The sequence below is a fragment of the Eptatretus burgeri genome, unplaced genomic scaffold, assembly GCF_056783735.1.
Source record: "Eptatretus burgeri isolate ZD-2024b unplaced genomic scaffold, Ebu_testis_v1 Ebu_testis_scaffold_171, whole genome shotgun sequence".
Taxonomy (NCBI): Eukaryota; Metazoa; Chordata; class Myxini; order Myxiniformes; family Myxinidae; genus Eptatretus; species Eptatretus burgeri.
Window position 1 is genome coordinate 1 of NW_028222121.1, and position 72,081 is coordinate 72,081.

General features: G+C 39.4%; 2 protein-coding genes across 2 annotated transcripts; both read right to left on the reverse strand.

Moving 5' to 3' along the window:
• Nucleotides 1-2,214: 2,214 nt before the first annotated feature.
• LOC147007435 (alpha-tectorin-like) lies at nt 2,215-3,171 on the reverse strand. The gene is made up of 3 exons (XM_085867158.1): nt 3,005-3,171; nt 2,661-2,860; nt 2,215-2,509 (listed from the first exon to the last, which is right to left on the reverse strand). The coding sequence occupies exons 1-3, from the start codon at nt 3,102-3,104 to the stop codon at nt 2,351-2,353; spliced, it is 459 nt and encodes a 152-aa protein (XP_085723284.1). The 5' UTR covers nt 3,105-3,171; the 3' UTR covers nt 2,215-2,350.
• A 412-nt stretch (nt 3,172-3,583) lies between these two features.
• Nucleotides 3,584-55,086, reverse strand: LOC147007436 (IgGFc-binding protein-like). The gene is made up of 62 exons (XM_085867159.1): nt 54,972-55,086; nt 52,726-52,812; nt 51,496-51,606; nt 49,835-49,923; nt 49,525-49,662; nt 49,112-49,407; nt 48,662-48,939; nt 48,317-48,516; nt 48,018-48,165; nt 45,788-45,949; nt 44,125-44,213; nt 43,815-43,952; nt 43,402-43,697; nt 42,950-43,227; nt 42,605-42,804; nt 42,306-42,453; nt 40,079-40,240; nt 38,420-38,508; nt 38,110-38,247; nt 37,696-37,991; nt 37,245-37,522; nt 36,900-37,099; nt 36,601-36,748; nt 34,372-34,533; nt 32,720-32,808; nt 32,410-32,547; nt 31,996-32,291; nt 31,544-31,821; nt 31,199-31,398; nt 30,900-31,047; nt 28,670-28,831; nt 27,015-27,103; nt 26,705-26,842; nt 26,291-26,586; nt 25,840-26,117; nt 25,496-25,695; nt 25,197-25,344; nt 22,967-23,128; nt 21,308-21,396; nt 20,998-21,135; nt 20,586-20,881; nt 20,133-20,410; nt 19,788-19,987; nt 19,489-19,636; nt 17,260-17,421; nt 15,598-15,686; nt 15,288-15,425; nt 14,875-15,170; nt 14,422-14,699; nt 14,077-14,276; nt 13,778-13,925; nt 11,552-11,713; nt 9,892-9,980; nt 9,582-9,719; nt 9,170-9,465; nt 8,718-8,995; nt 8,373-8,572; nt 8,074-8,221; nt 5,842-6,003; nt 4,178-4,266; nt 3,869-4,004; nt 3,584-3,702 (listed from the first exon to the last, which is right to left on the reverse strand). The coding sequence occupies exons 1-62, from the start codon at nt 55,084-55,086 to the stop codon at nt 3,584-3,586; spliced, it is 11,145 nt and encodes a 3,714-aa protein (XP_085723285.1).
• Between the last annotated feature and the right edge of the window lie 16,995 nt (nt 55,087-72,081).

Genomic DNA, 72,081 nt, shown 5'->3' on the forward strand with positions numbered 1-72,081 from the left:
ATCATGATCATTCAATGTTTCGGCTTTAAGATGCCAGTTTGAACCGACAAAAAAATCTCAACAGAACAAGACAAATGCAGGTTCCTTTACTCTCTCGTAATGACCGTTGGAGTGGTCATGGAGGACATGGGGATTGTTGTTGAGAGTGTCGGAGTTGGGATTGTTGAGGGTGATTTGAGTTGGGATTGTTGTTGGGAGTGTCGGAGTTGGGATTGTTGAGAGTTTCGTGGAAAGGATAGGGTGATGTTGTTGTCACTAAATGTTCAACAAGAAGAAACAAATGTGAGTCCAGTGAAACTCCACCAAATGAAAACAAATTTCCTGAACGAATTGACACCATGTACACCATGAAGAACATTATTTTGGATTCAGTAAATGCAATCGTTCTGTTAATGCTCTGAAACACTGATTATATTTTATATCAAGAGTACTGTTTTTGGTTAAATCATATTTTGATGATCAATTTCCAAATCTGCGCAATATTAAAAGTGAAGTTTAGAACTTCATGAAATATTTTTGCTCACAAAATTCTTTGTGATATTGCAAAGAAAGTACAGAAGATTCCCTTGTTATTACAGTTCACTCATGATTACAGCTCATGAGGAACTGCACGAATAATTGCAGAAGGTGAAACGTGAAATTTGTAAATGGTATTTTTATGCCTCCCTCGCTGAAAGCCGGAGGCGTTATGTTTTCAGGTTGTCCATCCGGCTATCCGTCTGTAAATTAGTCATGAAATGGAGATAACATCAGACGAGAATAAATGGTGAAAATTATGTGGGAGGATGAAGCACACAAAAATTCCATTCTCTGCAAAGGTTTGAGTTAATAAAGGCTGCATCACACTGCTCTGTCAGGATTTCCATTGTTGAGAGTTTTGTGGAAAAGATTGATGCGTGATAAGGAGAAACATAGGTAATGCATGAATGAAAGCATGGCAAAACTAATGGAAAGGGCAGAAATTACAATGTCTGATGGACAAATGGATTGTCTCTGAAAGAAAGAACAGACTCAGAAATGAGGAAGAGATTAAAATATCAATGCTGATGAAGAAGAGCTTCAGAATGGATGATGCAACTGGTTGTGGTCATGTGCAATGAATGTGAGAAGATGAGATTACAAAGAAAAGGAGTAATGATCGTGATTAAAGGAAGAAAAATCTGACAGAACATCCAAAAAAGCACATGGATTGAAAAAGTCGAGAAAAGATACAGAATGTTTGGGTCTCCAGGAAGCTGACACTCATGGACAGAGCCAAATGGAGGAATGCCAACATTTGAAACAACCACCTGAAAAATGGGGTAAATAGTCATGAACCCATTGTTGTTGACTCTCACGGAGGACCTTATGCACACATGATGTGTAAAACATGACATGAAAAAAAAACTTTGGCTACATGAAGAAGAAAGGCAATAAAAAAATGGGAATAAGCAAATGGCAAAATATAAGTTACACACAACCACGTAGAACAACAAACAGCACAGCAATGTTGCACCTCTTTACTTCTATTATATTATTCTCACTTTTGTGATGTGATCTTACACCTCACCCCTTTGTTTGTGTTAAGCTAGTGTTAAGTCGGGCAGTGGAATTTGATGTGCTTTACAGTTGATCTGCATTCCCTCTATTCCTCCACAATTGGGACAAAAGAAGCTTGAAGGATCTGTGTAAATATTTTTAAGTGCGAGGCAAGATTTTTACCACAACTGTCAATCGAAGCGACGCTAACTCATTTTGCTGCAATCTTTTTCCAAAGAAAGCGAGCAAAATGTCAGGAATAGTCACAAGAGGGTTTTGTTTCACAAACACACAAACATATTCAAATGATGAAAAGCATGATGCAAGCAAGCAGTGTGGATCACATATGAGTTCTGGGTGAAAACGCCGCAGTCCCTTGAGAATTGTGATTGAAACAAAAAGGACGAAAAATATCTTCCATCATTTGCAACAGACCAAAGCAACCTGACAATGATATGTGAAAATAGTGAGAAGCTGCAGAACCCATTTGTTTGAACATCAACAATGAAAACGTCACCATGAAGGAAATACGTATAATAAAGACAAACCTTAGAGTTGATTACTGACAACCAGTTCATGAATTCGAGCAAGATATTCCATTCAATGAAGAAACTTTCAATTCAATCGTTGAAAGAGAGAAGAAAATCCAAGTCCATGAGGAATGTTTTACATTTCCAACAATTGCCATCATGATTGAGTTTTACTTTCACATATATTATACAAACAAATTAAATTATTTGCAAGAGGAGAGGATTGTTTCTGCTCAGGGAGAGGATGGAAGAAAAAGTGAAAAGAAATGTTTCCTCTCAAAGCAGATGCCACTTCCCTTTGCTTAAATCTTACCTATTGGAACACAGCCCAAGATTCCATCTTCTTTCACTTTGCAGTGATTGACGTTCAAGTCACACGTGAAAGATACACAGCTGATATTTCCACCGGTTTGGCAGGTGCACTGTTGACTGCAACCCTCAGTAATGAAGGACTCATTGAACTGTGGAGAAATCCTCAGTGTCATCCTTGCCGATACAATTTCATGACAATCCAAAGTTGCAAACAACATGATCGCAAAAACAAAACATTCACGATTCATTGTTGTGTGACTCTCCAGTGGAGGGTTTTTATTCATTTGTCCCGATACTCACATTGTAATAACTGTTGTCCTGCATACATCCACATTCCACTTCCGTGATACAATGATCCACATCCCAAACAAGGCCAGCATCACATTCACAACCCTCAACGCAAGTGTTCTGTTGTAATTCTTTCATTTCAGAGTTGGAACAAGTTGCAACAGTGTCGGGAACGCACATTGTGTAAGAGCTATTTGATGGGCATTGTAGAGCTGAGAGATAAGAAAAGGAAATCTGGTCATAAAAACGTCTGTCATTAGAATTATAATAATAAATCAATAACACACACATGCTATATTTGCTGTTGTTATTTGTGAAAACAAAATGACAATCCCAAAAAGTTAATGCCATCTTACGACAAAGATCTGGTTTCCTCCATGTTTGCATTTGCACTCCATCAGCTGAGCAGGTGACAAAGTATGACTCCAAAGCTTCACACAGCGCTTCCTTCACCATATCACGGACAACATATTCAAACACGCAGTCCTCCAAGAAAACGCGTGGGTCGAACTTGCTATGGCAAGCAGCAAAGGGCCATCCTTCAGGAGCAACATCCCACAAGATTCGTTCCTTCTTGCTGTCTCCTTCAACGTTGCGTTCAGCTCAAGGATTGTGCCATCATCATCAACATCTCTGTGAGTTCGGTCAAAAACAAAATTCGCAATTGATTGCAGATGTGTTCATTTGAGGTTTTTGTGATCTTCATGAAATAATATCAATCAAAGTGCAACACACGACAAATGGCAAACAAGATGTCGTGAGGTATTTATTTAATGAAAGTAAAAAGGCAATGGAGACCAACATACTCATTGTTTTCATCACCAATCTTCCAGCTGTTCCCAAAATGTGCCGCATTGTCCGTCAACGTGCCATTCTTCATTCTGAAGTCGTTACTGGTCTGGCTGTCCATGTTTCCACAGAGGCCGCAGACCTTCTCAGAAGAAGGTGTTTGGTAGACGCACTCGCACATTATGATGACCGTCGTACAACACCTCGAGGCCAAAGTCAGTAATCAGGTAACGGTAGCGACCCCAATGGAGCACATGGAATGAGTCTGATCCATTGGAGAATTTGTATGGCATGTTTTTAAGGACCCCATCCAGCTGCAAGAAATTCAATCCAGTTAGTTTTCGGGCAAACCAACAATGTACAAATCAGAAAAAGAACAAATGCAATAAAGGTAAAACTGATTATGTTGATGTGATTGTGAACAAAAATACCTTGAACGCTTGCTTCCGAAAAACTGTACTTCCTTTCCATACACTTGCGTGAGCACTTCCGGGTGTAGGAAACCTTGGTCTTCCCATTGCGATGCTCATTCTTTACCAACACCCGCCAATTCGTTTCATTGCAAAGCTGAACAAAGATACATATTTTTATAATTGTTAGTCTGTGATGTGGTTTTCACCAATTATTCATCAACTTCTCAAGCATTTACAAAAATATATTGCTGTTTTTTCATGAAAATCTTTGTCATTTTACATCATAAATATCTGCACTCTTCTTTGAACAAGCTCACTTCACCTTACCTGTAGCATTACATATGTGGAGGTTCCTTGGAAATTAAATTTCTTTCCATCAAAGCTGGTGTAGTGAGGATCTCCCCATCCCGTGCATTCTACGTTCAAAAGGGAATCAATTATTGGAAATTAATCAACCAGTTGACTTGCATTATCTGCCTTCTCTTGTAACAAACCGAATTAGCAATCTTTGCACTGCAATACAAACTCTGTGATGTAAAAACCATCGAAGTTTAATTTTGTAATAGATGATCATCAATGAGAAGAACAGAATGGAAAAAACTGCCAAGAACCGTTCAAAGAAAAACAGTTGAAAGCTTTCACCTGCTTGGAAAGATCTGTGGCTTGAAATGTTATCAAATCAAAAAATGCAAAATTTTGTGCCCGTTTGTCTGTCTGCCTGACTGGGATACATTCGGTCGTTACTTTTCACACACAAACGTTCTTGGTGGGAGGACGAATGGTTCCACGACGGCAGTTGCAGCGTCTAAATGTTCCCTTCAAGAGTGTTTTTTTCTGTGGAGGGCTAAATCCGAACGAAGCCAGACGGAGTGCTCTTCATGGAGTATTTTCAAGGCCGCTTCCAATCACAAAAGGAATAACAACAATGACATTCGCATCATATCGATGCTATTACAATACAATATTAAAAGGAATAATATCCCCGTTTCCCAAGGGGTGTTTAGCCATTGGACAAATGCTGTGATGACGTGTATAAATAGATTTTCATGGCATTTTGTGTGACACCCCTCCTGGAGGCCAAAAAAAACATGAAACCACAACCACATCTGATAAGCTTTCGAAAAAGTCGAAACTGTTGTTTCACATGAAACTGAAAAGGAGGAAACCTGATGAACTTGAGGCATTATGTGCTTCTCATTGCACCTCCCCCCACCCCAAGCCTGGTGCTGGCTTAGTGGTTCGGGTGGTGGCTTGGGATTCTAGGGTTCTGAGTTTAAGCTCCGTTGGCTGCTGAATTAACACCAGGGGGTTGACTCAGCCTGCCATCCTTCGAGTTCGGCAAAATGAGTACCAGTGTACTGGTCCTGGTGTATGCCCCAGTAAGAATAGGTGTACCATATCCCTGAGTGTCGTAAAAGGCGACCAGGGTTGGCGTCAGGAAGGGCATCTGGCCATGAAGTATTTCCTCAAGAAAAAGCCAAAAGAAAAAGCCAAAAAAAAAAAATGTGTGTAAAAACAGTCATTATTTTATTGCACACACCCCCCCCCCACCCCCCTCCGCAGACGAATTGAACAAATCCTCGATCTCATGTAATCCACATATACATATATATGTCCCAGAGAGGATAATACAATGACCGGTTCTGCCACTCCCTTCAGGAGGCGGTGCACGAGTTGCACGAAGAGAAAACAAAATTATATCTCGTAAATTTCCTTGCTGTTGTTGCTCGGATTCTTTCTATTATCAATTCCAAAGCCAGAATACTGTTCAGAACACATAATTAATTAAGATACGCTAATGTTACAAAAGCAAATTAAATTGCTCTCTCGCTCTGTTATCACTAAAAATGTCAATATGTGAACATTAATCCAGTCATCATCAAATCAGATTTATAAAAGTGGATCATGATCATTCAATGTTTCGGCTTTAAGATGCCAGTTTGAACCGACAAAAAATCTCAACAGAACAAGACAAATGCAGGTTCCTTTACCTCTCGTAATGACCGTTGGAGTGGTCATGGAGGACATGGGGATTGTTGTTGAGAGTGTCGGAGTTGGGATTGTTGAGGGTGTCGGAGTTGGGATTGTTGTTGGGAGTGTCGGAGTTGGGATTGTTGAGAGTTTCGTGGAAAGGATAGGTGATGTTGTTGTCACTAAATGTTCAACAAGAAGAAACAAATGTGAGTCCAGTGAAACTCCACCAAATGAAAACAAATTTCCTGAACGAATTGACACCATGTACACCATGAAGAACATTATTTTGGATTCAGTAAATGCAATCGTTCTGTTAATGCTCTGAAACACTGATTATATTTTATATCAAGAGCACTGTTTTTGGTTAAATCATATTTTGATGATCAATTTCCAAATCTGTGCAATATTAAAAGTGAAGTTTAGAACTTCATGAAATATTTTTGCTCACAAAATTCCTTGTGATATTGCAAAGAAAGTACAGAAGATTCCCTGTTATTGCCAGTTCACTCATGATTACAGCTCATGAGGAACTGCACGAATAATTGCAGAAGGTGAAACGTGAAATTTGTAAAATGAATTATTATGCCTCCTCGCTGAAAGCCGGAGGCGTTATGTTTTCCAGGTTGTCCATCCGGCTATCCGTCTGTAAATTAGTCATGAAATGGAGATAACATCAGACGAGAATAAATGGTGAAAATTATGTGGGAGGATGAAGCACACAAAAATTCCATTCTCTGCAAAGGTTTGAGTTAATAAAGGCTGCATCACACTGCTCTGTCAGGATTTCCATTGTTGAGAGTTTTGTGGAAAAGATTGATGCGTGGAGGAGAAACATGGGCAATGCAGATGAAAGATGGCAAAACTAATGGAAAGGGCAGAAATTACAATAATACGATGGACAAATGGATTGTCTCTGAAAGAAAGAACAGCTCAGAAATGATGAAGAGATTAAATATCAATGCTGATGAAGAAGAGCTTCAGAATGGATGATGCAACTGTTGTGGTCATGTGCAATGAATGTGAGAAGATGAGATTACAAAGAAAGGAGTAATGATCGTGATTAAAGGAAGAAAATCGACAGAACATCCAAAAAACACATGGATTGAAAAAGTCGAGAAAGATACAGAATGTTTGGGTCTCCAGGAAGCTGACACCATGGACAGAGCCAAATGGAGGAATGCCAACATTTGAACAACCACCTGAAAAATGGGGTAAATAGTCATGAACCCATTGTTGTTGACTCTCACGGAGGACCTTAGGCACACATGATGTGTAAAATATGACATGAAAAAAAAACTTTCACATGAAGAAGAAAGGCAATAAAAAAAATGGAGTAAGCAAATGGCAAAATATAAGTTACACACAACCACGTGAACAACAAACAGCACAGCAATGTTGCACCTCTTTACTTTTTATATTATTCTCACTTTTGTGATGTGATCTTACACCTCACCCCTTTGTTTGTGTTAAGTAGTGTTAAGTCGGGCAGTGGAATTTGATGTGCTTTACAGTTGATCTGCATTCCCTCTATTCCTCCACAATTGGGACAAAGAAGCTTAAAGGATCTGGTAAATATTTTTAAGTGCAGGCAAATTTTACCACAACTTCAATCGAAGCGACGCAGCTAACCTCACTTGCTGCAATCTTTTTCCAAAGAAAGCGAGCAAAATGTCAGGAATAGTCACAAGAGGGTTTTGTTTCACAAACACACAAACATATTCAAATGATGAAAAGCATGATGCAAGCAAGCAGTGTGGATCACATATGAGTTCTGGTGAAAACGCAGTCCCTTGAGAATTGTGATTGAAACAAAAAGACGAAAATATCTTCCATCATTTGCAACAGACCAAAGCAACACAATGATATGTGAAAATAGTGAGAAGCTGCAGACATTTGTTTGAACATCAACAATGAAAACGTCACCATGAAGGAAATACGTATAATAAAGACAAACCTTAGAGTTGATTACTGACAACCAGTTCATGAATTCGAGCAAGATATTCCATTCAATGAAGAAACTTTCAATTCAATCGTTGAAAGAGAGAAGAAAATCCGAGTCCATGAGGAATGTTTTACATTTCCAACAATTGCCATCATGATTGAGTTTTACTTTCACATATATTATACAAACAAATTAAATTATTTGCAAGAGGAGAGGATTGTTTCTGCTCAGGGAGAGGATGGAAGAAAAAGTGAAAAGAAATGTTTCCTCTCAAAGCAGATGCCACTTCCCTTTGCTTAAATCTTACCTATTGGAACACAGCCCAAGATTCCATCTTCTTTCACTTTGCAGTGATTGACGTTCAAGTCACACGTGAAAGATACACAGCTGATATTTCCACCGGTTTGGCAGGTGCACTGTTGACTGCAACCCTCAGTAATGAAGGACTCATTGAACTGTGGAGAAATCCTCAGTGTCATCCTTGCCGATACAATTTCATGACAATCCAAAGTTGCAAACAACATGATCGCAAAAACAAAACATTCACGATTCATTGTTGTGTGACTCTCCAGTGGAGGGTTTTTATTCATTTGTCCCGATACTCACATTGTAATAACTGTTGTCCTGCATACATCCACATTCCACTTCCGTGATACAATGATCCACATCCCAAACAAGGCCAGCATCACATTCACAGCCCTCAACGCAAGTGCTCTGTTGTAATTCTTTCATTTCAGAGTTGGAACAAGTTGCAACAGTGTCGGGAACGCACATTGTGTAAGAGCTATTTGATGGGCATTGTAGAGCTGAGAGATAAGAAAAGGAAATCCTGGTCATAAAAACGTCTGTCATTAGAATTATAATAATTAATCAATAACACACACATGCTATATTTGCTGTTGTTATTTGTGAAAACAAAATGACAATCCCAAAAAGTTAATGCCATCTTACGACAAAGATCTGGTTTCCTCCATGTTTGCATTTGCACTCCATCAGCTGAGCAGGTGACAAAGTATGACTCCAAAGCTTCACACAGCGCTTCCTTCACCATATCACGGACAACATATTCAAACACGCAGTCCTCCAAGAAAACGCGTGGGTCGAACTTGCTATGGCAAGCAGCAAAAGGGCCATCCTTCAGGAGCAACATCCCACAAGATTCGTTCCTTCTTGCTGTCTCCTTCAACGTTGCGTTCAGCACAAGGATTGTGCCATCATCATCAACATCTCTGTGAGTTCGGTCAAAAACAAAATTCGCAATTGATTGCAGATGTGTTCATTTGAGGTTTTTGTGATCTTCATGAAATAATATCAATCAAAAGTGCAACACACGACAAATGGCAAACAAGATGTCGTGAGGTATTTATTTAATGAAAGTAAAAAGGCAATGGAGACCAACATACTCATTGTTTTCATCACCAATCTTCCAGCTGTTCCCAAAATGTGCCGCATTGTCCGTCAACGTGCCATTCTTCATTCTGAAGTCGTTACTGGTCTGGCTGTCCATGTTTCCACAGAGGCCGCAGACCTTCTCAGAGAAGGTGTTTGGTAGACGCACTCGCACATTATGATGACCGTCGTACAACACCTCGAGGCCAAAGTCAGTAATCAGGTAACGGTAGCGACCCCAATGGAGCACATGGAATGAGTCTGATCCATTGGAGAATTTGTATGGCATGTTTTTAAGAACCCCATCCAGCTGCAAGAAATTAAATCCAGTTAGTTTTCGGGCAAACCAACAATGTACAAATCAGAAAAAGAACAAATGCAATAAAGGTAAAACTGATTATGTTGATGTGATTGTGAACAAAATACCTTGAACCGCTTGCTTCCGAAAAACTGTACTTCCTTTCCATACACTTGCGTGAGCACTTCCCGGGTGTAGGAAACCTTGGTCTTCCCATTGCGATGCTCATTCTTTACCAACACCCGCCAATTCGTTTCATTGCAAAGCTGAACAAAGATACATATTTTTATAATTGTTAGTCTGTGATGTGGTTTTCACCAATTATTCATCAACTTCTCAAGCATTTACAAAAATATATTGCTGTTTTTCATGAAAATCTTTGTCATTTTACATCATAAATATCTGCACTCTTCTTTGAACAAGCTCACTTCACCTTACCTGTAGCATTACATATGTGGAGGTTCCTTGGAAATTAAATTTCTTTCCATCAAAGCTGGTGTAGTGAGGATCTCCCCATCCCGTGCATTCTACGTTCAAAAGGGAATCAATTATTGGAAATTAATCAACCAGTTGACTTGCATTATCTGCCTTCTCTTGTAACAAACCGAATTAGCAATCTTTGCACTGCAATACAAACTCTGTGATGTAAAAACCATCGAAGTTTAATTTTGTAATAGATGATCATCAATGAGAAGAACAGAATGGAAAAACTGCCAAGAACCGTTCAAAGAAAAACAGTTGAAAGCTTTCACCTGCTTGGAAAGATCTGTGGCTTGAAATGTTATCAAATCAAAAATGCAAAATTTTGTGCCCGTTTGTCTGTCTGCCTGACTGGGATACATTCGGTCGTTACTTTTCACACACAAACGTTCTTGGTGGGAGGACGAATGGTTCCACGACGGCAGTTGCAGCTGTCTAAATGTTCCCCTTCAAGAGTGTTTTTTCTGTGGAGGGCTAAATCCGAACGAAGCCAGACGGAGTGCTCTTCATGGAGTATTTTCAAGGCCGCTTCCAATCACAAAAGGAATAACAACAATGACATTCGCATCATATCGATGCTATTACAATACAATATTAAAAGGAATAATATCCCCGTTTCCCAAGGGGTGTTTAGCCATTGGACAAATGCTGTGATGACGTGTATAAATAGATTTTCATGGCATTTTGTGTGACACCCCTCCTGGAGGCCAAAAAAAACATGAAACCACAACCACATCTGATAAGCTTTCGAAAAAGTCGAAACTGTTGTTTCACATGAAACTGAAAAGGAGGAAACCTGATGAACTTGAGGCATTATGTGCTTCTCATTGCACCCCCCCACCCCAAGCCTGGTGCTGGCTTAGTGGTTCGGGTGGTGGCTTGGGATTCTAGGGTTCTGAGTTTAAGCTCCGTTGGCTGCTGAATTAACACCAGGGGGTTGACTCAGCCTGCCATCCTTCGAGTTCGGCAAAATGAGTACCAGTGTACTGGTCCTGGTGTATGCCCCAGTAAGAATAGGTGTACCATATCCCTGAGTGTCGTAAAAGGCGACCAGGGTTGGCGTCAGGAAGGGCATCTGGCCATGAAGTATTTCCTCAAGAAAAAGCCAAAAGAAAAAGCCAAAAAAAAAAAATGTGTGTAAAAACAGTCATTATTTTATTGCACACACCCCCCCCACCCCCCTCCGCAGACGAATTGAACAAATCCTCGATCTCATGTAATCCACATATACATATATATGTCCCAGAGAGGATAATACAATGACCGGTTCTGCCACTCCCTTCAGGAGGCGGTGCACGAGTTGCACGAAGAGAAAACAAAATTATATCTCGTAAATTTCCTTGCTGTTGTTGCTCGGATTCTTTCTATTATCAATTCCAAAGCCAGAATACTGTTCAGAACACATAATTAATTAAGATACGCTAATGTTACAAAAGCAAATTAAATTGCTCTCTCGCTCTGTTATCACTAAAAATGTCAATATGTGAACATTAATCCAGTCATCATCAAATCAGATTTATAAAAGTGGATCATGATCATTCAATGTTTCGGCTTTAAGATGCCAGTTTGAACCGACAAAAAAATCTCAACAGAACAAGACAAATGCAGGTTCCTTTACCTCTCGTAATGACCGTTGGAGTGGTCATGGAGGACATGGGGATTGTTGTTGAGAGTGTCGGAGTTGGGATTGTTGAGGGTGTCGGAGTTGGGATTGTTGTTGGGAGTGTCGGAGTTGGGATTGTTGAGAGTTTCGTGGAAAGGATAGGTGATGTTGTTGTCACTAAATGTTCAACAAGAAGAAACAAATGTGAGTCCAGTGAAACTCCACCAAATGAAAACAAATTTCCTGAACGAATTGACACCATGTACACCATGAAGAACATTATTTTGGATTCAGTAAATGCAATCGTTCTGTTAATGCTCTGAAACACTGATTATATTTTATATCAAGAGCACTGTTTTTGGTTAAATCATATTTTGATGATCAATTTCCAAATCTGCGCAATATTAAAAGTGAAGTTTAGAACTTCATGAAATATTTTTGCTCACAAAATTCCTTGTGATATTGCAAAGAAAGTACAGAAGATTCCCTGTTATTGCCAGTTCACTCATGATTACAGCTCATGAGGAACTGCACGAATAATTGCAGAAGGTGAAACGTGAAATTTGTAAAATGCATTTTTATGCCTCCTCGCTGAAAGCCGGAGGCGTTATGTTTTCAGGTTGTCCATCCGGCTATCCGTCTGTAAATTAGTCATGAAATGGAGATAACATCAGACGAGAATAAATGGTGAAAATTATGTGGGAGGATGAAGCACACAAAAATTCCATTCTCTGCAAAGGTTTGAGTTAATAAAGGCTGCATCACACTGCTCTGTCAGGATTTCCATTGTTGAGAGTTTTGTGGAAAAGATTGATGCGTGGAGGAGAAACATGGGCAATGCAGATGAAAGATGGCAAAACTAATGGAAAGGGCAGAAATTACAATAATACGATGGACAAATGGATTGTCTCTGAAAGAAAGAACAGCTCAGAAATGAGGAAGAGATTAAATATCAATGCTGATGAAGAAGAGCTTCAGAATGGATGATGCAACTGTTGTGGTCATGTGCAATGAATGTGAGAAGATGAGATTACAAAGAAAGGAGTAATGATCGTGATTAAAGGAAGAAAATCGACAGAACATCCAAAAACACATGGATTGAAAAAGTCGAGAAAGATACAGAATGTTTGGGTCTCCAGGAAGCTGACACCATGGACAGAGCCAAATGGAGGAATGCCAACATTTGAACAACCACCTGAAAAATGGGGTAAATAGTCATGAACCCATTGTTGTTGACTCTCACGGAGGACCTTATGCACACATGATGTGTAAAACATGACATGAAAAAAACTTTCACATGAAGAAGAAAGGCAATAAAAAAATGGAATAAGCAAATGGCAAAATATAAGTTACACACAACCACGTGAACAACAAACAGCACAGCAATGTTGCACCTCTTTACTTATTATATTATTCTCACTTTTGTGATGTGATCTTACACCTCACCCCTTTGTTTGTGTTAAGTAGTGTTAAGTCGGGCAGTGGAATTTGATGTGCTTTACAGTTGATCTGCATTCCCTCTATTCCTCCACAATTGGGACAAAGAAGCTTAAAGGATCTGGTAAATATTTTTAAGTGCAGGCAAATTTTACCACAACTTCAATCGAAGCGACGCGCTAACCTTACTTGCTGCAATCTTTTTCCAAAGAAAGCGAGCAAAATGTCAGGAATAGTCACAAGAGGGTTTTGTTTCACAAACACACAAACATATTCAAATGATGAAAAGCATGATGCAAGCAAGCAGTGTGGATCACATATGAGTTCTGGTGAAAACGCAGTCCCTTGAGAATTGTGATTGAAACAAAAAGACGAAAATATCTTCCATCATTTGCAACAGACCAAAGCAACACAATGATATGTGAAAATAGTGAGAAGCTGCAGACATTTGTTTGAACATCAACAATGAAAACGTCACCATGAAGGAAATACGTATAATAAAGACAAACCTTAGAGTTGATTACTGACAACCAGTTCATGAATTCGAGCAAGATATTCCATTCAATGAAGAAACTTTCAATTCAATCGTTGAAAGAGAGAAGAAAATCCGAGTCCATGAGGAATGTTTTACATTTCCAACAATTGCCATCATGATTGAGTTTTACTTTCACATATATTATACAAACAAATTAAATTATTTGCAAGAGGAGAGGATTGTTTCTGCTCAGGGAGAGGATGGAAGAAAAAGTGAAAAGAAATGTTTCCTCTCAAAGCAGATGCCACTTCCCTTTGCTTAAATCTTACCTATTGGAACACAGCCCAAGATTCCATCTTCTTTCACTTTGCAGTGATTGACGTTCAAGTCACACGTGAAAGATACACAGCTGATATTTCCACCGGTTTGGCAGGTGCACTGTTGACTGCAACCCTCAGTAATGAAGGACTCATTGAACTGTGGAGAAATCCTCAGTGTCATCCTTGCCGATACAATTTCATGACAATCCAAAGTTGCAAACAACATGATCGCAAAAACAAAACATTCACGATTCATTGTTGTGTGACTCTCCAGTGGAGGGTTTTTATTCATTTGTCCCGATACTCACATTGTAATAACTGTTGTCCTGCATACATCCACATTCCACTTCCGTGATACAATGATCCACATCCCAAACAAGGCCAGCATCACATTCACAACCCTCAACGCAAGTGTTCTGTTGTAATTCTTTCATTTCAGAGTTGGAACAAGTTGCAACAGTGTCGGGAACGCACATTGTGTAAGAGCTATTTGATGGGCATTGTAGAGCTGAGAGATAAGAAAAGGAAATCCTGGTCATAAAAACGTCTGTCATTAGAATTATAATAATTAATCAATAACACACACATGCTATATTTGCTGTTGTTATTTGTGAAAACAAAATGACAATCCCAAAAAGTTAATGCCATCTTACGACAAAGATCTGGTTTCCTCCATGTTTGCATTTGCACTCCATCAGCTGAGCAGGTGACAAAGTATGACTCCAAAGCTTCACACAGCGCTTCCTTCACCATATCACGGACAACATATTCAAACACGCAGTCCTCCAAGAAAACGCGTGGGTCGAACTTGCTATGGCAAGCAGCAAAAGGGCCATTCTTCAGGAGCAACATCCCACAAGATTCGTTCCTTCTTGCTGTCTCCTTCAACGTTGCGTTCAGCTCAGGAGGTGTGCCATCATCATCAACATCTCTGTGAGTTCGGTCAAAAACAAAATTCGCAATTGATTGCAGATGTGTTCATTTGAGGTTTTTGTGATCTTCATGAAATAATATCAATCAAAAAGTGCAACACACGACAAATGGCAAACAAGATGTCGTGAGGTATTTATTTAATGAAAGTAAAAAGGCAATGGAGACCAACATACTCATTGTTTTCATCACCAATCTTCCAGCTGTTCCCAAAATGTGCCGCATTGTCCGTCAACGTGCCATTCTTCATTCTGAAGTCGTTACTGGTCTGGCTGTCCATGTTTCCACAGAGGCCGCAGACCTTCTCAGAGAAGGTGTTTGGTAGACGCACTCGCACATTATGATGACCGTCGTACAACACCTCGAGGCCAAAGTCAGTAATCAGGTAACGGTAGCGACCCCAATGGAGCACATGGAATGAGTCTGATCCATTGGAGAATTTGTATGGCATGTTTTTAAGAACCCCATCCAGCTGCAAGAAATTAAATCCAGTTAGTTTTCGGGCAAACCAACAATGTACAAATCAGAAAAAAGAACAAATGCAATAAAGGTAAAACTGATTATGTTGATGTGATTGTGAACAAAATACCTTGAACCGCTTGCTTCCGAAAAACTGTACTTCCTTTCCATACACTTGCGTGAGCACTTCCCGGGTGTAGGAAACCTTGGTCTTCCCATTGCGATGCTCATTCTTTACCAACACCCGCCAATTCGTTTCATTGCAAAGCTGAACAAAGATACATATTTTTATAATTGTTAGTCTGTGATGTGGTTTTCACCAATTATTCATCAACTTCTCAAGCATTTACAAAAATATATTGCTGTTTTTCATGAAAATCTTTGTCATTTTACATCATAAATATCTGCACTCTTCTTTGAACAAGCTCACTTCACCTTACCTGTAGCATTACATATGTGGAGGTTCCTTGGAAATTAAATTTCTTTCCATCAAAGCTGGTGTAGTGAGGATCTCCCCATCCCGTGCATTCTACGTTCAAAAGGGAATCAATTATTGGAAATTAATCAACCAGTTGACTTGCATTATCTGCCTTCTCTTGTAACAAACCGAATTAGCAATCTTTGCACTGCAATACAAACTCTGTGATGTAAAAACCATCGAAGTTTAATTTTGTAATAGATGATCATCAATGAGAAGAACAGAATGGAAAAACTGCCAAGAACCGTTCAAAGAAAAACAGTTGAAAGCTTTCACCTGCTTGGAAAGATCTGTGGCTTGAAATGTTATCAAATCAAAAATGCAAAATTTTGTGCCCGTTTGTCTGTCTGCCTGACTGGGATACATTCGGTCGTTACTTTTCACACACAAACGTTCTTGGTGGGAGGACGAATGGTTCCACGACGGCAGTTGCAGCGTCTAAATGTTCCCCTTCAAGAGTGTTTTTTTCTGTGGAGGGCTAAATCCGAACGAAGCCAGACGGAGTGCTCTTCATGGAGTATTTTCAAGGCCGCTTCCAATCACAAAAGGAATAACAACAATGACATTCGCATCATATCGATGCTATTACAATGCAATATTAAAAGGAATAATATCCCCGTTTCCCAAGGGGTGTTTAGCCATTGGACAAATGCTGTGATGACGTGTATAAATAGATTTTCATGGCATTTTGTGTGACACCCCTCCTGGAGGCCAAAAAAAACATGAAACCACAACCACATCTGATAAGCTTTCGAAAAAGTCGAAACTGTTGTTTCACATGAAACTGAAAAGGAGGAAACCTGATGAACTTGAGGCATTATGTGCTTCTCATTGCACCCCCCCCCACCCCAAGCCTGGTGCTGGCTTAGTGGTTCGGGTGGTGGCTTGGGATTCTAGGGTTCTGAGTTTAAGCTCCGTTGGCTGCTGAATTAACACCAGGAGGTTGACTCAGCCTGCCATCCTTCGAGTTCGGCAAAATGAGTACCAGTGTACTGGTCCTGGTGTATGCCCCAGTTAGAATAGGTGTACCATATCCCTGAGTGTCGTAAAAGGCGACCAGGGTTGGCGTCAGGAAGGGCATCTGGCCATGAAGTATTTCCTCAAGAAAAAGCCAAAAGAAAAAACCAAAAAAAAAAAATGTGTGTAAAAACAGTCATTATTTTATTGCACACAAACCCCCCCACCCCCCTCCGCAGACGAATTGAACAAATCCTCGATCTCATGTAATCCACATATACATATATATGTCCCAGAGAGGATAATACAATGACCGGTTCTGCCACTCCCTTCAGGAGGCGGTGCACGAGTTGCACGAAGAGAAAACAAAATTATATCTCGTAAATTTCCTTGCTGTTGTTGCTCGGATTCTTTCTATTATCAATTCCAAAGCCAGAATACTGTTCAGAACACATAATTAATTAAGATACGCTAATGTTACAAAAGCAAATTAAATTGCTCTCTCGCTCTGTTATCACTAAAAATGTCAATATGTGAACATTAATCCAGTCATCATCAAATCAGATTTATAAAAGTGGATCATGATCATTCAATGTTTCGGCTTTAAGATGCCAGTTTGAACCGACAAAAAATCTCAACAGAACAAGACAAATGCAGGTTCCTTTACCTCTCGTAATGACCGTTGGAGTGGTCATGGAGGACATGGGGATTGTTGTTGAGAGTGTCGGAGTTGGGATTGTTGAGGGTGTCGGAGTTGGGATTGTTGTTGGGAGTGTCGGAGTTGGGATTGTTGAGAGTTTCGTGGAAAGGATAGGTGATGTTGTTGTCACTAAATGTTCAACAAGAAGAAACAAATGTGAGTCCAGTGAAACTCCACCAAATGAAAACAAATTTCCTGAACGAATTGACACCATGTACACCATGAAGAACATTATTTTGGATTCAGTAAATGCAATCGTTCTGTTAATGCTCTGAAACACTGATTATATTTTATATCAAGAGCACTGTTTTTGGTTAAATCATATTTTGATGATCAATTTCCAAATCTGCGCAATATTAAAAGTGAAGTTTAGAACTTCATGAAATATTTTTGCTCACAAAATTCCTTGTGATATTGCAAAGAAAGTACAGAAGATTCCCTGTTATTGCCAGTTCACTCATGATTACAGCTCATGAGGAACTGCACGAATAATTGCAGAAGGTGAAACGTGAAATTTGTAAAATGCATTTTTATGCCTCCTCGCTGAAAGCCGGAGGCGTTATGTTTTCAGGTTGTCCATCCGGCTATCCGTCTGTAAATTAGTCATGAAATGGAGATAACATCAGACGAGAATAAATGGTGAAAATTATGTGGGAGGATGAAGCACACAAAAATTCCATTCTCTGCAAAGGTTTGAGTTAATAAAGGCTGCATCACACTGCTCTGTCAGGATTTCCATTGTTGAGAGTTTTGTGGAAAAGATTGATGCGTGGAGGAGAAACATGGGCAATGCAGATGAAAGATGGCAAAACTAATGGAAAGGGCAGAAATTACAATAATACGATGGACAAATGGATTGTCTCTGAAAGAAAGAACAGCTCAGAAATGAGGAAGAGATTAAATATCAATGCTGATGAAGAAGAGCTTCAGAATGGATGATGCAACTGTTGTGGTCATGTGCAATGAATGTGAGAAGATGAGATTACAAAGAAAGGAGTAATGATCGTGATTAAAGGAAGAAAATCGACAGAACATCCAAAAAACACATGGATTGAAAAAGTCGAGAAAGATACAGAATGTTTGGGTCTCCAGGAAGCTGACACCATGGACAGAGCCAAATGGAGGAATGCCAACATTTGAACAACCACCTGAAAAATGGGGTAAATAGTCATGAACCCATTGTTGTTGACTCTCACGGAGGACCTTATGCACACATGATGTGTAAAACATGACATGAAAAAAAAACTTTCACATGAAGAAGAAAGGCAATAAAAAAATGGAATAAGCAAATGGCAAAATATAAGTTACACACAACCACGTGAACAACAAACAGCACAGCAATGTTGCATCTCTTTACTTATTATATTATTCTCACTTTTGTGATGTGATCTTACACCTCACCCCTTTGTTTGTGTTAAGTAGTGTTAAGTCGGGCAGTGGAATTTGATGTGCTTTACAGTTGATCTGCATTCCCTCTATTCCTCCACAATTGGGACAAAGAAGCTTAAAGGATCTGGTAAATATTTTTAAGTGCAGGCAAATTTTACCACAACTTCAATCGAAGCGACGCGCTAACCTCACTTGCTGCAATCTTTTTCCAAAGAAAGCGAGCAAAATGTCAGGAATAGTCACAAGAGGGTTTTGTTTCACAAACACACAAACATATTCAAATGATGAAAAGCATGATGCAAGCAAGCAGTGTGGATCACATATGAGTTCTGGTGAAAACGCAGTCCCTTGAGAATTGTGATTGAAACAAAAAGACGAAAATATCTTCCATCATTTGCAACAGACCAAAGCAACACAATGATATGTGAAAATAGTGAGAAGCTGCAGACATTTGTTTGAACATCAACAATGAAAACGTCACCATGAAGGAAATACGTATAATAAAGACAAACCTTAGAGTTGATTACTGACAACCAGTTCATGAATTCGAGCAAGATATTCCATTCAATGAAGAAACTTTCAATTCAATCGTTGAAAGAGAGAAGAAAATCCGAGTCCATGAGGAATGTTTTACATTTCCAACAATTGCCATCATGATTGAGTTTTACTTTCACATATATTATACAAACAAATTAAATTATTTGCAAGAGGAGAGGATTGTTTCTGCTCAGGGAGAGGATGGAAGAAAAAGTGAAAAGAAATGTTTCCTCTCAAAGCAGATGCCACTTCCCTTTGCTTAAATCTTACCTATTGGAACACAGCCCAAGATTCCATCTTCTTTCACTTTGCAGTGATTGACGTTCAAGTCACACGTGAAAGATACACAGCTGATATTTCCACCGGTTTGGCAGGTGCACTGTTGACTGCAACCCTCAGTAATGAAGGACTCATTGAACTGTGGAGAAATCCTCAGTGTCATCCTTGCCGATACAATTTCATGACAATCCAAAGTTGCAAACAACATGATCGCAAAAACAAAACATTCACGATTCATTGTTGTGTGACTCTCCAGTGGAGGGTTTTTATTCATTTGTCCCGATACTCACATTGTAATAACTGTTGTCCTGCATACATCCACATTCCACTTCCGTGATACAATGATCCACATCCCAAACAAGGCCAGCATCACATTCACAGCCCTCAACGCAAGTGCTCTGTTGTAATTCTTTCATTTCAGAGTTGGAACAAGTTGCAACAGTGTCGGGAACGCACATTGTGTAAGAGCTATTTGATGGGCATTGTAGAGCTGAGAGATAAGAAAAGGAAATCCTGGTCATAAAAACGTCTGTCATTAGAATTATAATAATTAATCAATAACACACACATGCTATATTTGCTGTTGTTATTTGTGAAAACAAAATGACAATCCCAAAAAGTTAATGCCATCTTACGACAAAGATCTGGTTTCCTCCATGTTTGCATTTGCACTCCATCAGCTGAGCAGGTGACAAAGTATGACTCCAAAGCTTCACACAGCGCTTCCTTCACCATATCACGGACAACATATTCAAACACGCAGTCCTCCAAGAAAACGCGTGGGTCGAACTTGCTATGGCAAGCAGCAAAAGGGCCATCCTTCAGGAGCAACATCCCACAAGATTCGTTCCTTCTTGCTGTCTCCTTCAACGTTGCGTTCAGCACAAGGATTGTGCCATCATCATCAACATCTCTGTGAGTTCGGTCAAAAACAAAATTCGCAATTGATTGCAGATGTGTTCATTTGAGGTTTTTGTGATCTTCATGAAATAATATCAATCAAAAAGTGCAACACACGACAAATGGCAAACAAGATGTCGTGAGGTATTTATTTAATGAAAGTAAAAAGGCAATGGAGACCAACATACTCATTGTTTTCATCACCAATCTTCCAGCTGTTCCCAAAATGTGCCGCATTGTCCGTCAACGTGCCATTCTTCATTCTGAAGTCGTTACTGGTCTGGCTGTCCATGTTTCCACAGAGGCCGCAGACCTTCTCAGAGAAGGTGTTTGGTAGACGCACTCGCACATTATGATGACCGTCGTACAACACCTCGAGGCCAAAGTCAGTAATCAGGTAACGGTAGCGACCCCAATGGAGCACATGGAATGAGTCTGATCCATTGGAGAATTTGTATGGCATGTTTTTAAGAACCCCATCCAGCTGCAAGAAATTAAATCCAGTTAGTTTTCGGGCAAACCAACAATGTACAAATCAGAAAAAGAACAAATGCAATAAAGGTAAAACTGATTATGTTGATGTGATTGTGAACAAAATACCTTGAACCGCTTGCTTCCGAAAAACTGTACTTCCTTTCCATACACTTGCGTGAGCACTTCCCGGGTGTAGGAAACCTTGGTCTTCCCATTGCGATGCTCATTCTTTACCAACACCCGCCAATTCGTTTCATTGCAAAGCTGAACAAAGATACATATTTTTATAATTGTTAGTCTGTGATGTGGTTTTCACCAATTATTCATCAACTTCTCAAGCATTTACAAAAATATATTGCTGTTTTTCATGAAAATCTTTGTCATTTTACATCATAAATATCTGCACTCTTCTTTGAACAAGCTCACTTCACCTTACCTGTAGCATTACATATGTGGAGGTTCCTTGGAAATTAAATTTCTTTCCATCAAAGCTGGTGTAGTGAGGATCTCCCCATCCCGTGCATTCTACGTTCAAAAGGGAATCAATTATTGGAAATTAATCAACCAGTTGACTTGCATTATCTGCCTTCTCTTGTAACAAACCGAATTAGCAATCTTTGCACTGCAATACAAACTCTGTGATGTAAAAACCATCGAAGTTTAATTTTGTAATAGATGATCATCAATGAGAAGAACAGAATGGAAAAACTGCCAAGAACCGTTCAAAGAAAAACAGTTGAAAGCTTTCACCTGCTTGGAAAGATCTGTGGCTTGAAATGTTATCAAATCAAAAATGCAAAATTTTGTGCCCGTTTGTCTGTCTGCCTGACTGGGATACATTCGGTCGTTACTTTTCACACACAAACGTTCTTGGTGGGAGGACGAATGGTTCCACGACGGCAGTTGCAGCGTCTAAATGTTCCCCTTCAAGAGTGTTTTTTTCTGTGGAGGGCTAAATCCGAACGAAGCCAGACGGAGTGCTCTTCATGGAGTATTTTCAAGGCCGCTTCCAATCACAAAAGGAATAACAACAATGACATTCGCATCATATCGATGCTATTACAATACAATATTAAAAGGAATAATATCCCCGTTTCCCAAGGGGTGTTTAGCCATTGGACAAATGCTGTGATGACGTGTATAAATAGATTTTCATGGCATTTTGTGTGACACCCCTCCTGGAGGCCAAAAAACATGAAACCACAACCACATCTGATAAGCTTTCGAAAAAGTCGAAACTGTTGTTTCACATGAAACTGAAAAGGAGGAAACCTGATGAACTTGAGGCATTATGTGCTTCTCATTGCACCTCCCCCCACCCCAAGCCTGGTGCTGGCTTAGTGGTTCGGGTGGTGGCTTGGGATTCTAGGGTTCTGAGTTTAAGCTCCGTTGGCTGCTGAATTAACACCAGGGGGTTGACTCAGCCTGCCATCCTTCGAGTTCGGCAAAATGAGTACCAGTGTACTGGTCCTGGTGTATGCCCCAGTAAGAATAGGTGTACCATATCCCTGAGTGTCGTAAAAGGCGACCAGGGTTGGCGTCAGGAAGGGCATCTGGCCATGAAGTATTTCCTCAAGAAAAAGCCAAAAGAAAAAGCCAAAAAAAAAAAATGTGTGTAAAAACAGTCATTATTTTATTGCACACCCCCCCCCCACCCCCCTCCGCAGACGAATTGAACAAATCCTCGATCTCATGTAATCCACATATACATATATATGTCCCAGAGAGGATAATACAATGACCGGTTCTGCCACTCCCTTCAGGAGGCGGTGCACGAGTTGCACGAAGAGAAAACAAAATTATATCTCGTAAATTTCCTTGCTGTTGTTGCTCGGATTCTTTCTATTATCAATTCCAAAGCCAGAATACTGTTCAGAACACATAATTAATTAAGATACGCTAATGTTACAAAAGCAAATTAAATTGCTCTCTCGCTCTGTTATCACTAAAAATGTCAATATGTGAACATTAATCCAGTCATCATCAAATCAGATTTATAAAAGTGGATCATGATCATTCAATGTTTCGGCTTTAAGATGCCAGTTTGAACCGACAAAAAATCTCAACAGAACAAGACAAATGCAGGTTCCTTTACCTCTCGTAATGACCGTTGGAGTGGTCATGGAGGACATGGGGATTGTTGTTGAGAGTGTCGGAGTTGGGATTGTTGAGGGTGTCGGAGTTGGGATTGTTGTTGGGAGTGTCGGAGTTGGGATTGTTGAGAGTTTCGTGGAAAGGATAGGTGATGTTGTTGTCACTAAATGTTCAACAAGAAGAAACAAATGTGAGTCCAGTGAAACTCCACCAAATGAAAACAAATTTCCTGAACGAATTGACACCATGTACACCATGAAGAACATTATTTTGGATTCAGTAAATGCAATCGTTCTGTTAATGCTCTGAAACACTGATTATATTTTATATCAAGAGCACTGTTTTTGGTTAAATCATATTTTGATGATCAATTTCCAAATCTGCGCAATATTAAAAGTGAAGTTTAGAACTTCATGAAATATTTTTGCTCACAAAATTCCTTGTGATATTGCAAAGAAAGTACAGAAGATTCCCTGTTATTGCCAGTTCACTCATGATTACAGCTCATGAGGAACTGCACGAATAATTGCAGAAGGTGAAACGTGAAATTTGTAAAATGCATTTTTATGCCTCCCTCGCTGAAAGCCGGAGGCGTTATGTTTTCAGGTTGTCCATCCGGCTATCCGTCTGTAAATTAGTCATGAAATGGAGATAACATCAGACGAGAATAAATGGTGAAAATTATGTGGGAGGATGAAGCACACAAAAATTCCATTCTCTGCAAAGGTTTGAGTTAATAAAGGCTGCATCACACTGCTCTGTCAGGATTTCCATTGTTGAGAGTTTTGTGGAAAAGATTGATGCGTGGAGGAGAAACATGGGCAATGCAGATGAAAGATGGCAAAACTAATGGAAAGGGCAGAAATTACAATAATACGATGGACAAATGGATTGTCTCTGAAAGAAAGAACAGCTCAGAAATGAGGAAGAGATTAAATATCAATGCTGATGAAGAAGAGCTTCAGAATGGATGATGCAACTGTTGTGGTCATGTGCAATGAATGTGAGAAGATGAGATTACAAAGAAAGGAGTAATGATCGTGATTAAAGGAAGAAAATCGACAGAACATCCAAAAAACACATGGATTGAAAAAGTCGAGAAAGATACAGAATGTTTGGGTCTCCAGGAAGCTGACACCATGGACAGAGCCAAATGGAGGAATGCCAACATTTGAACAACCACCTGAAAAATGGGGTAAATAGTCATGAACCCATTGTTGTTGACTCTCACGGAGGACCTTATGCACACATGATGTGTAAAACATGACATGAAAAAAAAACTTTCACATGAAGAAGAAAGGCAATAAAGAAATGGAATAAGCAAATGGCAAAATATAAGTTACACACAACCAGGTGAACAACAAACAGCACAGCAATGTTGCACCTCTTTACTTATTATATTATTCTCACTTTTGTGATGTGATCTTACACCTCACCCCTTTGTTTGTGTTAAGTAGTGTTAAGTCGGGCAGTGGAATTTGATGTGCTTTACAGTTGATCTGCATTCCCTCTATTCCTCCACAATTAGGACAAAGAAGCTTAAAGGATCTGGTAAATATTTTTAAGTGCAGGCAAATTTTACCACAACTTCAATCGAAGCGACGCGCTAACCTTACTTGCTGCAATCTTTTTCCAAAGAAAGCGAGCAAAATGTCAGGAATAGTCACAAGAGGGTTTTGTTTCACAAACACACAAACATATTCAAATGATGAAAAGCATGATGCAAGCAAGCAGTGTGGATCACATATGAGTTCTGGTGAAAACGCAGTCCCTTGAGAATTGTGATTGAAACAAAAAGACGAAAATATCTTCCATCATTTGCAACAGACCAAAGCAACACAATGATATGTGAAAATAGTGAGAAGCTGCAGACATTTGTTTGAACATCAACAATGAAAACGTCACCATGAAGGAAATACGTATAATAAAGACAAACCTTAGAGTTGATTACTGACAACCAGTTCATGAATTCGAGCAAGATATTCCATTCAATGAAGAAACTTTCAATTCAATCGTTGAAAGAGAGAAGAAAATCCGAGTCCATGAGGAATGTTTTACATTTCCAACAATTGCCATCATGATTGAGTTTTACTTTCACATATATTATACAAACAAATTAAATTATTTGCAAGAGGAGAGGATTGTTTCTGCTCAGGGAGAGGATGGAAGAAAAAGTGAAAAGAAATGTTTCCTCTCAAAGCAGATGCCACTTCCCTTTGCTTAAATCTTACCTATTGGAACACAGCCCAAGATTCCATCTTCTTTCACTTTGCAGTGATTGACGTTCAAGTCACACGTGAAAGATACACAGCTGATATTTCCACCGGTTTGGCAGGTGCACTGTTGACTGCAACCCTCAGTAATGAAGGACTCATTGAACTGTGGAGAAATCCTCAGTGTCATCCTTGCCGATACAATTTCATGACAATCCAAAGTTGCAAACAACATGATCGCAAAAACAAAACATTCACGATTCATTGTTGTGTGACTCTCCAGTGGAGGGTTTTTATTCATTTGTCCCGATACTCACATTGTAATAACTGTTGTCCTGCATACATCCACATTCCACTTCCGTGATACAATGATCCACATCCCAAACAAGGCCAGCATCACATTCACAACCCTCAACGCAAGTGTTCTGTTGTAATTCTTTCATTTCAGAGTTGGAACAAGTTGCAACAGTGTCGGGAACGCACATTGTGTAAGAGCTATTTGATGGGCATTGTAGAGCTGAGAGATAAGAAAAGGAAATCCTGGTCATAAAAACGTCTGTCATTAGAATTATAATAATTAATCAATAACACACACATGCTATATTTGCTGTTGTTATTTGTGAAAACAAAATGACAATCCCAAAAGTTAATGCCATCTTACGACAAAGATCTGGTTTCCTCCATGTTTGCATTTGCACTCCATCAGCTGAGCAGGTGACAAAGTATGACTCCAAAGCTTCACACAGCGCTTCCTTCACCATATCACGGACAACATATTCAAACACGCAGTCCTCCAAGAAAACGCGTGGGTCGAACTTGCTATGGCAAGCAGCAAAAGGGCCATTCTTCAGGAGCAACATCCCACAAGATTCGTTCCTTCTTGCTGTCTCCTTCAACGTTGCGTTCAGCTCAGGAGGTGTGCCATCATCATCAACATCTCTGTGAGTTCGGTCAAAAACAAAATTCGCAATTGATTGCAGATGTGTTCATTTGAGGTTTTTGATCTTCATGAAATAATATCAATCAAAAAGTGCAACACACGACAAATGGCAAACAAGATGTCGTGAGGTATTTATTTAATGAAAGTAAAAAGGCAATGGAGACCAACATACTCATTGTTTTCATCACCAATCTTCCAGCTGTTCCCAAAATGTGCCGCATTGTCCGTCAACGTGCCATTCTTCATTCTGAAGTCGTTACTGGTCTGGCTGTCCATGTTTCCACAGAGGCCGCAGACCTTCTCAGAGAAGGTGTTTGGTAGACGCACTCGCACATTATGATGACCGTCGTACAACACCTCGAGGCCAAAGTCAGTAATCAGGTAACGGTAGCGACCCCAATGGAGCACATGGAATGAGTCTGATCCATTGGAGAATTTGTATGGCATGTTTTTAAGAACCCCATCCAGCTGCAAGAAATTAAATCCAGTTAGTTTTCGGGCAAACCAACAATGTACAAATCAGAAAAAAAGAACAAATGCAATAAAGGTAAAACTGATTATGTTGATGTGATTGTGAACAAAATACCTTGAACCGCTTGCTTCCGAAAAACTGTACTTCCTTTCCATACACTTGCGTGAGCACTTCCCGGGTGTAGGAAACCTTGGTCTTCCCATTGCGATGCTCATTCTTTACCAACACCCGCCAATTCGTTTCATTGCAAAGCTGAACAAAGATACATATTTTTATAATTGTTAGTCTGTGATGTGGTTTTCACCAATTATTCATCAACTTCTCAAGCATTTACAAAAATATATTGCTGTTTTTCATGAAAATCTTTGTCATTTTACATCATAAATATCTGCACTCTTCTTTGAACAAGCTCACTTCACCTTACCTGTAGCATTACATATGTGGAGGTTCCTTGGAAATTAAATTTCTTTCCATCAAAGCTGGTGTAGTGAGGATCTCCCCATCCCGTGCATTCTACGTTCAAAAGGGAATCAATTATTGGAAATTAATCAACCAGTTGACTTGCGTTATCTGCCTTCTCTTGTAACAAACCGAATTAGCAATCTTTGCACTGCAATACAAACTCTGTGATGTAAAAACCATCGAAGTTTAATTTTGTAATAGATGATCATCAATGAGAAGAACAGAATGGAAAAACTGCCAAGAACCGTTCAAAGAAAAACAGTTGAAAGCTTTCACCTGCTTGGAAAGATCTGTGGCTTGAAATGTTATCAAATCAAAAATGCAAAATTTTGTGCCCGTTTGTCTGTCTGCCTGACTGGGATACATTCGGTCGTTACTTTTCACACACAAACGTTCTTGGTGGGAGGACGAATGGTTCCACGACGGCAGTTGCAGCGTCTAAATGTTCCCCTTCAAGAGTGTTTTTTTCTGTGGAGGGCTAAATCCGAACGAAGCCAGACGGAGTGCTCTTCATGGAGTATTTTCAAGGCCGCTTCCAATCACAAAAGGAATAACAACAATGACATTCGCATCATATCGATGCTATTACAATGCAATATTAAAAGGAATAATATCCCCGTTTCCCAAGGGGTGTTTAGCCATTGGACAAATGCTGTGATGACGTGTATAAATAGATTTTCATGGCATTTTGTGTGACACCCCTCCTGGAGGCCAAAAACATGAAACCACAACCACATCTGATAAGCTTTCGAAAAAGTCGAAACTGTTGTTTCACATGAAACTGAAAAGGAGGAAACCTGATGAACTTGAGGCATTATGTGCTTCTCATTGCACCCCCCCCCACCCCAAGCCTGGTGCTGGCTTAGTGGTTCGGGTGGTGGCTTGGGATTCTAGGGTTCTGAGTTTAAGCTCCGTTGGCTGCTGAATTAACACCAGGGGGTTGACTCAGCCTGCCATCCTTCGAGTTCGGCAAAATGAGTACCAGTGTACTGGTCCTGGTGTATGCCCCAGTTAGAATAGGTGTACCATATCCCTGAGTGTCGTAAAAGGCGACCAGGGTTGGCGTCAGGAAGGGCATCTGGCCATGAAGTATTTCCTCAAGAAAAAGCCAAAAGAAAAAACCAAAAAAAAAAATGTGTGTAAAAACAGTCATTATTTTATTGCACACACCCCCCACCCCCTCCGCAGACGAATTGAACAAATCCTCGATCTCATGTAATCCACATATACATATATATGTCCCAGAGAGGATAATACAATGACCGGTTCTGCCACTCCCTTCAGGAGGCGGTGCACGAGTTGCACGAAGAGAAAACAAAATTATATCTCGTAAATTTCCTTGCTGTTGTTGCTCGGATTCTTTCTATTATCAATTCCAAAGCCAGAATACTGTTCAGAACACATAATTAATTAAGATACGCTAATGTTACAAAAGCAAATTAAATTGCTCTCTCGCTCTGTTATCACTAAAAATGTCAATATGTGAACATTAATCCAGTCATCATCAAATCAGATTTATAAAAGTGGATCATGATCATTCAATGTTTCGGCTTTAAGATGCCAGTTTGAACCGACAAAAAAATCTCAACAGAACAAGACAAATGCAGGTTCCTTTACCTCTCGTAATGACCGTTGGAGTGGTCATGGAGGACATGGGGGTTGTTGTTGAGAGTGTCGGAGTTGGGATTGTTGAGGGTGTCGGAGTTGGGATTGTTGTTGGGAGTGTCGGAGTTGGGATTGTTGAGAGTTTCGTGGAAAGGATAGGTGATGTTGTTGTCACTAAATGTTCAACAAGAAGAAACAAATGTGAGTCCAGTGAAACTCCACCAAATGAAAACAAATTTCCTGAACGAATTGACACCATGTACACCATGAAGAACATTATTTTGGATTCAGTAAATGCAATCGTTCTGTTAATGCTCTGAAACACTGATTATATTTTATATCAAGAGCACTGTTTTTGGTTAAATCATATTTTGATGATCAATTTCCAAATCTGCGCAATATTAAAAGTGAAGTTTAGAACTTCATGAAATATTTTTGCTCACAAAATTCCTTGTGATATTGCAAAGAAAGTACAGAAGATTCCCTGTTATTGCCAGTTCACTCATGATTACAGCTCATGAGGAACTGCACGAATAATTGCAGAAGGTGAAACGTGAAATTTGTAAAATGCATTTTTATGCCTCCCTCGCTGAAAGCCGGAGGCGTTATGTTTTCAGGTTGTCCATCCGGCTATCCGTCTGTAAATTAGTCATGAAATGGAGATAACATCAGACGAGAATAAATGGTGAAAATTATGTGGGAGGATGAAGCACACAAAAATTCCATTCTCTGCAAAGGTTTGAGTTAATAAAGGCTGCATCACACTGCTCTGTCAGGATTTCCATTGTTGAGAGTTTTGTGGAAAAGATTGATGCGTGGAGGAGAAACATGGGCAATGCAGATGAAAGATGGCAAAACTAATGGAAAGGGCAGAAATTACAATAATACGATGGACAAATGGATTGTCTCTGAAAGAAAGAACAGCTCAGAAATGAGGAAGAGATTAAATATCAATGCTGATGAAGAAGAGCTTCAGAATGGATGATGCAACTGTTGTGGTCATGTGCAATGAATGTGAGAAGATGAGATTACAAAGAAAGGAGTAATGATCGTGATTAAAGGAAGAAAATCGACAGAACATCCAAAAAACACATGGATTGAAAAAGTCGAGAAAGATACAGAATGTTTGGGTCTCCAGGAAGCTGACACCATGGACAGAGCCAAATGGAGGAATGCCAACATTTGAACAACCACCTGAAAAATGGGGTAAATAGTCATGAACCCATTGTTGTTGACTCTCACGGAGGACCTTATGCACACATGATGTGTAAAACATGACATGAAAAAAAAACTTTCACATGAAGAAGAAAGGCAATAAAAAAATGGAGTAAGCAAATGGCAAAATATAAGTTACACACAACCAGGTGAACAACAAACAGCACAGCAATGTTGCATCTCTTTACTTATTATATTATTCTCACTTTTGTGATGTGATCTTACACCTCACCCCTTTGTTTGTGTTAAGTAGTGTTAAGTCGGGCAGTGGAATTTGATGTGCTTTACAGTTGATCTGCATTCCCTCTATTCCTCCACAATTGGGACAAAGAAGCTTAAAGGATCTGGTAAATATTTTTAAGTGCAGGCAAATTTTACCACAACTTCAATCGAAGCGACGCGCTAACCTCACTTGCTGCAATCTTTTTCCAAAGAAAGCGAGCAAAATGTCAGGAATAGTCACAAGAGGGTTTTGTTTCACAAACACACAAACATATTCAAATGATGAAAAGCATGATGCAAGCAAGCAGTGTGGATCACATATGAGTTCTGGTGAAAACGCAGTCCCTTGAGAATTGTGATTGAAACAAAAAGACGAAAATATCTTCCATCATTTGCAACAGACCAAAGCAACACAATGATATGTGAAAATAGTGAGAAGCTGCAGACATTTGTTTGAACATCAACAATGAAAACGTCACCATGAAGGAAATACGTATAATAAAGACAAACCTTAGAGTTGATTACTGACAACCAGTTCATGAATTCGAGCAAGATATTCCATTCAATGAAGAAACTTTCAAATCAATCGTTGAAAGAGAGAAGAAAATCCGAGTCCATGAGGAATGTTTTACATTTCCAACAATTGCCATCATGATTGAGTTTTACTTTCACATATATTATACAAACAAATTAAATTATTTGCAAGAGGAGAGGATTGTTTCTGCTCAGGGAGAGGATGGAAGAAAAAGTGAAAAGAAATGTTTCCTCTCAAAGCAGATGCCACTTCCCTTTGCTTAAATCTTACCTATTGGAACACAGCCCAAGATTCCATCTTCTTTCACTTTGCAGTGATTGACGTTCAAGTCACACGTGAAAGATACACAGCTGATATTTCCACCGGTTTGGCAGGTGCACTGTTGACTGCAACCCTCAGTAATGAAGGACTCATTGAACTGTGGAGAAATCCTCAGTGTCATCCTTGCCGATACAATTTCATGACAATCCAAAGTTGCAAACAACATGATCGCAAAAACAAAACATTCACGATTCATTGTTGTGTGACTCTCCAGTGGAGGGTTTTTATTCATTTGTCCCAATACTCACGTTGTAATAACTGTTGTCCTGCATACATCCACATTCCACTTCCGTGATACAACGATCCACATCCCAAACAAGGCCAGCATCACATTCACAGCCCTCAACGCAAGTGCTCTGTTGTAATTCTTTCGTTTCAGAGTTGGAACAAGTTGCAACAGTGTCGGGAACGCACATTGTGTAAGAGCTATTTGATGGGCATTGTAGAGCTGAGAGATAAGAAAAGGAAATCCTGGTCATAAAAACGTCTGTCATTAGAATTATAATAATTAATCAATAACACACACATGCTATATTTGCTGTTGTTATTTGTGAAAACAAAATGACAATCCCAAAATGTTAACGCCATCTTACGACAAAGATCTGGTTTCCTCCATGTTTGCATTTGCACTCCATCAGCTGAGCAGGTGACAAAGTATGACTCCAAAGCTTCACACAGCGCTTCCTTCACCATATCACGGACAACATATTCAAACACGCAGTCCTCCAAGAAAACGCGTGGGTCGAACTTGCTATGGCAAGCAGCAAAAGGGCCATCCTTCAGGAGCAACATCCCACAAGATTCGTTCCTTCTTGCTGTCTCATTCAACGTTGCGTTCAGCACAAGGATTGTGCCATCATCATCAACATCTCTGTGAGTTCGGTCAAAAAAAAATTCGCAATTGATTGCAGATGTGTTCATTTGAGGTTTTTGTGATCTTCATGAAATAATATCAATCAAAAAGTGCAACACACGACAAATGGCAAACAAGATGTCGTGAGGTATTTATTTAATGAAAGTAAAAAGGCAATGGAGACCAACATACTCATTGTTTTCATCACCAATCTTCCAGCTGTTCCCAAAATGTGCCGCATTGTCCGTCAACGTGCCATTCTTCATTCTGAAGTCGTTACTGGTCTGGCTGTCCATGTTTCCACAGAGGCCGCAGACCTTCTCAGAGAAGGTGTTTGGTAGACGCACTCGCACATTATGATGACCGTCGTACAACACCTCGAGGCCAAAGTCAGTAATCAGGTAACGGTAGCGACCCCAATGGAGCACATGGAATGAGTCTGATCCATTGGAGAATTTGTATGGCATGTTTTTAAGAACCCCATCCAGCTGCAAGAAATTAAATCCAGTTAGTTTTCGGGCAAACCAACAATGTACAAATCAGAAAAAAAGAACAAATGCAATAAAGGTAAAACTGATTATGTTGATGTGATTGTGAACAAAATACCTTGAACCGCTTGCTTCCGAAAAACTGTACTTCCTTTCCATACACTTGCGTGAGCACTTCCCGGGTGTAGGAAACCTTGGTCTTCCCATTGCGATGCTCATTCTTTACCAACACCCGCCAATTCGTTTCATTGCAAAGCTGAACAAAGATACATATTTTTATAATTGTCAGTCTGTGATGTGGTTTTCACCAATTATTCATCAACTTCTCAAGCATTTACAAAAATATATTGCTGTTTTTCATGAAAATCTTTGTCATTTTACATCATAAATATCTGCACTCTTCTTTGAACAAGCTCACTTCACCTTACCTGTAGCATTACATATGTGGAGGTTCCTTGGAAATTAAATTTCTTTCCATCAAAGCTGGTGTAGTGAGGATCTCCCCATCCCGTGCATTCTACGTTCAAAAGGGAATCAATTATTGGAAATTAATCAACCAGTTGACTTGCATTATCTGCCTTCTCTTGTAACAAACCGAATTAGCAATCTTTGCACTGCAATACAAACTCTGTGATGTAAAAACCATCGAAGTTTAATTTTGTAATAGATGATCATCAATGAGAAGAACAGAATGGAAAAACTGCCAAGAACCGTTCAAAGAAAAACAGTTGAAAGCTTTCACCTGCTTGGAAAGATCTGTGGCTTGAAATGTTATCAAATCAAAAATGCAAAATTTTGTGCCCGTTTGTCTGTCTGCCTGACTGGGATACATTCGGTCGTTACTTTTCACACACAAACGTTCTTGGTGGGAGGACGAATGGTTCCACGACGGCAGTTGCAGCGTCTAAATGTTCCCCTTCAAGAGTGTTTTTTTCTGTGGAGGGCTAAATCCGAACGAAGCCAGACGGAGTGCTCTTCATGGAGTATTTTCAAGGCCGCTTCCAATCACAAAAGGAATAACAACAATGACATTCGCATCATATCGATGCTATTACAATACAATATTAAAAGGAATAATATCCCCGTTTCCCAAGGGGTGTTTAGCCATTGGACAAATGCTGTGATGACGTGTATAAATAGATTTTCATGGCATTTTGTGTGACACCCCTCCTGGAGGCCAAAAAAACATGAAACCACAACCACATCTGATAAGCTTTCGAAAAAGTCGAAACTGTTGTTTCACATGAAACTGAAAAGGAGGAAACCTGATGAACTTGAGGCATTATGTGCTTCTCATTGCACCCCCACCCCAAGCCTGGTGCTGGCTTAGTGGTTCGGGTGGTGGCTTGGGATTCTAGGGTTCTGAGTTTAAGCTCCGTTGGCTGCTGAATTAACACCAGGGGTTGACTCAGCCTGCCATCCTTCGAGTTCGGCAAAATGAGTACCAGTGTACTGGTCCTGGTGTATGCCCCAGTAAGAATAGGTGTACCATATCCCTGAGTGTCGTAAAAGGCGACCAGGGTTGGCGTCAGGAAGGGCATCTGGCCATGAAGTATTTCCTCAAGAAAAAGCCAAAAGAAAAACCCAAAAAAAAAAATGTGTGTAACAACAGCCATTATTTTATTGCACACACCCCCCACCCCCTCCGCAGACGAATTGAACAAATCCTCGATCTCATGTAATCCACATATACATATATATGTCCCAGAGAGGATAATACAATGACCGGTTCTGCCACTCCCTTCAGGAGGCGGTGCACGAGTTGCACGAAGAGAAAACAAAATTATATCTCGTAAATTTCCTTGCTGTTGTTGCTCGGATTCTTTCTATTATCAATTCCAAAGCCAGAATACTGTTCAGAACACATAATTAATTAAGATACGCTAATGTTACAAAAGCAAATTAAATTGCTCTCTCGCTCTGTTATCACTAAAAATGTCAATATGTGAACATTAATCCAGTCATCATCAAATCAGATTTATAAAAGTGGATCATGATCATTCAATGTTTCGGCTTTAAGATGCCAGTTTGAACCGACAAAAAAATCTCAACAGAACAAGACAAATGCAGGTTCCTTTACCTCTCGTAATGACCGTTGGAGTGGTCATGGAGGACATGGGGATTGTTGTTGAGAGTGTCGGAGTTGGGATTGTTGAGGGTGTCGGAGTTGGGATTGTTGTTGGGAGTGTCGGAGTTGGGATTGTTGAGAGTTTCGTGGAAAGGATAGGTGATGTTGTTGTCACTAAATGTTCAACAAGAAGAAACAAATGTGAGTCCAGTGAAACTCCACCAAATGAAAACAAATTTCCTGAACGAATTGACACCATGTACACCATGAAGAACATTATTTTGGATTCAGTAAATGCAATCGTTCTGTTAATGCTCTGAAACACTGATTATATTTTATATCAAGAGCACTGTTTTTGGTTAAATCATATTTTGATGATCAATTTCCAAATCTGCGCGATATTAAAAGTGAAGTTTAGAACTTCATGAAATATTTTTGCTCACAAAATTCCTTGTGATATTGCAAAGAAAGTACAGAAGATTCCCTGTTATTGCCAGTTCACTCATGATTAAAGCTCATGAGGAACTGCACGAATAATTGCAGAAGGTGAAACGTGAAATTTGTAAAATGCATTTTTATGCCTCCCTCGCTGAAAGCCGGAGGCGTTATGTTTTCAGGTTGTCCATCCGGCTATCCGTCTGTAAATTAGTCATGAAATGGAGATAACATCAGACGAGAATAAATGGTGAAAATTATGTGGGAGGATGAAGCACACAAAAATTCCATTCTCTGCAAAGGTTTGAGTTAATAAAGGCTGCATCACACTGCTCTGTCAGGATTTCCATTGTTGAGAGTTTTGTGGAAAAGATTGATGCGTGGAGGAGAAACATGGGCAATGCAGATGAAAGATGGCAAAACTAATGGAAAGGGCAGAAATTACAATAATACGATGGACAAATGGATTGTCTCTGAAAGAAAGAACAGCTCAGAAATGAGGAAGAGATTAAATATCAATGCTGATGAAGAAGAGCTTCAGAATGGATGATGCAACTGTTGTGGTCATGTACAATGAATGTGAGAAGATGAGATTACAAAGAAAGGAGTAATGATCGTGATTAAAGGAAGAAAATCGACAGAACATCCAAAAAACACATGGATTGAAAAAGTCGAGAAAGATACAGAATGTTTGGGTCTCCAGGAAGCTGACACCATGGACAGAGCCAAATGGAGGAATGCCAACATTTGAACAACCACCTGAAAAATGGGGTAAATAGTCATGAACCCATTGTTGTTGACTCTCACGGAGGACCTTATGCACACATGATGTGTAAAACATGACATGAAAAAAAAACTTTCACATGAAGAAGAAAGGCAATAAAGAAATGGAATAAGCAAATGGCAAAATATAAGTTACACACAACCAGGTGAACAACAAACAGCACAGCAATGTTGCACCTCTTTACTTATTATATTATTCTCACTTTTGTGATGTGATCTTACACCTCACCCCTTTGTTTGTGTTAAGTAGTGTTAAGTCGGGCAGTGGAATTTGATGTGCTTTACAGTTGATCTGCATTCCCTCTATTCCTCCACAATTAGGACAAAGAAGCTTAAAGGATCTGGTAAATATTTTTAAGTGCAGGCAAATTTTACCACAACTTCAATCGAAGCGACGCGCTAACCTTACTTGCTGCAATCTTTTTCCAAAGAAAGCGAGCAAAATGTCAGGAATAGTCACAAGAGGGTTTTGTTTCACAAACACACAAACATATTCAAATGATGAAAAGCATGATGCAAGCAAGCAGTGTGGATCACATATGAGTTCTGGTGAAAACGCAGTCCCTTGAGAATTGTGATTGAAACAAAAGACGAAAATATCTTCCATCATTTGCAACAGACCAAAGCAACACAATGATATGTGAAAATAGTGAGAAGCTGCAGACATTTGTTTGAACATCAACAATGAAAACGTCACCATGAAGGAAATACGTATAATAAAGACAAACCTTAGAGTTGATTACTGACAACCAGTTCATGAATTCGAGCAAGATATTCCATTCAATGAAGAAACTTTCAATTCAATCGTTGAAAGAGAGAAGAAAATCCGAGTCCATGAGGAATGTTTTACATTTCCAACAATTGCCATCATGATTGAGTTTTACTTTCACATATATTATACAAACAAATTAAATTATTTGCAAGAGGAGAGGATTGTTTCTGCTCAGGGAGAGGATGGAAGAAAAAGTGAAAAGAAATGTTTCCTCTCAAAGCAGATGCCACTTCCCTTTGCTTAAATCTTACCTATTGGAACACAGCCCAAGATTCCATCTTCTTTCACTTTGCAGTGATTGACGTTCAAGTCACACGTGAAAGATACACAGCTGATATTTCCACCGGTTTGGCAGGTGCACTGTTGACTGCAACCCTCAGTAATGAAGGACTCATTGAACTGTGGAGAAATCCTCAGTGTCATCCTTGCCGATACAATTTCATGACAATCCAAAGTTGCAAACAACATGATCGCAAAAACAAAACATTCACGATTCATTGTTGTGTGACTCTCCAGTGGAGGGTTTTTATTCATTTGTCCCGATACTCACATTGTAATAACTGTTGTCCTGCATACATCCACATTCCACTTCCGTGATACAATGATCCACATCCCAAACAAGGCCAGCATCACATTCACAACCCTCAACGCAAGTGTTCTGTTGTAATTCTTTCATTTCAGAGTTGGAACAAGTTGCAACAGTGTCGGGAACGCACATTGTGTAAGAGCTATTTGATGGGCATTGTAGAGCTGAGAGATAAGAAAAGGAAATCCTGGTCATAAAAACGTCTGTCATTAGAATTATAATAATTAATCAATAACACACACATGCTATATTTGCTGTTGTTATTTGTGAAAACAAAATGACAATCCCAAAAAGTTAATGCCATCTTACGACAAAGATCTGGTTTCCTCCATGTTTGCATTTGCACTCCATCAGCTGAGCAGGTGACAAAGTATGACTCCAAAGCTTCACACAGCGCTTCCTTCACCGTATCACGGACAACATATTCAAACACGCAGTCCTCCAAGAAAACGCGTGGGTCGAACTTGCTATGGCAAGCAGCAAAAGGGCCATTCTTCAGGAGCAACATCCCACAAGATTCGTTCCTTCTTGCTGTCTCCTTCAACGTTGCGTTCAGCTCAGGAGGTGTGCCATCATCATCAACATCTCTGTGAGTTCGGTCAAAAACAAAATTCGCAATTGATTGCAGATGTGTTCATTTGAGGTTTTTGATCTTCATGAAATAATATCAATCAAAAAGTGCAACACACGACAAATGGCAAACAAGATGTCGTGAGGTATTTATTTAATGAAAGTAAAAAGGCAATGGAGACCAACATACTCATTGTTTTCATCACCAATCTTCCAGCTGTTCCCAAAATGTGCCGCATTGTCCGTCAACGTGCCATTCTTCATTCTGAAGTCGTTACTGGTCTGGCTGTCCATGTTTCCACAGAGGCCGCAGACCTTCTCAGAGAAGGTGTTTGGTAGACGCACTCGCACATTATGATGACCGTCGTACAACACCTCGAGGCCAAAGTCAGTAATCAGGTAACGGTAGCGACCCCAATGGAGCACATGGAATGAGTCTGATCCATTGGAGAATTTGTATGGCATGTTTTTAAGAACCCCATCCAGCTGCAAGAAATTAAATCCAGTTAGTTTTCGGGCAAACCAACAATGTACAAATCAGAAAAAAAGAACAAATGCAATAAAGGTAAAACTGATTATGTTGATGTGATTGTGAACAAAATACCTTGAACCGCTTGCTTCCGAAAAACTGTACTTCCTTTCCATACACTTGCGTGAGCACTTCCCGGGTGTAGGAAACCTTGGTCTTCCCATTGCGATGCTCATTCTTTACCAACACCCGCCAATTCGTTTCATTGCAAAGCTGAACAAAGATACATATTTTTATAATTGTTAGTCTGTGATGTGGTTTTCACCAATTATTCATCAACTTCTCAAGCATTTACAAAAATATATTGCTGTTTTTCATGAAAATCTTTGTCATTTTACATCATAAATATCTGCACTCTTCTTTGAACAAGCTCACTTCACCTTACCTGTAGCATTACATATGTGGAGGTTCCTTGGAAATTAAATTTCTTTCCATCAAAGCTGGTGTAGTGAGGATCTCCCCATCCCGTGCATTCTACGTTCAAAAGGGAATCAATTATTGGAAATTAATCAACCAGTTGACTTGCGTTATCTGCCTTCTCTTGTAACAAACCGAATTAGCAATCTTTGCACTGCAATACAAACTCTGTGATGTAAAAACCATCGAAGTTTAATTTTGTAATAGATGATCATCAATGAGAAGAACAGAATGGAAAAACTGCCAAGAACCGTTCAAAGAAAAACAGTTGAAAGCTTTCACCTGCTTGGAAAGATCTGTGGCTTGAAATGTTATCAAATCAAAAATGCAAAATTTTGTGCCCGTTTGTCTGTCTGCCTGACTGGGATACATTCGGTCGTTACTTTTCACACACAAACGTTCTTGGTGGGAGGACGAATGGTTCCACGACGGCAGTTGCAGCGTCTAAATGTTCCCCTTCAAGAGTGTTTTTTCTGTGGAGGGCTAAATCCGAACGAAGCCAGACGGAGTGCTCTTCATGGAGTATTTTCAAGGCCGCTTCCAATCACAAAAGGAATAACAACAATGACATTCGCATCATATCGATGCTATTACAATGCAATATTAAAAGGAATAATATCCCCGTTTCCCAAGGGGTGTTTAGCCATTGGACAAATGCTGTGATGACGTGTATAAATAGATTTTCATGGCATTTTGTGTGACACCCCTCCTGGAGGCCAAAAAAAACATGAAACCACAACCACATCTGATAAGCTTTCGAAAAAGTCGAAACTGTTGTTTCACATGAAACTGAAAAGGAGGAAACCTGATGAACTTGAGGCATTATGTGCTTCTCATTGCAACCCGCGCACCACCCCAAGCCTGGTGCTGGCTTAGTGGTTCGGGTGGTGGCTTGGGATTCTAGGGTTCTGAGTTTAAGCTCCGTTGGCTGCTGAATTAACACCAGGGGGTTGACTCAGCCTGCCATCCTTCGAGTTCGGCAAAATGAGTACCAGTGTACTGGTCCTGGTGTATGCCCCAGTTAGAATAGGTGTACCATATCCCTGAGTGTCGTAAAAGGCGACCAGGGTTGGCGTCAGGAAGGGCATCTGGCCATGAAGTATTTCCTCAAGAAAAAGCCAAAAGAAAAAACCAAAAAAAAAAATGTGTGTAAAAACAGTCATTATTTTATTGCACACACCCCCCACCCCCTCCGCAGACGAATTGAACAAATCCTCGATCTCATGTAATCCACATATACATATATATGTCCCAGAGAGGATAATACAATGACCGGTTCTGCCACTCCCTTCAGGAGGCGGTGCACGAGTTGCACGAAGAGAAAACAAAATTATATCTCGTAAATTTCCTTGCTGTTGTTGCTCGGATTCTTTCTATTATCAATTCCAAAGCCAGAATACTGTTCAGAACACATAATTAATTAAGATACGCTAATGTTACAAAAGCAAATTAAATTGCTCTCTCGCTCTGTTATCACTAAAAATGTCAATATGTGAACATTAATCCAGTCATCATCAAATCAGATTTATAAAAGTGGATCATGATCATTCAATGTTTCGGCTTTAAGATGCCAGTTTGAACCGACAAAAAAATCTCAACAGAACAAGACAAATGCAGGTTCCTTTACCTCTCGTAATGACCGTTGGAGTGGTCATGGAGGACATGGGGGTTGTTGTTGAGAGTGTCGGAGTTGGGATTGTTGAGGGTGTCGGAGTTGGGATTGTTGTTGGGAGTGTCGGAGTTGGGATTGTTGAGAGTTTCGTGGAAAGGATAGGTGATGTTGTTGTCACTAAATGTTCAACAAGAAGAAACAAATGTGAGTCCAGTGAAACTCCACCAAATGAAAACAAATTTCCTGAACGAATTGACACCATGTACACCATGAAGAACATTATTTTGGATTCAGTAAATGCAATCGTTCTGTTAATGCTCTGAAACACTGATTATATTTTATATCAAGAGCACTGTTTTTGGTTAAATCATATTTTGATGATCAATTTCCAAATCTGCGCGATATTAAAAGTGAAGTTTAGAACTTCATGAAATATTTTTGCTCACAAAATTCCTTGTGATATTGCAAAGAAAGTACAGAAGATTCCCTGTTATTGCCAGTTCACTCATGATTACAGCTCATGAGGAACTGCACGAATAATTGCAGAAGGTGAAACGTGAAATTTGTAAAATGCATTTTTATGCCTCCCTCGCTGAAAGCCGGAGGCGTTATGTTTTCAGGTTGTCCATCCGGCTATCCGTCTGTAAATTAGTCATGAAATGGAGATAACATCAGACGAGAATAAATGGTGAAAATTATGTGGGAGGATGAAGCACACAAAAATTCCATTCTCTGCAAAGGTTTGAGTTAATAAAGGCTGCATCACACTGCTCTGTCAGGATTTCCATTGTTGAGAGTTTTGTGGAAAAGATTGATGCGTGGAGGAGAAACATGGGCAATGCAGATGAAAGATGGCAAAACTAATGGAAAGGGCAGAAATTACAATAATACGATGGACAAATGGATTGTCTCTGAAAGAAAGAACAGCTCAGAAATGAGGAAGAGATTAAATATCAATGCTGATGAAGAAGAGCTTCAGAATGGATGATGCAACTGTTGTGGTCATGTACAATGAATGTGAGAAGATGAGATTACAAAGAAAGGAGTAATGATCGTGATTAAAGGAAGAAAATCGACAGAACATCCAAAAACACATGGATTGAAAAAGTCGAGAAAGATACAGAATGTTTGGGTCTCCAGGAAGCTGACACCATGGACAGAGCCAAATGGAGGAATGCCAACATTTGAACAACCACCTGAAAAATGGGGTAAATAGTCATGAACCCATTGTTGTTGACTCTCACGGAGGACCTTATGCACACATGATGTGTAAAACATGACATGAAAAAAACTTTCACATGAAGAAGAAAGGCAATAAAGAAATGGAATAAGCAAATGGCAAAATATAAGTTACACACAACCAGGTGAACAACAAACAGCACAGCAATGTTGCACCTCTTTACTTATTATATTATTCTCACTTTTGTGATGTGATCTTACACCTCACCCCTTTGTTTGTGTTAAGTAGTGTTAAGTCGGGCAGTGGAATTTGATGTGCTTTACAGTTGATCTGCATTCCCTCTATTCCTCCACAATTAGGACAAAGAAGCTTAAAGGATCTGGTAAATATTTTTAAGTGCAGGCAAATTTTACCACAACTTCAATCGAAGCGACGCGCTAACCTTACTTGCTGCAATCTTTTTCCAAAGAAAGCGAGCAAAATGTCAGGAATAGTCACAAGAGGGTTTTGTTTCACAAACACACAAACATATTCAAATGATGAAAAGCATGATGCAAGCAAGCAGTGTGGATCACATATGAGTTCTGGTGAAAACGCAGTCCCTTGAGAATTGTGATTGAAACAAAAAGACGAAAATATCTTCCATCATTTGCAACAGACCAAAGCAACACAATGATATGTGAAAATAGTGAGAAGCTGCAGACATTTGTTTGAACATCAACAATGAAAACGTCACCATGAAGGAAATACGTATAATAAAGACAAACCTTAGAGTTGATTACTGACAACCAGTTCATGAATTCGAGCAAGATATTCCATTCAATGAAGAAACTTTCAATTCAATCGTTGAAAGAGAGAAGAAAATCCGAGTCCATGAGGAATGTTTTACATTTCCAACAATTGCCATCATGATTGAGTTTTACTTTCACATATATTATACAAACAAATTAAATTATTTGCAAGAGGAGAGGATTGTTTCTGCTCAGGGAGAGGATGGAAGAAAAAGTGAAAAGAAATGTTTCCTCTCAAAGCAGATGCCACTTCCCTTTGCTTAAATCTTACCTATTGGAACACAGCCCAAGATTCCATCTTCTTTCACTTTGCAGTGATTGACGTTCAAGTCACACGTGAAAGATACACAGCTGATATTTCCACCGGTTTGGCAGGTGCACTGTTGACTGCAACCCTCAGTAATGAAGGACTCATTGAACTGTGGAGAAATCCTCAGTGTCATCCTTGCCGATACAATTTCATGACAATCCAAAGTTGCAAACAACATGATCGCAAAAACAAAACATTCACGATTCATTGTTGTGTGACTCTCCAGTGGAGGGTTTTTATTCATTTGTCCCGATACTCACATTGTAATAACTGTTGTCCTGCATACATCCACATTCCACTTCCGTGATACAATGATCCACATCCCAAACAAGGCCAGCATCACATTCACAACCCTCAACGCAAGTGTTCTGTTGTAATTCTTTCATTTCAGAGTTGGAACAAGTTGCAACAGTGTCGGGAACGCACATTGTGTAAGAGCTATTTGATGGGCATTGTAGAGCTGAGAGATAAGAAAAGGAAATCCTGGTCATAAAAACGTCTGTCATTAGAATTATAATAATTAATCAATAACACACACATGCTATATTTGCTGTTGTTATTTGTGAAAACAAAATGACAATCCCAAAAAGTTAATGCCATCTTACGACAAAGATCTGGTTTCCTCCATGTTTGCATTTGCACTCCATCAGCTGAGCAGGTGACAAAGTATGACTCCAAAGCTTCACACAGCGCTTCCTTCACCGTATCACGGACAACATATTCAAACACGCAGTCCTCCAAGAAAACGCGTGGGTCGAACTTGCTATGGCAAGCAGCAAAAGGGCCATTCTTCAGGAGCAACATCCCACAAGATTCGTTCCTTCTTGCTGTCTCCTTCAACGTTGCGTTCAGCTCAGGAGGTGTGCCATCATCATCAACATCTCTGTGAGTTCGGTCAAAAACAAAATTCGCAATTGATTGCAGATGTGTTCATTTGAGGTTTTTTGATCTTCATGAAATAATATCAATCAAAAAGTGCAACACACGACAAATGGCAAACAAGATGTCGTGAGGTATTTATTTAATGAAAGTAAAAAGGCAATGGAGACCAACATACTCATTGTTTTCATCACCAATCTTCCAGCTGTTCCCAAAATGTGCCGCATTGTCCGTCAACGTGCCATTCTTCATTCTGAAGTCGTTACTGGTCTGGCTGTCCATGTTTCCACAGAGGCCGCAGACCTTCTCAGAGAAGGTGTTTGGTAGACGCACTCGCACATTATGATGACCGTCGTACAACACCTCGAGGCCAAAGTCAGTAATCAGGTAACGGTAGCGACCCCAATGGAGCACATGGAATGAGTCTGATCCATTGGAGAATTTGTATGGCATGTTTTTAAGAACCCCATCCAGCTGCAAGAAATTAAATCCAGTTAGTTTTCGGGCAAACCAACAATGTACAAATCAGAAAAAAGAACAAATGCAATAAAGGTAAAACTGATTATGTTGATGTGATTGTGAACAAAATACCTTGAACCGCTTGCTTCCGAAAAACTGTACTTCCTTTCCATACACTTGCGTGAGCACTTCCCGGGTGTAGGAAACCTTGGTCTTCCCATTGCGATGCTCATTCTTTACCAACACCCGCCAATTCGTTTCATTGCAAAGCTGAACAAAGATACATATTTTTATAATTGTTAGTCTGTGATGTGGTTTTCACCAATTATTCATCAACTTCTCAAGCATTTACAAAAATATATTGCTGTTTTTCATGAAAATCTTTGTCATTTTACATCATAAATATCTGCACTCTTCTTTGAACAAGCTCACTTCACCTTACCTGTAGCATTACATATGTGGAGGTTCCTTGGAAATTAAATTTCTTTCCATCAAAGCTGGTGTAGTGAGGATCTCCCCATCCCGTGCATTCTACGTTCAAAAGGGAATCAATTATTGGAAATTAATCAACCAGTTGACTTGCGTTATCTGCCTTCTCTTGTAACAAACCGAATTAGCAATCTTTGCACTGCAATACAAACTCTGTGATGTAAAAACCATCGAAGTTTAATTTTGTAATAGATGATCATCAATGAGAAGAACAGAATGGAAAAACTGCCAAGAACCGTTCAAAGAAAAACAGTTGAAAGCTTTCACCTGCTTGGAAAGATCTGTGGCTTGAAATGTTATCAAATCAAAAATGCAAAATTTTGTGCCCGTTTGTCTGTCTGCCTGACTGGGATACATTCGGTCGTTACTTTTCACACACAAACGTTCTTGGTGGGAGGACGAATGGTTCCACGACGGCAGTTGCAGCGTCTAAATGTTCCCCTTCAAGAGTGTTTTTTCTGTGGAGGGCTAAATCCGAACGAAGCCAGACGGAGTGCTCTTCATGGAGTATTTTCAAGGCCGCTTCCAATCACAAAAGGAATAACAACAATGACATTCGCATCATATCGATGCTATTACAATGCAATATTAAAAGGAATAATATCCCCGTTTCCCAAGGGGTGTTTAGCCATTGGACAAATGCTGTGATGACGTGTATAAATAGATTTTCATGGCATTTTGTGTGACACCCCTCCTGGAGGCCAAAAAAAACATGAAACCACAACCACATCTGATAAGCTTTCGAAAAAGTCGAAACTGTTGTTTCACATGAAACTGAAAAGGAGGAAACCTGATGAACTTGAGGCATTATGTGCTTCTCATTGCACCCCCCCCCACCCCAAGCCTGGTGCTGGCTTAGTGGTTCGGGTGGTGGCTTGGGATTCTAGGGTTCTGAGTTTAAGCTCCGTTGGCTGCTGAATTAACACCAGGGGGTTGACTCAGCCTGCCATCCTTCGAGTTCGGCAAAATGAGTACCAGTGTACTGGTCCTGGTGTATGCCCCAGTTAGAATAGGTGTACCATATCCCTGAGTGTCGTAAAAGGCGACCAGGGTTGGCGTCAGGAAGGGCATCTGGCCATGAAGTATTTCCTCAAGAAAAAGCCAAAAGAAAAAACCAAAAAAAAAAAATGTGTGTAAAAACAGTCATTATTTTATTGCACACACCCCCCCCCCACCCCCCTCCGCAGACGAATTGAACAAATCCTCGATCTCATGTAATCCACATATACATATATATGTCCCAGAGAGGATAATACAATGACCGGTTCTGCCACTCCCTTCAGGAGGCGGTGCACGAGTTGCACGAAGAGAAAACAAAATTATATCTCGTAAATTTCCTTGCTGTTGTTGCTCGGATTCTTTCTATTATCAATTCCAAAGCCAGAATACTGTTCAGAACACATAATTAATTAAGATACGCTAATGTTACAAAAGCAAATTAAATTGCTCTCTCGCTCTGTTATCACTAAAAATGTCAATATGTGAACATTAATCCAGTCATCATCAAATCAGATTTATAAAAGTGGATCATGATCATTCAATGTTTCGGCTTTAAGATGCCAGTTTGAACCGACAAAAAAATCTCAACAGAACAAGACAAATGCAGGTTCCTTTACCTCTCGTAATGACCGTTGGAGTGGTCATGGAGGACATGGGGGTTGTTGTTGAGAGTGTCGGAGTTGGGATTGTTGAGGGTGTCGGAGTTGGGATTGTTGTTGGGAGTGTCGGAGTTGGGATTGTTGAGAGTTTCGTGGAAAGGATAGGTGATGTTGTTGTCACTAAATGTTCAACAAGAAGAAACAAATGTGAGTCCAGTGAAACTCCACCAAATGAAAACAAATTTCCTGAACGAATTGACACCATGTACACCATGAAGAACATTATTTTGGATTCAGTAAATGCAATCGTTCTGTTAATGCTCTGAAACACTGATTATATTTTATATCAAGAGCACTGTTTTTGGTTAAATCATATTTTGATGATCAATTTCCAAATCTGCGCAATATTAAAAGTGAAGTTTAGAACTTCATGAAATATTTTTGCTCACAAAATTCCTTGTGATATTGCAAAGAAAGTACAGAAGATTCCCTGTTATTGCCAGTTCACTCATGATTACAGCTCATGAGGAACTGCACGAATAATTGCAGAAGGTGAAACGTGAAATTTGTAAAATGCATTTTTATGCCTCCCTCGCTGAAAGCCGGAGGCGTTATGTTTTCAGGTTGTCCATCCGGCTATCCGTCTGTAAATTAGTCATGAAATGGAGATAACATCAGACGAGAATAAATGGTGAAAATTATGTGGGAGGATGAAGCACACAAAAATTCCATTCTCTGCAAAGGTTTGAGTTAATAAAGGCTGCATCACACTGCTCTGTCAGGATTTCCATTGTTGAGAGTTTTGTGGAAAAGATTGATGCGTGGAGGAGAAACATGGGCAATGCAGATGAAAGATGGCAAAACTAATGGAAAGGGCAGAAATTACAATAATACGATGGACAAATGGATTGTCTCTGAAAGAAAGAACAGCTCAGAAATGAGGAAGAGATTAAATATCAATGCTGATGAAGAAGAGCTTCAGAATGGATGATGCAACTGTTGTGGTCATGTGCAATGAATGTGAGAAGATGAGATTACAAAGAAAGGAGTAATGATCGTGATTAAAGGAAGAAAATCGACAGAACATCCAAAAAACACATGGATTGAAAAAGTCGAGAAAGATACAGAATGTTTGGGTCTCCAGGAAGCTGACACCATGGACAGAGCCAAATGGAGGAATGCCAACATTTGAACAACCACCTGAAAAATGGGGTAAATAGTCATGAACCCATTGTTGTTGACTCTCACGGAGGACCTTATGCACACATGATGTGTAAAACATGACATGAAAAAAAAACTTTCACATGAAGAAGAAAGGCAATAAAAAAATGGAGTAAGCAAATGGCAAAATATAAGTTACACACAACCAGGTGAACAACAAACAGCACAGCAATGTTGCATCTCTTTACTTATTATATTATTCTCACTTTTGTGATGTGATCTTACACCTCACCCCTTTGTTTGTGTTAAGTAGTGTTAAGTCGGGCAGTGGAATTTGATGTGCTTTACAGTTGATCTGCATTCCCTCTATTCCTCCACAATTGGGACAAAGAAGCTTAAAGGATCTGGTAAATATTTTTAAGTGCAGGCAAATTTTACCACAACTTCAATCGAAGCGACGCGCTAACCTCACTTGCTGCAATCTTTTTCCAAAGAAAGCGAGCAAAATGTCAGGAATAGTCACAAGAGGGTTTTGTTTCACAAACACACAAACATATTCAAATGATGAAAAGCATGATGCAAGCAAGCAGTGTGGATCACATATGAGTTCTGGTGAAAACGCAGTCCCTTGAGAATTGTGATTGAAACAAAAAGACGAAAATATCTTCCATCATTTGCAACAGACCAAAGCAACACAATGATATGTGAAAATAGTGAGAAGCTGCAGACATTTGTTTGAACATCAACAATGAAAACGTCACCATGAAGGAAATACGTATAATAAAGACAAACCTTAGAGTTGATTACTGACAACCAGTTCATGAATTCGAGCAAGATATTCCATTCAATGAAGAAACTTTCAAATCAATCGTTGAAAGAGAGAAGAAAATCCGAGTCCATGAGGAATGTTTTACATTTCCAACAATTGCCATCATGATTGAGTTTTACTTTCACATATATTATACAAACAAATTAAATTATTTGCAAGAGGAGAGGATTGTTTCTGCTCAGGGAGAGGATGGAAGAAAAAGTGAAAAGAAATGTTTCCTCTCAAAGCAGATGCCACTTCCCTTTGCTTAAATCTTACCTATTGGAACACAGCCCAAGATTCCATCTTCTTTCACTTTGCAGTGATTGACGTTCAAGTCACACGTGAAAGATACACAGCTGATATTTCCACCGGTTTGGCAGGTGCACTGTTGACTGCAACCCTCAGTAATGAAGGACTCATTGAACTGTGGAGAAATCCTCAGTGTCATCCTTGCCGATACAATTTCATGACAATCCAAAGTTGCAAACAACATGATCGCAAAAACAAAACATTCACGATTCATTGTTGTGTGACTCTCCAGTGGAGGGTTTTTATTCATTTGTCCCGATACTCACGTTGTAATAACTGTTGTCCTGCATACATCCACATTCCACTTCCGTGATACAACGATCCACATCCCACAAAAGGCCAGCATCACATTCACAGCCCTCAACGCAAGTGCTCTGTTGTAATTCTTTCGTTTCAGAGTTGGAACAAGTTGCAACAGTGTCGGGAACGCACATTGTGTAAGAGCTATTTGATGGGCATTGTAGAGCTGAGAGATAAGAAAAGGAAATCCTGGTCATAAAAACGTCTGTCATTAGAATTATAATAATTAATCAATAACACACACATGCTATATTTGCTGTTGTTATTTGTGAAAACAAAATGACAATCCCAAAATGTTAACGCCATCTTACGACAAAGATCTGGTTTCCTCCATGTTTGCATTTGCACTCCATCAGCTGAGCAGGTGACAAAGTATGACTCCAAAGCTTCACACAGCGCTTCCTTCACCATATCACGGACAACATATTCAAACACGCAGTCCTCCAAGAAAACGCGTGGGTCGAACTTGCTATGGCAAGCAGCAAAAGGGCCATCCTTCAGGAGCAACATCCCACAAGATTCGTTCCTTCTTGCTGTCTCCTTCAACGTTGCGTTCAGCACAAGGATTGTGCCATCATCATCAACATCTCTGTGAGTTCGGTCAAAAAAAAATTCGCAATTGATTGCAGATGTGTTCATTTGAGGTTTTGTGATCTTCATGAAATAATATCAATCAAAAGTGCAACACACGACAAATGGCAAACAAGATGTCGTGAGGTATTTATTTAATGAAAGTAAAAAGGCAATGGAGACCAACATACTCATTGTTTTCATCACCAATCTTCCAGCTGTTCCCAAAATGTGCCGCATTGTCCGTCAACGTGCCATTCTTCATTCTGAAGTCGTTACTGGTCTGGCTGTCCATGTTTCCACAGAGGCCGCAGACCTTCTCAGAGAAGGTGTTTGGTAGACGCACACGCACATTATGATGACCGTCGTACAACACCTCGAGGCCAAAGTCAGTAATCAGGTAACGGTAGCGACCCCAATGGAGCACATGGAATGAGTCTGATCCATTGGAGAATTTGTATGGCATGTTTTTAAGAACCCCATCCAGCTGCAAGAAATTAAATCCAGTTAGTTTTCGGGCAAACCAACAATGTACAAATCAGAAAAAAGAACAAATGCAATAAAGGTAAAACTGATTATGTTGATGTGATTGTGAACAAAATACCTTGAACCGCTTGCTTCCGAAAAACTGTACTTCCTTTCCATACACTTGCGTGAGCACTTCCCGGGTGTAGGAAACCTTGGTCTTCCCATTGCGATGCTCATTCTTTACCAACACCCGCCAATTCGTTTCATTGCAAAGCTGAACAAAGATACATATTTTTATAATTGTCAGTCTGTGATGTGGTTTTCACCAATTATTCATCAACTTCTCAAGCATTTACAAAAATATATTGCTGTTTTTCATGAAAATCTTTGTCATTTTACATCATAAATATCTGCACTCTTCTTTGAACAAGCTCACTTCACCTTACCTGTAGCATTACATATGTGGAGGTTCCTTGGAAATTAAATTTCTTTCCATCAAAGCTGGTGTAGTGAGGATCTCCCCATCCCGTGCATTCTACGTTCAAAAGGGAATCAATTATTGGAAATTAATCAACCAGTTGACTTGCATTATCTGCCTTCTCTTGTAACAAACCGAATTAGCAATCTTTGCACTGCAATACAAACTCTGTGATGTAAAAACCATCGAAGTTTAATTTTGTAATAGATGATCATCAATGAGAAGAACAGAATGGAAAAACTGCCAAGAACCGTTCAAAGAAAAACAGTTGAAAGCTTTCACCTGCTTGGAAAGATCTGTGGCTTGAAATGTTATCAAATCAAAAATGCAAAATTTTGTGCCCGTTTGTCTGTCTGCCTGACTGGGATACATTCGGTCGTTACTTTTCACACACAAACGTTCTTGGTGGGAGGACGAATGGTTCCACGACGGCAGTTGCAGCGTCTAAATGTTCCCCTTCAAGAGTGTTTTTTTCTGTGGAGGGCTAAATCCGAACGAAGCCAGACGGAGTGCTCTTCATGGAGTATTTTCAAGGCCGCTTCCAATCACAAAAGGAATAACAACAATGACATTCGCATCATATCGATGCTATTACAATACAATATTAAAAGGAATAATATCCCCGTTTCCCAAGGGGTGTTTAGCCATTGGACAAATGCTGTGATGACGTGTATAAATAGATTTTCATGGCATTTTGTGTGACACCCCTCCTGGAGGCCAAAAAACATGAAACCACAACCACATCTGATAAGCTTTCGAAAAAGTCGAAACTGTTGTTTCACATGAAACTGAAAAGGAGGAAACCTGATGAACTTGAGGCATTATGTGCTTCTCATTGCAATCACCCCCCACCCCAAGCCTGGTGCTGGCTTAGTGGTTCGGGTGGTGGCTTGGGATTCTAGGGTTCTGAGTTTAAGCTCCGTTGGCTGCTGAATTAACACCAGGGGGTTGACTCAGCCTGCCATCCTTCGAGTTCGGCAAAATGAGTACCAGTGTACTGGTCCTGGTGTATGCCCCAGTAAGAATAGGTGTACCATATCCCTGAGTGTCGTAAAAGGCGACCAGGGTTGGCGTCAGGAAGGGCATCTGGCCATGAAGTATTTCCTCAAGAAAAAGCCAAAAGAAAAAGCCAAAAAAAAAAAATGTGTGTAAAAACAGTCATTATTTTATTGCACACCCCCCCCCACCCCCCTCCGCAGACGAATTGAACAAATCCTCGATCTCATGTAATCCACATATACATATATATGTCCCAGAGAGGATAATACAATGACCGGTTCTGCCACTCCCTTCAGGAGGCGGTGCACGAGTTGCACGAAGAGAAAACAAAATTATATCTTGTAAATTTCCTTGCTGTTGTTGCTTGGATTCTTTTTATTGTTAATACCAAAGCCAGAATACTGTTGAGAACACATAATTAATTAAGATACGCTAATGTCAACAAAAGCAAATTAAATTGCTCTCTCGCTCTGTTATCACTAAAAATGTCAATATGTGAACATTAATCCAGTCATCATCAAATCAGATTTATAAAAGTGGATCATGATCATTCAATGTTTCGTCTTTAAGATGCCAGTTTGAACCGACAAAAAAATCTCAACAGAACAAGACAAATGCAGGTTCCTTTACCTCTCGTAATGACCGTTGGAGTGGTCATGGAGGACATGGGGATTGTTGTTGGGAGTGTCGTAGTTGAGATTGTTGAGAGTTTCGTGGAAAGGATAGGTGGTGTTGTTGTCACTAAATGTTCAAGTGGAACAAACAAATGTGAGTCCAGCGAAATTCCACAAAATGAAAACAAATTTTACAAACGAATTGAAACTATTTACACCGTGAAGAACATTATTTTGGATTCAGTAAATGCAGTATGTATTGGCTGATTCATCAAATGCAGTATGTATTGGGTGATTAATCAAATGCAGTATGTATTGGGTGATTCAGTGAATGCAGTATGTATTGGGTGATTCATCAAATACAGTATGTATTGGGTGATTCAGTAAATGCAGTATGTATTGGGTGATTCATCAAATACAGTATGTATTGGGTGATTCATCAAATACAGTATGTATTGGGTGATTCATCAAATACAGTATGTATTGGGTGATTCAGTAAATGCAGTATGTATTGGGTGATTCATCAAATACAGTATGTATTGGGTGATTCAGTAAATGCAGTATGTATTGGGTGATTCATCAAATACAGTATGTATTGGGTGATTCAGTAAATGCAGTATGTATTGGGTGATTCATCAAATACAGTATGTATTGGGTGGTCGCAAGACTACCATTATTCAAAGGTTTTCCGTCTGTCTGTATGTATGTAATGGACAGCTCTGGAGGCCAGAGGAGTCAACCGATTTTGATGAAACTTGACTGGTAGGTTCATACCCGGATCTAGTTGTATACATTTGAGCACAGTTGCTGTGGACACCACCGTTACCAAGCAGCAGGACTTTGAATTTTTTTTTAATCCGAAGAAAACAAGTTTTTAGAAAATCAAAAATGGCTTCCGCGATTTTATGCGAACTATCATCAACCTCTTTGTCAAAAATTTTCAGCCCGATCCGTCAAAATTGTATCTCTAGTATGCAATTATAAAGCGACCACCCATGTCGCCTACCGGCTTGAATATCTATATGTATGTATATATATATATATATATATATATATATATATATATATATATATATATATATATATATATATATATATATATATATATATATATATATATATATATATATATATATATATATATATACACATATACATTCCATAATCATTCTAATGTCATAATCAAAGTGTATTGGATATTCCATTTGAATTAAAATATGCAGTTTTTGGTCCAGGTGTTCCTCACCTGAAGTTGGAGGAGTTGTTGTTGGTTCTGAGGGTGTTGGTGTTGTTTCTGTGATCATTGTCGGTACAGTTTCAGTGGTTGTTTCCTCTGGAGAAAAGAAGATTTCCATAATTGGTTTATAGTTTCATTTGATTTCAAGGTTTGATTTGTTGTTAACACAAATAATGTAGTTGTTACCTCCACCAACAAAGTTGAAGTTTTGTTTTCACTCGTTTCTCTGTCTGTTTGTTACTTGTAAAATCGAAGAATTTTCAAATATATTGGTCAGTCAATTTTGTTATTCTGTTTGCTTGTCTGTTATTCTGTTTGCTTGTCTGTTTGTCTGTTCGTCACATCCAGGTCACAATTTTCAACTGATCTTCATGAAACTTCACCATTTGGTGGAGTTTCTCAAAAGGAAGAAGGCTTTTGATTGAGGTCAAAATGTCAACCGAGGCCAAAGGTCATCAACTCGGGCGAGATTTCTAATATTGTAAATTTTCATCTGATTCACAACAAATTTGAAGAGGAGTTTCAAATTTGATCATTGAATTCAACGACCTATTTTTTAAGGTCAAATATATTTCATGTATTCTGCAAGTATCATGCTCGCAACATCGTCTTCTTGTTACCTCCACCATCGAAGATGAAGGAGGTTATGTTTTCACCCCTTTCTGTCTGTTTCTCGGTTTGTCTGTGTGCAGGATATCTCAAAAAGATGTCGACGGATTCGTATGAAACATGGTGATTATGTTTGGTGTGTTACATGGAAGAAATGATTCATTGTTGGTGAAGATCCATGTCCGGAACCAGACCTGATAATATTTTTCAGTGATTCTTCATCATTGAATGATTGGGCGAAGCAATTCAGCACGATATATCAAAAAGATGTTGACGAACCCGGATGTAACTTGGTGGACAGAATGGGTGTGTGTCCCGGACAAATTGTTTGGATTTTGTTGACGATCTGAGTCCTCATCCGCCGACAAGAATTTTTTGAGTAATTCTTCACCATTGAGAGATCGGGCTCAAAAACGACATATAGCATATTTCAAAAATGTATTGGGCCAGATATGATCTCCTGCATCAGGCATAACAGGGTGGATGGATGCACTCTCTCAATTGCACTTCTCCTTTGATTGTTTGTCTGTTTGACTTTGTACAGGATATCTCAAAAACTTGTGGATGGATCTAGATTAAATTTTGTGTACAGCTTCTGTGTGTCACACGGAGGAAATTCTTCGATGTTGGGGAAGATCGAGTTCCGAATCCGACTGCAATCATTTTTTGAGTGATTCTTCACCATTGAGAGATCGATCCAAAAACCATGTGTGGCATGATATCTCAAGAAGTTGTGGATGGATTCGGATGAAGCTTGCTGGACAGTGTGAAATGGTGACCATCAAAAAATGATTTGATTTTGGTGAAGATCCGATTTCTAGAATATTTTAAAGTCATTCTTCACCATTCAGAGTTCAGGCCAAACCGACATATATGTCATGATATTTCAAAAAGTTGTGGATAAATATGGATGAAACTTAGTGGGCATGTTGGGTGTGTGGCTCAGACGAATTGATTCGATTTTGGTGAAGCTCTTACTCCGGATCTGCATCGGAAATTTATTTGATTTTGAAAGTGATTGTTCACCATTGGGCGATCGGGACAACAACGATATATCCCATCATATTTCAAAAATGTTTTGAACCCCGCATTTTCTTCTGGATGAGCCATTGTGTGGTGGAGGTATGCGCTTCACTGAATGCCCTTCCCGTTTAGGATGTGTTGCTTGATTCATGTTGTGTCCTGGGAAATGTATAGTTTGGTGTGTGTGGTTCCCTTTGATGAAGTTTGTTGTTTCTCATGGTTTCCCAGTCGCTGTCATTTCATTACCAAGTGTGCTACTTCTTCCCAATTAAACTGTGTTCTTCTTTTGGGTGTTTCCTTCCCTGTGGTGTGAATCCTTGTTGATTCTTTGGGTGTTGGTGCTATGATTGTTGGTGGTGCAGCTGAAGTTGTTGTTGTTTCCTCTAGAGAAAACAAGATTTGCATTTTTGATTTTGTGTTGCTGCATCAAAGAATGCTGCTCGTATGATGTTCTGCTTGATTTGTGTGGTGTTATGGCAATGGTATTACTGATACTGTCGTTGACTCAAATGTTGTTTACAGTGTTTGTGTTGGTTCCATAATAATTTTCATGTCATAATCAAAGTGTTTTGGATATTCTGTTTGAATAAAAATATGCAGTTTTTGGTCCAGGTGTTCCTCACCTGGAGTTGGAGGAGGAGTTGTTGTTGGTTCTGACGTTGTTGGTGTTGTTTCTGTGATCGTTATCGGTGCAGTTTCAGTGGTTGTTGTTACCTCTGGAGAAAAGAAGATTTCCATGATTGGTTAATAGTTTCATTTGATTTCAATGTTTGATTTGTTGTTAACACAAATACTGTTGTTGTTACCTTCACCAACAAAGTTGAAGTTTTGTTTTCACTCCTTTCTCTGTCTGTTTGTTACTTGTAAAATCGAAATTTTTTCAAATATATTGGTCAGTCAATTTTGCAATTCTGTCTGTTTGTCTGTTTGTTTGTCTGTTCGTCACATCCAGGTCACAATTTTAAACCGATCTTCATGAAACTTCACCTTTTGGTGGAGTTTCTCAAAAGGAAGAAGACTTTTGTTTGAGGTCAAAATGTCAACCGAGGCCAAAGGTCATCAACACGGGCGAGATTTCTAAAATTGTAAATTTTCATCTGAGTCACAACAAATTTGAAGAGGAGTTTCAAATTTGATCATTGAATTCAACCACCTATTTTTTTAAGGTCAAATATATTTCATGTATTCTGCAAGTATCTTGCTCGCAACAACATTGTCTTCTTGTTACCTCCACCATCGAAGATGAAGGAGGTTATGTTTTCACCCCTTTCTGTCTGTTTCTGTTTGTCTGTGTGCAGGATATCTCAAAAAGATGTGAACGGATTCGTGTGAAACATGGTGGTCATGTTTGGTGTGTTCCATGGAAGAAAAGATTCATTTTTGGTGAAGATCGATGTCCGGAACCGGACCTTATAATATTTTTCAGTGATTCTTCATCATTGAAAGAATGGGCGAAAGAATTCAGCACGATTTATCAAAAAGATGTTGACAAACTCGGATGAAACTTAGTGGACAGAATGGGTGGGTGTCCGCAACAAATTGTTTTGATTATGTTGACGATCTGAGTCCTCATCCGACGCAAGAATTTTTGAAGTCATTCTTCACCATCGAGAGATCGGGCTCAAAAACGACATATCGCATATTTCAAAAATGTATTGGGCCAGAAATGATCTCCTGGATCAGGTATTACAGGATGGATGTATGCACTCTCCCAATTGCCCTTCTCCTTTGTTTGTTTGTCTGTTTGACTTTGTGCAGGATATCTCAAAAAGTTGGGGACGGATCTGGATGAAATTTTGTGGAAACCTTCTGTGTGTCACAAGGAGGAACTGATTCGATGTGGGGGAAGATCGAGATCCGAATTCGACTACAATCATTTTTTGTGATTCTTCAGCATTGAGAGATCGAGCCAAAAACCATGTGTGGCATGATATCTCAAGAAGTTTTTGACGGATTCGGATCAAACTTGGTGTACAGTGTGAAATGGTGATCCTCAAAAAATGCTTTGATTTTGGTGAAGATCCTATTCTGGATACGATTTCTGGAAGATTTTAAATCATTCTTCACAATTCAGAGTTCGGGCCAAACCGATATATCTCAGGATATTTCAAAAAGTTGTGGACAAACACGGACGAAACTTATTGGACATGTTGGGTGTGTGGCTCAGACGAATTGATTCGATTTTAGTGAAGCTCTTACTCCGGATCTGCATCGGAGAATTGTGTGATTTTTAAAGTGATTCTTCACAATTGGGTGATCGGGCAAAAAACGATATATCCCATCATATATCAAAAATGTATTGAACGCAGTATGTTCTTGTGGATGAGGCATTGTGTGGTGGAGGTATGCGCTCCACTTAATGCACTTCTCGTTTCGTACGTGTTGCTTGATTCATGTTGTGTCCTGGGAAATGTATAGTTTGGTGTGTGTGGTTCCCTTTGATGACGTTTGGTGATTCTCGTGGTTTCCCAGTCGCTGTCATTTCATTACCAAGTGTGCTACTTCTTCCCAATTAAACTGTGTTCTTATTTTGGGTGTTTCCTTCCCTGTGGTGTGAATCCTTGTTATTGATTCATTGGGTGTTGGTGCTGTGGTTGTTGGTGGTGCAGTTGCAGTTGTTGTTTCCTCTGGAGAAAACAAGATTTGCATTTTTGATTTTGTGTTGCTGCATCAAAGAATGCTGCTCGTATGATGTTCTGCTTTATTTGTGTGGTGTTATGGCAATGGTATTACTGATGCTGTCGTTGACTCCAATGTTGTTTCCAGTGTTTGTGTTGGTTCCATAATAATTTTCATGTCATAATCAAAGTGTGTTGGATATTCCGTTTGAATAAAAATATGCAGTTTTTGGTCCAGGTGTTCCTCACCTGGAGTTGGAGGAGGAGTTGTTGTTGGTTCTGACGTTATTGTTGTTGTTTCTGTGATCGTTGTCGGTGCAGTTTCAGTGGTTGTTGTTACCTCTGGAGAAAAGAAGATTTCCATGATTGGTTAATAATTTCATTTGATGTCAAAGTTTGATTTGTTGTTAACACAAATACTGTTGTTGTTACCTTCACCAACAAAGTTGAAGTTTTGTTTTCACTCCTTTCTCTGTCTGTTTGTTACTTGTAAAATCGAAATTTTTTCAAATATATTGGTCAGTCAATTTTGCAATTCTGTCTGTTTGTCTGTTTGTTTGTCTGTTCGTCACATCCAGGTCACAATTTTAAACCGATCTTCATGAAACTTCACCTTTTGGTGGAGTTTCTCAAAAGGAAGAAGACTTTTGTTTGAGGTCAAAATGTCAACCGAGGCCAAAGGTCATCAACACGGGCGAGATTTCTAAAATTGTAAATTTTCATCTGAGTCACAACAAATTTGAAGAGGAGTTTCAAATTTGATCATTGAATTCAACCACCTATTTTTTTAAGGTCAAATATATTTCATGTATTCTGCAAGTATCTTGCTCGCAACAACATTGTCTTCTTGTTACCTCCACCATCGAAGATGAAGGAGGTTATGTTTTCACCCCTTTCTGTCTGTTTCTGTTTGTCTGTGTGCAGGATATCTCAAAAAGATGTGAACGGATTCGTGTGAAACATGGTGGTCATGTTTGGTGTGTTCCATGGAAGAAAAGATTCATTTTTGGTGAAGATCGATGTCCGGAACCGGACCTTATAATATTTTTCAGTGATTCTTCATCATTGAAAGAATGGGCGAAAAGAATTCAGCACGATTTATCAAAAAGATGTTGACAAACTCGGATGAAACTTAGTGGACAGAATGGGTGGGTGTCCGCAACAAATTGTTTTGATTATGTTGACGATCTGAGTCCTCATCCGACGCAAGAATTTTTGAAGTCATTCTTCACCATCGAGAGATCGGGCTCAAAAACGACATATCGCATATTTCAAAAATGTATTGGGCCAGAAATGATCTCCTGGATCAGGTATTACAGGATGGATGTATGCACTCTCCCAATTGCCCTTCTCCTTTGTTTGTTTGTCTGTTTGACTTTGTGCAGGATATCTCAAAAAGTTGGGGACGGATCTGGATGAAATTTTGTGGAAACATTCTGTGTGTCACAAGGAGGAACTGATTCGATGTGGGGGAAGATCGAGATCCGAATTCGACTACAATCATTTTTTGTGATTCTTCAGCATTGAGAGATCGAGCCAAAAACCATGTGTGGCATGATATCTCAAGAAGTTTTTGACGGATTCGGATCAAACTTGGTGTACAGTGTGAAATGGTGATCCTCAAAAATGCTTTGATTTTGGTGAAGATCCTATTCTGGATACGATTTCTGGAAGATTTTAAATCATTCTTCACAATTCAGAGTTCGGGCCAAACCGATATATCTCAGGATATTTCAAAAAGTTGTGGACAAACACGGACGAAACTTATTGGACATGTTGGGTGTGTGGCTCAGACGAATTGATTCGATTTTAGTGAAGCTCTTACTCCGGATCTGCATCGGAGAATTATGTGATTTTTAAAGTGATTCTTCACAATTGGGTGATCGGGCAAAAAACGATATATCCCATCATATATCAAAAATGTATTGAACGCAGTATGTTCTTGTGGATGAGGCATTGTGTGGTGGAGGTATGCGCTCCACTTAATGCACTTCTCGTTTCGTACGTGTTGCTTGATTCATGTTGTGTCCTGGGAAATGTATAGTTTGGTGTGTGTGGTTCCCTTTGATGACGTTTGGTGATTCTCGTGGTTTCCCAGTCGCTGTCATTTCATTACCAAGTGTGCTACTTCTTCCCAATTAAACTGTGTTCTTATTTTGGGTGTTTCCTTCCCTGTGGTGTGAATCCTTGTTATTGATTCATTGGGTGTTGGTGCTGTGGTTGTTGGTGGTGCAGTTGCAGTTGTTGTTTCCTCTGGAGAAAACAAGATTTGCATTTTTGATTTTGTGTTGCTGCATCAAAGAATGCTGCTCGTATGATGTTCTGCTTTATTTGTGTGGTGTTATGGCAATGGTATTACTGATGCTGTCGTTGACTCCAATGTTGTTTCCAGTGTTTGTGTTGGTTCCATAATAATTTTCATGTCATAATCAAAGTGTGTTGGATATTCCGTTTGAATAAAAATATGCAGTTTTTGGTCCAGGTGTTCCTCACCTGGAGTTGGAGGAGGAGTTGTTGTTGGTTCTGACGTTATTGTTGTTGTTTCTGTGATCGTTGTCGGTGCAGTTTCAGTGGTTGTTGTTACCTCTGGAGAAAAGAAGATTTCCATGATTGGTTAATAGTTTCATTTGATTTCAAAGTTTGATTTGTTGTTAACACAAATACTGTTGTTGTTACCTTCACCAACAAAGTTGAAGTTTTGTTTTCACTCCTTTCTCTGTCTGTTTGTTACTTGTAAAATCGAAATTTTTTCAAATATATTGGTCAGTCAATTTTGTAATTCTGTCTGTTTGTCTGTTTGTTTGTCTGTTCGTCACATCCAGGTCACAATTTTAAACCGATCTTCATGAAACTTCACCTTTTGGTGGAGTTTCTCAAAAGGAAGAAGACTTTTGTTTGAGGTCAAAATGTCAACCGAGGCCAAAGGTCATCAACTCGGGCGAGATTTCTAAAATTGTAAATTTTCATCTGATTCACAACAAATTTGAAGAGGAGTTTCAAATTTGATCATTGAATTCAACCACCTATTTTTTTAAGGTCAAATATATTTCATGTATTCTGCAAGTATCGTGCTCGCAACAACATCGTCTTCTTGTTACCTCCACCATCGAAGATGAAGGAGGTTATGTTTTCACCCCTTTCTGTCTGTTTCTCGGTTTGTCTGTGTGCAGGATATCTCAAAAAGATGTCGACGGATTCGTATGAAACATGGTGATCATGTTTGGTGTGTTACATGGAAGAAATGATTCATTGTTGGTGAAGATCCATGTCCGGAAGCGGACCTGATAATATTTTTAAGTGATTCTACATCATTAAAAGATTGCGGGAAACAATTCTGCACGATTTATCAAAAAGATGTTGACGAACCCGGATGGAACTTGGTGGACAGAATGGGTGTGTGTCCCGGACAAATTGTTTCGATTTTGTTGACGATCAGAGTCCTCATCCGACGACAAGAATTTTTGAAATAATTCTTCACCATTGAGAGATCGGGCTCAAAAACGACAAATAGCATATTTCAAAAATGAATTGGGCCAGATATGTTCTCCTGGATCAGGCATTCCAGGGTGGAGGGATGCACTCTCACAATTGCCCTTCACCTTTGTTTGTTTGTCTGTTTGACTTTGCACAGGATATCTCAAACAGTTTTGGACGGATCTAGATTAAATTTTGTGGAAACCTTCTGTGTGTCACAAGGAGGAAATGGTTCGATGTTGGGTAAGATCGAGTTCCGAATCCGACTACAATCATTTTTTGAGTGATTCTTCACCATTGAGAGATCGAGCCAAAAACCATGTGTAGCATGATATCTCAAGAAGTTGTGGACGGATTCGGATGAAACTTGGTGGACAGTGTGAAATGGTGACCATCAAAAAATGCTTTGATTTTGGTGAAGATCCGATTTCTAGAATATTTTAAAGTCATTCTTCACCATTCAGAGTTCAGGCCAAACCGACATACATAAGGATATTTCAAAAAGTTGTGGACAAATATGGACGAAACTTAGTGGTATTGTTGTGTGTGTGGCTCATACGAATTGATTCAATTTCAGTGAAGCTCTTACTCCGGATCTGTATCAGAGAATTATTTGATGTTTTAAGTGATTCTTCACCATTGAGCAATCGGGCCAACAATGATATATCCCATTATATTTCAAAAATGTAGTGAACCCGGTTTGTTATTGTGGATGAGGAATTGTGTGGTGGAGGTGTGCGCTTCACTGAATGCCCTCCTGATTTAGGATGTGTTGCTTGATTCATGTTGTGTCCTGGGAAATGTATAGTTTGGTGTGTGTGGTTCCCTTTGATGACGTTTGGTGTTTCTCCTGGTTTCCCATTCGCTGTCATTTCATAACCAAGTGTGCTACTTCTTCCCAATTAAACTGTGTTCTTCTTTTTGTTGTTTCCTTCCCTGTGGTGTGAATCCTTGTTGATTCTTTGGGTCTTGGTGCTATGGTTGTTGGTGGTGCAGCTGCAGGTGCTGTTGTTTCCTCTAGAGAAAACAAGATTTGCATTTTTTATTTTGTGTTGCTGCATCAAAGAATGCTGCTCGTATGATGTTCTGCTTTATTTGTGTGGTGTTATGGCAATGGTATTACTGATACTGTCGTTGACTCCAAATGTTGATTCCAGTGTTTGTGTTGGTTCCATAATAATTTTAATGTCATAATCAAAGTGTTTTGGATATTCCCTTTGAATAAAAATATGCAGTTTTGGTCCAGGTGTTCCTCACCTGGAGTTGAGAGTTGTTGTTGGTTCTGACGTTGTTGGTGTTGTACTTTCTCTGTGATCGTTGTCGGTGCAGTTTCAGTGGTTGTTGTTACCTCTGGAGAAAGAAGATTTCCACATGATTGGTTAATAGTTTCATTTGATTTCAAAGTTTAATTTGTTGTTAACACAAATACTGTTGTTGTTACCTTCACCAACAAAGTTGAAGTTTTGTTTTCACTCCTTTCTCTGTCTGTGGTTGTTACTCTGGTAAAATCGAAGATTTTTCAAATATATTGGTCAGTCAATTTTGTAATTCTGTCTGTTTGTCTGTTTGTTTGTCTGTTCGTCACATCCAGGTCACAATTTAAAACCGATCTTCATGAAACTTCACCTTTTGGTGGAGTTTCTCAAAAGGAAGAAGACTTTTGTTTGAGGTCAAAATGTCAACCGAGGCCAGGTCATCAACCCGGGCGAGATTTCTAAAATTGTAAATGTTTCATCTGAGTCACAACAAATTTGAAGAGGAGTTTCAAATTTGATCATTGAATTCAACCACCTATTTTTTTAAGGTCAAATATATTTCATGTATTCTGCAAGTATCTTCCTCGCAACAACATTGTCTTCGTGTTACCTCCACCATCGAAGATGAAGGAGGTTATGTTTTCACCCCTTTCTGTCTGTTTCTGTTTGTCTGTGTGCAGGATATCTCAAAAGTTGTGAACGGATTCGTGTGAAACATGGTGGAAACCATGTTTGTGTGTTCACAAGGAAGAACTGATTCATTTTTGGTGAAGATCGATGTCCGAACCGGACCTTATAATATTTTTCAGTGATTCTTCATCATTGAAAGATTGGGCAAAAATTCAGCATGATTTATCAAAGATGTTGACAAACTCGGATCGAAACTTAGTGTACAGAATGTGAAATGGTGATCCTCAACAAATTGCTTTGATTATGGTGACGATCTGAGTCCTCATCCGACGCAAGAATTTTTGAAGTCATTCTTCACCATCGAGAGATCGGGCTCAAAAACGACATATCGCATATTTCAAAAATGTATTGGGCCAAAAATGATCTCCTGGATCAGGCATTACAGGATGGATGTATGCACTCTCCCAACCCTTCTCCTGTTGTTTGTTTGTCTGTTTGACTTTGTGAGGATATCTCAAAAAGTTGTGGACGGATGTAGATGAAACATTTTGTGATCATGTTTGGTGTGTTCACATGGAAGGAACTGATTCGATGTGGGTGAAGATCCGAGATCCGGAATTACTACAATCATTTTTTGTGATTCTTCATCATTGAGAGATTCGAGCCAAAAACCATTCTGCATGATATCTCAAGAAGTTTTGACGGATTCGGATCAAACTTGGTGTACAGTGTGAAATGGTGATCCTCAAAAAATTGCTTTGATTTTGGTTGAAGATCCTATTCTGGATACGATTTCTGGAAGATTTTAAATCATTCTTCACAATTCAGAGTTCGGGCCAAACCGATATATCTCAGGATATTTCAAAATGTTGTGGACAAACATGGACGAAACTTAGTGGACATGTTGGGTGTGTGGCTCAGACGAATTGATTCGATTTTAGTGAAGCTCTTACTGATCTGCATCGGAGAATTATGTGATTTTAAAGTGATTCTTCACAATTGGGCGATCGGGCCAAAAACGATATATCCCATCATATATCAAAAATGTATTGAACGCAGTATGTTTTTGTGGATGAGTGCATTGTGTGGTGGAGTGTATGCGCTCCACTGAATGCACTGAATCTCGTTTAGTACGTGTTGCTTGATTCATGTTGTGTCCTGGGAAATGTATAGTTTGATGTGTGGTTGCCTTTGATGACGTTTGGTGTTTCTCGTGGTTTCCCAGTCGCTGTCATTTCATTACCAAGTGTGCTACTTCTTCCCAATTAAACTGTGTTCTTATTTTGGGTGTTTCCTTCCCTGTGGTATGAATCCTTGTTGTTGATTCATTGGGTGTTGGTGCTGTGGTTGTTGGTGGTGCAGTTGCAGTTGTTGTTTCCTCTGGAGAAAACAAGATTTGCATTTTTGATTTTGTGTTGCTGCATCAAAGAATGCTGCTCGTATGATGTTCTGCTTTATTTGTGTGGTGTTATGGCAATGGTATTACTGATACTGTCGTTGACTCCAATGTTGTTTCCAGTGTTTGTGTTGGTTCCATAATAATTTTCATGTCATAATCAAAGTGTTTTGGATATTCTGTTTGAATAAAAATATGCAGTTTTTGGTCCAGGTGTTACTCACCTGGAGTTGGAGGAGGAGTTGTTGTTGGTTCTGACGTTGTTGGTGTTGTTTCTGTGATCGTTGTCGGTGCAGTTTCAGTGGTTGTTGTTAACTCTGGAGAAAAGAAGATTTCCATGATTGGTTTATAGTTTCATTTGATTTCAAAGTTTGATTTGTTGTTAACACAAATACTGTTGTTGTTACCTTCACCAACAAAGTTGAAGTTTTGTTTTCACTCCTTTCTCTGTCTGTTTGTTACTTGTAAAATCGAAATTTTTTCAAATATATTGGTCAGTCAATTTTGTAATTCTGTCTGTTTGTCTGTTTGTTTGTCTGTTCGTCACATCCAGGTCACAATTTTAAACCGATCTTCATGAAACTTCACCTTTTGGTGGAGTGTCTCAAAAGGAAGAAGACTTTTGTTTGAGGTCAAAATGTCAACCGAGGCCAAAGGTCATCAACCCGGGCGAGATTTCTAAAATTGTAAATTTTCATCTGAGTCACAACAAATTTGAAGAGGAGTTTCAAATTTGATCATTGAATTCAACCACCTATTTTTTTAAGGTCAAATATATTTCATGTATTCTGCAAGTATCTTCCTCGCAACAACATTGTCTTCTTGTTACCTCCACCATCGAAGATGAACGAGGTTATGTTTTCACCTCTTTCTGTCTGTTTCTGTTTGTCTGTGTGCAGGATATCTCAAAAAGATGTGAACGGATTCGTGTGAAACATGGTGGTCATGTTTGATGTGTTCCATGGAAGAAAAGATTCATTTTTGGTGAAGATCGATGTCCGGAACCGGACCTTATAATATTTTTCAGTGATTCTTCATCATTGAAAGATTGGGCGAAAGAATTGTGCACGATTTATCAAAAAGATGTTGACAAACTCGGATGAAACTTAGTGGACAGAATGGGTGGGTGTCCGCAACAAATTGTTTTGATTATGTTGACGATCTGAGTCCTCATCCGACGCAAGAATTTTTGAAGTCATTCTTCACCATCGAGAGATCGGGCTCAAAAACGACATATCGCATATTTCAAAAATGTATTGGGCCAAAAATGATCTCCTGGATCAGGCATTACAGGATGGATGTATGCACTCTCCCAATTGCCCTTCTCCTTTGTTTGTTTGTCTGTTTGACTTTGTGCAGGATATCTCAAAAAGTTGTGGACGGATGTAGATGAAATTTTGTGGAAACCTTCTGTGTGTCACAAGGAGGAACTGATTCGATGTGGGGGAAGATCGAGATCCGAATTCGACTACAATCATTTTTTGTGATTCTTCAGCATTGAGAGATCGAGCCAAAAACCATGTGTGGCATGATATCTCAAGAAGTTTTTGACGGATTCGGATCAAACTTGGTGTACAGTGTGAAATGGTGATCCTCAAAAAATGCTTTGATTTTGGTGAAGATCCTATTCTGGATACGATTTCTGGAAGATTTTAAATCATTCTTCACAATTCAGAGTTCGGGCCAAACCGATATATCTCAGGATATTTCAAAAAGTTGTGGACAAACATGGACGAAACTTAGTGGACATGTTGGGTGTGTGGCTCAGACGAATTGATTCGATTTTAGTGAAGCTCTTACTCCGGATCTGCATCGGAGAATTATGTGATTTTTAAAGTGATTCTTCACAATTGGGCGATCGGGCAAAAAACGATATATCCCATCATATATCAAAAATGTATTGAACGCAGTATGTTTTTGTGGATGAGGCATTGTGTGGTGGAGGTATGCGCTCCACTGAATGCACTTCTCGTTTCGTACGTGTTGCTTGATTCATGTTGTGTCCTGGGAAATGTATAGTTTGATGTGTGGTTGCCTTTGATGACGTTTGGTGTTTCTCGTGGTTTCCCAGTCGCTGTCATTTCATTACCAAGTGTGCTACTTCTTCCCAATTAAACTGTGTTCTTATTTTGGGTGTTTCCTTCCCTGTGGTATGAATCCTTGTTGTTGATTCATTGGGTGTTGGTGCTGTGGTTGTTGGTGGTGCAGTTGCAGTTGTTGTTTCCTCTGGAGAAAACAAGATTTGCATTTTTGATTTTGTGTTGCTGCATCAAAGAATGCTGCTCGTATGATGTTCTGCTTTATTTGTGTGGTGTTATGGCAATGGTATTACTGATACTGTCGTTGACTCCAATGTTGTTTCCAGTGTTTGTGTTGGTTCCATAATAATTTTCATGTCATAATCAAAGTGTTTTGGATATTCTGTTTGAATAAAAATATGCAGTTTTTGGTCCAGGTGTTACTCACCTGGAGTTGGAGGAGGAGTTGTTGTTGGTTCTGACGTTGTTGGTGTTGTTTCTGTGATCGTTGTCGGTGCAGTTTCAGTGGTTGTTGTTAACTCTGGAGAAAAGAAGATTTCCATGATTGGTTTATAGTTTCATTTGATTTCAAAGTTTGATTTGTTGTTAACACAAATACTGTTGTTGTTACCTTCACCAACAAAGTTGAAGTTTTGTTTTCACTCCTTTCTCTGTCTGTTTGTTACTTGTAAAATCGAAATTTTTTCAAATATATTGGTCAGTCAATTTTGTAATTCTGTCTGTTTGTCTGTTTGTTTGTCTGTTCGTCACATCCAGGTCACAATTTTAAACCGATCTTCATGAAACTTCACCTTTTGGTGGAGTGTCTCAAAAGGAAGAAGACTTTTGTTTGAGGTCAAAATGTCAACCGAGGCCAAAGGTCATCAACCCGGGCGAGATTTCTAAAATTGTAAATTTTCATCTGAGTCACAACAAATTTGAAGAGGAGTTTCAAATTTGATCATTGAATTCAACCACCTATTTTTTTAAGGTCAAATATATTTCATGTATTCTGCAAGTATCTTCCTCGCAACAACATTGTCTTCTTGTTACCTCCACCATCGAAGATGAACGAGGTTATGTTTTCACCTCTTTCTGTCTGTTTCTGTTTGTCTGTGTGCAGGATATCTCAAAAAGATGTGAACGGATTCGTGTGAAACATGGTGGTCATGTTTGATGTGTTCCATGGAAGAAAAGATTCATTTTTGGTGAAGATCGATGTCCGGAACCGGACCTTATAATATTTTTCAGTGATTCTTCATCATTGAAAGATTGGGCGAAAGAATTGTGCACGATTTATCAAAAAGATGTTGACAAACTCGGATGAAACTTAGTGGACAGAATGGGTGGGTGTCCGCAACAAATTGTTTTGATTATGTTGACGATCTGAGTCCTCATCCGACGCAAGAATTTTTGAAGTCATTCTTCACCATCGAGAGATCGGGCTCAAAAACGACATATCGCATATTTCAAAAATGTATTGGGCCAAAAATGATCTCCTGGATCAGGCATTACAGGATGGATGTATGCACTCTCCCAATTGCCCTTCTCCTTTGTTTGTTTGTCTGTTTGACTTTGTGCAGGATATCTCAAAAAGTTGTGGACGGATGTAGATGAAATTTTGTGGAAACCTTCTGTGTGTCACAAGGAGGAACTGATTCGATGTGGGGAAGATCGAGATCCGAATTCGACTACAATCATTTTTTGTGATTCTTCAGCATTGAGAGATCGAGCCAAAAACCATGTGTGGCATGATATCTCAAGAAGTTTTTGACGGATTCGGATCAAACTTGGTGTACAGTGTGAAATGGTGATCCTCAAAAAATGCTTTGATTTTGGTGAAGATCCTATTCTGGATACGATTTCTGGAAGATTTTAAATCATTCTTCACAATTCAGAGTTCGGGCCAAACCGATATATCTCAGGATATTTCAAAAAGTTGTGGACAAACATGGACGAAACTTAGTGGACATGTTGGGTGTGTGGCTCAGACGAATTGATTCGATTTTAGTGAAGCTCTTACTCCGGATCTGCATCGGAGAATTATGTGATTTTTAAAGTGATTCTTCACAATTGGGCGATCGGGCAAAAAACGATATATCCCATCATATATCAAAAATGTATTGAACGCAGTATGTTCTTGTGGATGAGGCATTGTGTGGTGGAGGTATGCGCTCCACTGAATGCACTTCTCGTTTCGTACGTGTTGCTTGATTCATGTTGTGTCCTGGGAAATGTATAGTTTGGTGTGTGTGGTTGCCTTTGATGACGTTTGGTGATTCTCGTGGTTTCTCAGTCGCTGTCATTTTATTACCAAGTGTGCCACTTCTTCCCAATTAAACTGTGTTCTTATTTTGGGTGTTTCCTTCCCTGTGGTGTGAATCCTTGTTCTTGATTCATTGGGTGTTGGTGCTGTGGTTGTTGGTGGTGCAGTTGCAGTTGTTGTTTCCTCTGGAGAAAACAAGATTTGCATTTTTGATTTTGTGTTGCTGCATCAAAGAATGCTGCGCGTATGATGTTCTGCTTTATTTGTGTGGTGTTATGGCAATGGTATTACTGATACTGTCGTTGACTCCAATGTTGTTTCCAGTGTTTGTGTTGGTTCCATAATAATTTTCATGTCATAATCAAAGTGTGTTGGATATTCCGTTTGAATAAAAATATGCAGTTTTTGGTCCAGGTGTTCCTCACCTGGAGTTGGAGGAGGAGTTGTTGTTGGTTCTGACGTTGTTGGTGTTGTTTCTGTGATCGTTGTCGGTGCAGTTTCAGTGGTTGTTGTTAACTCTGGAGAAAAGAAGATTTCCATGATTGGTTAATAGTTTCATTTGATTTCAAAGTTTGATTTGTTGATAACACAAATACTGTTGTTGTTACCTTCACCAACAAAGTTGAAGTTTTGTTTTCACTCCTTTCTCTGTCTGTTTGTTACTTGTAAAATCGAAATTTTTTCAAATATATTGGTCAGTCAATTTTGTAATTCTGTCTGTTTGTCTGTTTGTTTGTCTGTTCGTCACATCCAGGTCACAATTTTAAACCGATCTTCATGAAACTTCACCTTTTGGTGGAGTTTCTCAAAAGGAAGAAGACTTTTGTTTGAGGTCAAAATGTCAACCGAGGCCAAAGGTCAACCCGGGCGAGATTTCTAAAATTGTAAATTTTCATCTGAGTCACAACAAATTTGAAGAGGACTTTCAAATTTGATCATTGAATTCAACCACCTATTTTTTTCAGGTCAAATATATTTCATGTATTCTGCAAGTATCTTCCTCGCAACAACATTGTCTTCTTGTTACCTCCACCATCGAAGATGAAGGAGGTTATGTTTTCACCTCTTTCTGTCTGTTTCTGTTTGTCTGTGTGCAGGATATCTCAAAAAGATGTGAACGGATTCGTGTGAAACATGGTGGTCATGTTTGATGTGTTCCATGGAAGAAAAGAATCATTTTTGGTGAAGATCGATGTCCGGAACCGGACCTTATAATATTTTTCAGTGATTCTTCATCATTGAAAGATTGGGCGAAAGAATTCAGCACGATTTATCAAAAAGATGTTGACAAACTCGGATGAAACTTAGTTGACACAATGGGTGGGTGTCCGCAACAAATTGTTTTGATTATGTTGACGATCTGAGTCCTCATCCGACGCAAGAATTTTTGAAGTCATTCTTCACCATCGAGAGATCGGGCTCAAAAACGACATTTTGCATATTTCAAAAATGTATTGGGCCAAAAATGATCTCCTGGATCAGGCATTACAGGATGGATGTATGCACTCTCCCAATTGCCCTTCTCCTTTGTTTGTTTGTCTGTTTGACTTTGTGCAGGATATCTCAAAAAGTTGTGGACGGATCTGGATGAAATTTTGTGGAAACCTTCTGTGTGTCACAAGGAGGAACTGATTCGATGTGGGGGAAGATCGAGATCCGAATTCGACTACAATCATTTTTTGTGATTCTTCAGCATTGAGAGATCGAGCCAAAAACCATGTGTGGCATGATATCTCAAGAAGTTTTTGACGGATTCGGATCAAACTTGGTGTACAGTGTGAAATGGTGATCCTCAAAAAATGCTTTGATTTTGGTGAAGATCCTATTCTGGATACGATTTCTGGAAGATTTTAAATCATTCTTCACAATTCAGAGTTCGGGCCAAACCGATATATCTCAGGATATTTCAAAAAGTTGTGGACAAACATGGACGAAACTTAGTGGACATGTTGGGTTTGTGGCTCAGACGAATTGATTCGATTTTAGTGAAGCTCTTACTCCGGATCTGCATCGGAGAATTATGTGATTTTTAAAGTGATTCTTCACAATTGGGCGATCGGGCCAAAAACGATATATCCCATCATATATCAAAAATGTATTGAACGCAGTATGTTCTTGTGGATGAGGCATTGTGTGGTGGAGGTATGTGCTCCACTGAATGCACTTCTCGTTTCGTATGTGTTGCTTGATTCATGTTGTGTCCTGGGAAATGTATAGTTTGGTGTGTGTGGTTCCCTTTGATGACGTTTGGTGATTCTCGTGGTTTCCCAGTCGCTGTCATTTCATTACCAATTGTGCTACTTCTTCCCAATTAAACTGTGTCTTATTTTGGGTGTTTCCTTCCCTGTGCTGTGAATCCTTGTTGTTGATTCATTGGGTGTTGGTGCTGGGGTTGTTGGTGGTGCAGTTGCAGTTGTTGTTTCCTCTGGAGAAAACAATATTTGCATTTTTGATTTTGTGTTGCTGCATCAAAGAATGCTGCTCGTATGATGTTCTGCTTTATTTGTGTGGTGTTATGGCAATGGTATTACTGATACTGTCGTTGACTCCAATGTTGATTCCAGTGTTTGTGTTGGTTCCATAATAATTTTCATGTCATAATCAAAGTGTTTTGGATATTCCGTTTGAATAAAAATATGCAGTTTTTGGTCCAGGTGTTCCTCACCTGGAGTTGGAGGAGGAGTTGTTGTTGGTTCTGACGTTGTTGGTGTTGTTTCTGTGATCGTTGTCGGTGCAGTTTCAGTGGTTGTTGTTACCTCTGGAGAAAAGAAGATTTCCAAGATTGGTTAATAGTTTCATTTGATTTCAAAGTTTAATTTGTTGTTAACACAAATACTGTTGTTGTTACCTTCACCAACAAAGTTGAAGTTTTGTTTTCACTCCTTTCTCTGTCTGTTTGTTACTTGTAAAATCGAAATTTTTTCAAATATATTGGTCAGTCAATTTTGTAATTCTGTCTGTTTGTCTGTTTGTTTGTCTGTTCGTCACATCCAGGTCACAATTTAAAACCGATCTTCATGAAACTTCACCTTTTGGTGGAGTTTCTCAAAAGGAAGAAGACTTTTGTTTGAGGTCAAAATGTCAACCGAGGCCAAAGGTCATCAACCCGGGCGAGATTTCTAAAATTGTAAATTTTCATCTGAGTCACAACAAATTTGAAGAGGAGTTTCAAATTTGATCATTGAATTCAACCACCTATTTTTTTAAGGTCAAATATATTTCATGTATTCTGCAAGTATCTTCCTCGCAACAACATTGTCTTCTTGTTACCTCCACCATCGAAGATGAAGGAGGTTATGTTTTCACCCCTTTCTGTCTGTTTCTGTTTGTCTGTGTGCAGGATATCTCAAAAAGATGTGAACGGATTCGTGTGAAACATGGTGGTCATGTTTGATGTGTTCCATGGAAGAAAAGATTCATTTTTGGTGAAGATCGATGTCCAGAACCGGACCTTATAATATTTTTCAGTGATTCTTCATCATTGAAAGATTGGGCGAAAGAATTCAGCACGATTTATCAAAAAGATGTTGACAAACTCGGATGAAACTTAGTGGACAGAATGGGTGGGTGTCCGCAACAAATTGTTTTGATTATGTTGACGATCTGAGTCCTCATCCGACGCAAGAATTTTTGAAGTCATTCTTCACCATCGAGAGATCGGGCTCAAAAACGACATATCGCATATTTCAAAAATGTATTGGGCCAAAAATGATCTCCTGGATCAGGCATTACAGGATGGATGTATGCACTCTCCCAATTGCCCTTCTCCTTTGTTTGTTTGTCTGTTTGACTTTGTGCAGGATATCTCAAAAAGTTGTGGACGGATGTAGATGAAATTTTGTGGAAACCTTCTGTGTGTCACAAGGAGGAACTGATTCGATGTGGGGGAAGATCGAGATCCGAATTCGACTACAATCATTTTTTGTGATTCTTCAGCATTGAGAGATCGAGCCAAAAACCATGTGTGGCATGATATCTCAAGAAGTTTTTGACGGATTCGGATCAAACTTGGTGTACAGTGTGAAATGGTGATCCTCAAAAAATGCTTTGATTTTGGTGAAGATCCTATTCTGGA

Coding starts and splice junctions, on each gene's coding strand:
- LOC147007435 (XM_085867158.1), bottom strand. CDS start 3,104: ATGGTGAAGGAAGCGCTGTGTGAAGCTTTGGAGTCATACTTTGTCACC. Junction 2,861..3,004: donor GAGGAAACCAGATCTTTGTC/GTAAGATGGCAT, acceptor CTTATCTCTCAG/CTCTACAATGCCCATCAAAT. Junction 2,510..2,660: donor AGGACAACAGTTATTACAAT/GTGAGTATCGGG, acceptor ATTTCTCCACAG/TTCAATGAGTCCTTCATTAC.
- LOC147007436 (XM_085867159.1), bottom strand. CDS start 55,086: ATGGAAATCTTCTTTTCTCCAGAGGTAACAACAACCACTGAAACTGCA. Junction 42,454..42,604: donor AGGACAACAGTTATTACAAT/GTGAGTATCGGG, acceptor ATTTCTCCACAG/TTCAATGAGTCCTTCATTAC. Junction 3,703..3,868: donor TTCGGAAGCAAGCGTTCAAG/GTATTTTTGTTC, acceptor CCAATGGATCAG/ACTCATTCCATGTGCTCCAT.